This window comes from Amphiprion ocellaris, chromosome 17 (assembly GCF_022539595.1).
Source record: "Amphiprion ocellaris isolate individual 3 ecotype Okinawa chromosome 17, ASM2253959v1, whole genome shotgun sequence".
NCBI classification, from domain to species: Eukaryota; Metazoa; Chordata; class Actinopteri; family Pomacentridae; genus Amphiprion; species Amphiprion ocellaris.
Window position 1 is genome coordinate 24,112,370 of NC_072782.1, and position 72,089 is coordinate 24,184,458.

Consider the following 72,089-nt stretch of genomic DNA (forward strand, 5'->3'; position numbering starts at 1 on the left):
AGAAGATCTTTGGAGTTGTTAAAATTAATACAAATATTCTCATTTTAAAATAAGCAATCAAATCTATAGTTACAAAGGTTATCTTGCTAATAACGTGCTCTTACAGTAGTCTATGTAGTCTGCTCTGCAACACTATACAAATATACTCTGCAGAAGTAGATCTGTAGGGTAGGAGGAGACACTGAAGAATTCTTCAAATGAATCCCTATTTCTGATGGCCATATCTGAAGCATGGGCATTTTTCCAAAGCAGACATTCCATCAATGTTTGTTTTGTTTTTCCATCAAGTACCATAATATTTCTCACTACTTTTGACAAATTAGTTTTGAAAAGGGTAAAAATCTTGGTAATAGGGATATATTGTACCATCTTGTTTTGCAGGTAGAGCTCAAAAGGTGGATTTTAATCCTAAATCCACGACGAGGGTAGTCCTCCTGGGAGCATAATGTGGTGAATATATATTTCTACACTGATTAAAAGTTTGCCAGCTTGCATGACCTCTTATGTGGATAGTATCGAACCAACTATGATGTAGTAGAGAATATTACAATACCGTACATTATATTATAATACCCAATCTGATAATGATAATCACTTAGGGAAACTGAGTAATATTTTTGGATCACGAATCACACTCTAGCAATAATTACATCACAAATCAGATACATATATTTTAGACTGTAAGACTCGAATCAGGAAAGACCAAGGTGCTAAAAGGACTCTTGGCCTACAAAGCAGTCCTGCTAATTTATAAAAGTCTTACTGGAGCTCCAGTATAACACCGCTTTGACTCTGCTGCCACCTGCTGGTCAAATTTTATTTTTTCCACAACTCATCTATATGTGGTGGCTCTGGATGCACGGCTCCAGTCTCAGTCGACTGCTTGGGAATCTCTCCACATTCTTGTATCTGTTTTTCTTGACCATCCTCTCAAGCCTGCGGTCATCTCTTTTGCCATGCAGATACGAGAAGGCCAGGCTAACGTTAGCATCAGGTGGGATGTAAACTGCTGTTATGACTGCCACATTGAGCTCCCAGGGCTAATAGAAGGGTCTACACATGACATGTCTGGACAGCAGTGGGCGTATATGATTCTGCTGTTTGTGCACCAGTCATTGTGTAGATGCAAAGTCCTTCTAGTTAACTTTTCATTGAAATGCTTACAGCACTCTGTGAACAGCCAGCCCTTTCAACAATGTACTTTTGAGTCTTACCCTCCATGTGGAGGGTGTCAGTGATTGTTTTCTGGACAGCTGTCAAAGCAGCAGTCTTCTCCATGACTGTGGTTTTGTACAGGGTTTTATGAGCCACAAGCTATTATCGTCAAAATTTAAACAAATAAAAGCTTCAAATATTTCACTATATGTGTAATTAGTCTATAAAATACCCAATTTCACTTTGAGTAATGTCTAATGAAAAAAACTTTTCCACCATATTGTAATTACATGAAAAGCACTTGAAGCGTTGTTTTGATTAAAACGTAGCTTTTATTCTGAAGAGATTGGCCGTTGGAAGACAGGAAGAAGCTGCTGTATCAGCTGTCCGAGATAAGTTAGATAAAGTTGGCAAGATATTCACAGATTCGGACTTCCGGCATCAATAACTCATGAGATATACGTTGTAAAAACATAAACAATGCCTCTTTCAAATCGCTGTAAGCTAGACAATGTACTACAAGGCCAGTTTTATCAAAAGTCGCTGTCTTTCAAGCTGCAGAAATAACATTGATGTCTATGAGCAGCTGGCTGTGCGACGAGTGAACAGGGACCGTCTGCAAATAGCAAAACCGCTGCAACAGCGAAGAGGCACAAATATTCAATAACTTAACTTTTACACACTGTAGCGTCACCAAATTTACTGGAGCCATCAGTTCTCTCCTGCTGGTCATACTACAACTCTTGGTTTGATACTAAATACAAAAATCAGAATTTTAAGGAATTTTTATTATTTTATTATTATTTTATTAGTCATAAAATTCAATAACTTCACTCTTATGAATTGTTGTATCACCAAAATCATTGGAGCCTTCAATTGTCTCCTGCTGGTCATACTACAACTCTTGGTTTGACACTAAATAAAAAATTCTGAATTTTAAGGAATTTTTATTATTTTATTATTATTTTATTAGTCATAAAATTCAATAACTTCACTCTTATGCACTGTAGTGCCACCAAAATAACTGGCGCCTTCAATTGTGTCCTGCTGGTCATACTACAACTCTTGGTTTGACACTAAATAAAAAAATCTGAATTTTAAGCAATTTTTATTATTGTATTATTATTTTATTAGTCATACAATTCAATAACTTCACTCTTATGCACTGTAGTGCCACCAAAATCAGTGGAGCCATCAAATGACTCCTACTGGTCATACTACAACTCTTGGTTTGATATAAAAACATTCTTTCACAATTTTAATGAATTTATTTTTTTTTATTAGTAATTCAATTCAATAACTTCACTCTTATGTACTGTAGTGTCATCAAATTCACTGGAGCCATCAGTTGGCTCCTGATTGTCATACTACAAGTCTTGGTTTGGTAATAAATCAAAAATCTGAATTTTAAGGAATTTTTTTATAGTAAATAAAATTCAATCACTTCACTCTTAAACACTGCAGAAAAAGTAAACTCCATCCAACCATCAAAAGGTCCTACTGATCATACCTTCAGGGTTTTTCTTCCAAGTATTGTCCATACAGTCCTTAACTTGGAAAATATTATTAGCGGTTTAACATTATGGTTTAAATGAATCAGTTAATGCTGCAGCCTTGTAAGAAGGCATCTTACTGTCTTTCTTCCCAGTTGTCAGTGCTTGAGGAGACAGTCTAAACAGTTTAGTTTGGTATATTGGTGTTATCTGATCCTCTCTTTGGTGAGGATTCCAGGTTCCATTACTATTCAGTATCATGTATTTGGACAAACAGGTGCACTGTGGATCTAAAAATATAGCACCACATACATCAAGAAAAGAGCCTTCAAAGCTAATTTACTCATAATCCTTAAACTTCACACACAAGCATGAACACTAAATAGTGTGCACATCTTCACATAGCAATAAACAACCTAAATAAAATAAAATACAGGTACTTTTGGTTATTAATGTTCCACAATCTACCCAAACAATGGATGAGCACTTTTATCTGTTACAACAAAAAATATTTGAGATATATAACAACAATTTCATTACTAATAAAAAAGTCCTTAAAATCATGAAAAATAGCTAAATATCAAACCAAGACTTGCAGTATGATCAACAGGAGCCAACTGATGGCTCCAGTGAATTTGATGACACTACAGTACATAAGAGTGAAGTTATTGAATTGAATTACTAATAAAATAATAATAAAATTCATTAAAATTGTGAAAGAATGTTTTTATATCAAACCAAGAGTTGTAGTATGACCAGTAGGAGTCATTTGATGGCTCCACTGATTTTGGTGACAATACAATGTATAAGAGTGAAGTTATTGAATTTTATTACCAATAACAATTCCTTAAAATTCAGATATTTTTATTTAATATCAAACCAAGAGTTGTAGTACGACCAGCAGGAGTCAACTGATGGCTCCAGTGATTTTGGTAACACTACAGTGTATAAAAGTTAAGTAATGGAATATTTGTGTAGTGCCTCTCTTCGCTGTTGCAGCGGTTTTGCTATTTGCAGACGGTCCCTGTTCACTCGTCGCACAGCCAGCTGCTCATAGACATCAATGTTATTTCTGCAGCTTGAAAGACAGCGACTTTTGATAAAACTGGCTTTGTAGCACATTGTCTAGCTTAAAGCGATTTGAAAGAGGCATTGTTTATGTTTTTACAACGTATATCTCATGAGTTATTGATGCCGGAAGTCCGAATCTGTGAATATCTTGCCAACTTTACCTAACTTCCGAGATAACTACATCGTTCGAGGTGAATTAGCCATTGTTGAACTGAAATGAGGACAGATGCACCAACTGCATAGCGTATTTTTCTGCGTATTTCTCACCTCAATTTAAATCCGAAACTCTAAATATAGCCCGCCACGAACCATGTTAGCTCCACAGCACAAGTTACCATGGAGATCTAGCCAGGTAAAAAGAGTGTTTCACATAAGCAATGGGAAGCGAGGAACTGACAGATCCCGTGGACACACACCCTCCGGCTCAACATACTAATCTCGCTTAGTCGCACAGCCCTCTACAGAGCATTCATAGTTTTATTTGAATTCATTTCATTTGATCATTAGAAAAACATGGTAACTGGCCTTCAAACTAAAAGCCCTTGCGTCCGGCGGTGAGATTGATTATGTATTAGAACAAGTATTACAGCATACGATCATGTCGCATACTTTGCAGTCACTTTGCTGTTGGAAAAAAATATGACTTGATTAGTTACTGAGTTCTTAAGGGAAATTATGCTTTTATTTTGAAAAATGACAAACGGCTTGGAACTCGTGCTGTTCCCTAAAACGGAAAGTAGAAACAGATGCTGATGATGGGAAGGTAGAAGCTACATGGAGAGAACACAGACTGTGAAATCCCCGTGAAGCCATCGCAGACACATCAGTCTGAACGTGACGGATGATGACGGAGCTGCAGCTCAACGAGACGTCGAGCAGAGCGGTGGTGATATTTATGAACCGGTTACATCCTAGGAAAAGCACGGTGGTGACGAGCAGCCATCAGATCGTGGATATGACCGGATAATAAAACATACGAACTCCTCTCCAGACGTCTGACGGATTCAGCGCAGCTTTCAGTCGGAACTGCATTTGCTTTACAAATCTGCGTACCCTGGAATTGTGAGTTATAGTTTCAGACGGGACAACTAAGGATGTTTCTGACTGTTCCGAACAGAATACAGTTATTTTAGATCTCATACATTATGCGATCAGATGTGGCAGCTGTGTTTTTCTACGTCAGGTAGACACAGAATGCTCCACGGAGATGTTGGATGGATGTTGTCCATACACGTCAGCACCTCCCCAGACAACGGCAGCATTCATACATCTGCTCTCTATTAACCGCACAGCTCAACTCTTCTTCCAGTAAAAGCAATGGCTCTGAAGTCAAGGAGAACGTGGACGACCGTGATCTTCGGTGTCTTTCTCGGATTCACCGCCTCCTCTTGGCTCATCGTACCACAGGTTCTGGAAAGTAAAAGGAAAAAGTCTCCCATGTGTTCATACTATAGCGACTCCGCCAAAGGTCTTGACAACCTCGGGAACTCCCAGTCTTTAAAGAACCGGGACCCGTTTATTCAGGAAGAGGACCGATCATTCAGTGCAGGAAACAGTAGTGGAGATACCGACAGAGCCGTCAGCAGACCAAAACATTTCCTCTTTGTTGGCGTGATGACAGCCAAAAAATACCTGAGCTCCCGAGCCGTGGCTGCTTATGAGACATGGACGAGCTCCATCCCAGGGAAGGTGGAGTTCTTCTCCAGTGCTGGGTCTGGTACGATCCGCATGCCTGTCCCCGTCCCGGTGGTTTCCTTGCCGGGTGTTGACGACTCCTATCCGCCACAGAAGAAGTCCTTCATGATGCTCAAGTACATCCACGACCACTACCTGGATAAATACGAGTGGTTCATGCGGGCAGATGATGATGTGTATATAAGAGGTGACTATTGGAAAATGATGCTTGTGTTTGTGTATGTGAGAGACTGGCTGTGTTAGTCAGGCTGAAGTACTTCTGGGTCATTGCAGAACTGAAGGACATTTGGGCTTCAAAATTTATTTAAAATAAACCTTCTATTTTACAATTTTCTGCTCCATATTCATCAATAAGAGGCAGTAAATTATCAAAGGCTTGATTGGCCCCGTTTGCACATGAGTGGTACCATTTTTATTCCATGTTTTATTTGTTGTTTTCTAACCCTACTCTTATCACAGGTAACAGGGTTGCTAATGTTGGGTTTTTCTCAGGAGTAGAAGCTAGATATTTAGCTGTGTTACTGCTGACCAAGAGGAAAAACTTACTGATGGAAAAAAAACTTAAAAGAATTTGTCTTATCCTGATAATATGAGTTGGATGAGACATTCAATTAAGGCTGACAATGTTATGAAAATATGAAAAATAGAAGAGGACATAGCTTTGCTCTAACCATTCTTTGATGATGTTAATTCCAGCGTATCATGTGATTCACTGTTTTCTTCTTCTACCGGCTAAAAGGTTGATGCTAACGTGTGGGACACCCATTCCATGCATGATAGTTATTATTTAAAATATTATGTTGATGACAAAAATGTTCCCACAATTACACGAGACATCAATGAAAAAAATAATACCAAAAAAAGGAGATTTAAATTTCACTCCAACTGTTTTATTTGAGATTGAATTTGGTCATCAGGGGGGTGGTAGAAGAGAAAAATGGCATTTTGGGGGGAACTCCAGATTTATTTGGTATTTTAAAAATATTTTCAAACATTATTTTCTCCTAGTTTTTTTTAGATTTAGTCTCAGGGCAAGCACATTTACACAACAACTACATGTTTTAGTATTTTGTATGTGGATTATTTGAAATTGGATGGGGGGGACCTAAAATGTCCCCCAATTATGGAATGACTCTTAAAGCTATACAAGTGAGCCATAGAACTCAAATGCATTGTGTTTTTCCTTATAATAAGGCATTGCGTTGCTGGACTAAACTGGACTATTTGGAACAAACCATTGTTAAATAGTTGTTTTTTTTCCACAGGTATTATCAAAGTAAGTGGGGCTCCTTGTGTGTATAGCTTTGTTAAGATTTGGCTTTAGAGACTGGCAGATTTACTGGTCTCCCTGAAGACAAAAACATTCTGTTATTTAGGTGAGACTGATGGTTTAATAATTTCAGAATTAATATTTTCAGTCTCCTGCACAAGTAATATTCAACAAAGTCATTTACCAGTCTCAATAGTTGTCTTTGTACACATTTATCACATTTTTAATGCAGTCAAGTCCTTATGAAATTTTAACATGATCTAGTTAGATGTGATACATACATGTTTTTTCTTTCCTTTTTTTGTTGATATACATCCTTATATTGAGCAAAGCAATGCTTCAAATTAAATACATTTTCTATAAATTTCAAACTTTACCCAGCCTGATAACTGTAATATTTCTCCCATTTCACACACTGCCAGGAGAGAAGCTTGAGCTGTTCCTGCGGTCGCTGAACAGCAGCAAGCCTCATTACCTGGGCCAGACAGGCCTGGGCATGGCTGAAGAGCTAGGCAGACTGGCCCTGGAGCCTGGAGAGAACTTTTGCATGGGAGGCCCCGGGATGATCTTCAGTAGAGAGGTGCTTCGTAGGATGGTCCCTCACATCAGTACCTGCCTGAGTGAGATGTACACCACCCATGAGGATGTGGAGGTGGGCCGCTGCGTGCGACGCTTTGGAGGAACACAGTGTGTGTGGTCCTATGAGGTATGGACTGAGTCAAACTGCTTTCTATTCTTGTAGGTTCCTAGAATATCATGGAGTCTGCATTCATAGGCAACAGTGGGATTCAGTCAGTTCTGTTGGAATTTGGACAAATGAAGTAACTTTTCAAATGTAATCTAGAAATATCCACCGATCAGCCACAACATTATGCCCACTGACAGGCGAAGTGAATAACAGTGATCATCTTGTTGTAGTGTTCTGCTAGGAAGCTTTGAGTCTTGACATTCATGTGGGGGGTTTGACATGTACCACACACCTAAGCATTGCAGGTCAAGCAACCCCCAAACCCCCATGGCAACAGCAGTCAGTGATGTCAGTTGCCACCCTCAGCTGGACAATACAGCTTGACACCCAAGAAAAACTGCCCAGGAGTGGCCCAGGGAACACAACAGAGCTAATGTGTTCACCTGTGTTCCACATTCCCCAGATCCAAATCTTACTGAGAATCTATGCATCCCATAGATTCTCAGTCCAGGATAAGTCTGATCTAGATAGGTCCCACCCTGCAACCCACAGGACCCAGAAAATTCATTGCCACCATCCCAGTGCCACAGGACATCCCCAGAGGTCCTGTGTCCATGTCCCACTGGGTCAGGGGAGTTTTAGCAGCATAAAAGGGACCAACACAATGTTAGGCAGGTGGTCATAATATTATGCCTGATCAGTGTATAGACAGTGCCCATAAAAAGTGCCTTTGAAGTTTCCCCCTTTTATTGCTTTTCATCACTGCATCAATGGCCAATTTTATTTTCTGAATGGAAAAAAAGACTGTTTATGTCAAAGTGAAATCAGATTTCTACCAAATAAGATCAATTAATTAAAAATATAAAACATAACTGCAGAAGTGTTCAGGCCCTATCAGTCTGTATTTAGTAAATACACATATGTATGTGACACACATACAGCAATTCCTTGAGTTGTTATTGAGGTGGGACCAGATAACAGAACTTTACCGGTTGTAATGACAGGACACAACACGGCTCCTCATACTTTTTTATATTTCTCCTGACTAGTGAATATTAGCAGATGGAAATTGTTCGAGTTGCTTCCGTTGCTACAAGAAAAAATAATTTTGGCTATATTTGTATATATTCTTGTTATAATTGCTGAAATCTGGAAATTTGATGGCATCACCACACTAAAGTCCAACAGGGTAAAAAAACACAAGCAGTCAATCTCACTATGAAACTGAAAGTGAGAGAACCACCAATGGAAGAATAGAACTCCGTTGTACAGAAATATAATGTTTACACAACTACAGTTAGTGGAGTGGGTCGAAATTGATGCAGGAAGTAAGACTTTAAAGTGTGATGTATGTTTGGACAAATCGAGCAATAATTTGTTTTGCTCAATTTTATTTTTGTTTCCAAATGAGTCTGACTGACCTTGATTTTTTTTTTTTTTGCCTTTTTCGCTTTCTTCCCTTCATACAGCTTACACTGTTGAATTCTCTATTTCAAGAATACTGAACACACTGAGAAGACTTTTCAGTATATTGGTCAGTAAAACAGTGGCTACTGCTCAGTATACGGTGAATCTATAATGAAGAGAGCGTTGTGCTTAAGAACACAATTATTGGGGGCCCCAGATAACTCAGCTGGTTGAGCGGGTAACCCCTGAACAGGGGCTATAGTCCCCAATGCAGCCGCCTGGATTCGATTCCAGCTCACGGCCCTTTACTGCATGTCTTCCCCCCATTCTTCTCCCTGCTTTCCTGTCTGCCTCTCAACTATACCTATCTAATAAAGCCAACAAGAAGGCCAAAAAATAACTTTAAAAGAAAAAGAACACAATTATTTATTAAGATGGCAAAACTTGTCAAGAGTGTTGTGGTTACTGATGCTTGGACATCATTCATGCTTTTTTCATTGTGTTGTAATTCCTTCCACAGATGCAGCAGCTTTTCTACGAGAACTACGAACACAACAAGAAAGGTTTCATTGAAGAACTTCACAGTAGCAAGATCCACAATGCCATTACACTCCACCCCAACAAAAAACCTGCCTACCAGTATCGGCTCCACAGCTTCATGCTTAGCCGTGAGATCTCAAGGCTTCGTTATCGTACCATCCTGCTCCATCGTGAAGGCTTGATTATGAGTTACCTCAGTGACACTGAAGTACTGTGGGAAGACCAACAGTTTGGGTCTCCTCCTTCCTACATGCGCTATCAGGCCAACGAGAGAAATGATGTAATTGAGTGGGATTTCCTGACAGGCCGTCATATTTATTCTGCGGTTGAAAACAAGATGGCCCGGCAAAGCCTTGGGAGCTTGCTTCGATCAGGCCTAGAAGACATTATTTTGCAGGTCATGGAAATGATTAATGAGAATTCAAAAACACGTGGCAGGATAATTGACTTTAAAGAGATTCAGTATGGTTACTACAGGGTGGATCCAATGCATGGTGCAGAATACATCTTAGACTTACTGCTTTTATACAAGAAACATAAGGGACGTAAGGTAACAGTGCCTGTGAGGCGGCATGCTTACCTTCAGCAGTCCTTTAGCCGACCTTTCTTTACTGAAACGGAAGGGTTAGATGTAGCTGAACTTGTGGCTGCAATCAACTCTGAATCCCAATCTCTGTCTTTTCTATCCAACTCTTTGAGGTTCTTGTCACCTTTCCAATTCTATGAATCAGCCAGGGAACTGTGGGAGCAAAGCCAGAGAAAGGTCAACATCCTTGTCCCATTGTCTGGTCGCTATAACACCTTTGTCCACTTTATGGAAAACTTTGAGAAAGTATGTTTGATACCCCAACAAAATGTTAGGCTCTCCATCATTCTGGTAGAAAATGGGAGCAGCCTGAACAGAAAAAGGCATTTTCAGTTAATCAAGGACTACAACAGGAAATATCCCAAAGCTGACCTGTCTGTAATCTCTATGACAGGCAATTTTTCACGAGGACTGGCTTTGGAGCTGGGCTCTGCACAACTTGATAATGATACTCTACTCTTCTTCTGTGATATTGATCTTATCTTTAGTGGTGATGCCTTGCAGCGCTGCAGAGACAATGCTGTTCAAGGAAGTAGGGTCTATTTCCCTGTTGTCTTTAGTCAGTACAACCCTAAGATAGTGTATGGTGAAAAAGCCCAAAGAGATAACAAATTTGTGCTCACCAAGAAAAGTGGTTTCTGGCGAGATTATGGCTTTGGAATCACCTGTATTTTCAAGAGTGACTTAATGAAAGCTGGAGGTTTTGACACATCAATCCTAGGCTGGGGATTGGAAGATGTAGACTTGTTTACAAAAGTTATTCATTCTGATTTGAAAGTGTTTCGCAGTCAAGAACCTGGAATGGTCCACATTTATCATCCTGTACACTGCAATGCAAGTCTTGAACAGAAGCAACACAAAATGTGCCTTGGGTCAAGAGCAAGTACATTTGCATCAACAATGCAGTTAGCAGAGATGTGGTTGGAGAAACACGTAGAGGTAGGGTATAACAGAACTTCATCCTGACACTCCAGTTCTACTGGGCTTCTTCAAGCAAGTTTCCTCAGTTAGGCTTAAACGGAGATGGTGATGGACTGCGTAAGCATAAGTGTGGATCAGAGGTCTTCAAAGGCTTGAAAATTTTCCCAGGAAAGAATCAAGACTGTCATATCTACAGTATTAGCCAATTAAAACCACACAAGATCCAAACTGACCTGACAGCTGGTAGACCAATGTTGAACATATCCAAAGGACTTCGAACAGAACCAAGTCTACAATTGCTACTGTGAAAGCAAGTAAACGTGTTGGAGCTTAATCCACTTTATCCACAGCTGGGAAAACCATGGACTGAATGCAGCTAGATGTTAGCTGGAACGCTTACTAGCTACTAAAGCATTAGACTCTGCCAGTGATGGAAATATAAAGCCTTGATCTTTTTTGCAGCTTATTAGAGACTGGGCTAACATTTTTACACACGTACATGGCTAATCTGAGTACCAAACCTGGGAATTAAAATAAATGACCCAAAGAACAAGCTGTATCACCCAAAATATAATGACATGAAATGCAAATTAAAGGAAAATGTATATTTTGCAGTTGAAGCATATGAGTATTGATAGTTTTACTCGAAATGGTGCTTTAATGTGTTGCAAGTTTCAATATGCAGCAAAAACACCACCTGCAACTCTGTTAATCCATGAATTGAATACTCTGTCACTCTGCTTTCCAGGAATGAAGTCAATGCGACTTTGGATGGCTGCTATGCCATGAGCATCATCATTGCTGTATTGAACAATCTGTATGCATGTTTCTGTGTGAGAGTGTGTGAGTGTGTGAGAGCGAGGGAGTTGGCCTACGTTAATGCGCTAAGTTAATCTACCTTAATCTTCCAGTGAATTTTTAGAAATAGCTTTGTGCAGACCTGATGCTGGCACAGTGTAGTTACTGTGCCACGATTTCTGTTGTGGTGCTGGACTAGTAATACAAGCCTCTCTTCAACAGTGTCTCTCATTTCGGCTTTCAAGTTCAGTCTTCTCACTGACCTGTAGTCACCATAATTAGCTTACCTTGCTTGTATTAATTTTAGACCATGGTGATTCAATTCAATTCAATACTTAATTGTCATTGTCATAACACGGTTATAATAAGTAGTTATCCTCCGCAAATTTGACAATAAGATTGGAGAGAAAAGAGGCACAGCAGTCGTGTGTGAAAAGTGTGTAGAGCAGTGGACTAAGCACACATCCCTGGAGGGCTCTGGTGTTGATGAGGAGGGTGGATGAGGTGTGCCAGCCAGCTCCAACACACAGTGAACGGTTTGTGAGAAAGTCCAAAATCCAATTGCGCGTGGTGTTCAGACCAAGGTTGTGTAGTATGGAATCAGAGTTTGTTCGGCAGGATGGTGTGAAAAGCTGAGCTGCAGTTGACAATGAGCAGCCTTGCATAGGTGTTTTTGTGCTCAAGATGTCCTAATAAAGTGTGGAGCACAATAGCGATGGAGTCTTCTGTTGACCTGTTCTCTCTATAGGCAATTTGGTATGGATGAAGTGTCTGTGGTATTGCATGCTTGATGTGTTTAATGACCAGCCACTCCAGGCATTTGGCTGGTATGGGGGTGTGTGCCACAGGTCTATAGTCATTCAAGCATGGGAGGGTTGTCTGTTTGGGGACAGGAACAACTGTGGGTGCTTTGAAGCAGGCTGGGACCCACGCTGTTGACAGCGACATAATGTAGATGGTGGTGTTAGCTCAGCCACTCAGCCACACAGTCTCTCGGGACCCGTCCCAGTACCGTATCTAGTCCTGCTGCTTTTCTGGGGTTGATGTCATGCAGACAGTCTTGCATGCATGCTAGCGGCTGGGCGGTATCACAAGAGGGGAGGGGGAGCAGTTCTGGGTTGTGTTGTCCCTGTGAAACGGGCGTAGAAGTAATTCAGCAGGGTTTGTAGCCTTATCAAATTTGGCGTCAGTCTGACTTCTGTGTGCTTCTTTTGCGGCTTTGATGCCTCTCCTCAAGGCAGTCCTGGCTGTAATATAGGCAATGGTGTCTCCAGACCTGAAGGATTAGTTTTAATTTTTGGTCTTTAAAGTGAATGCAGCATTGGTAAAAGATGGTCTAGCAGATCCAGGTTTGGAAAAGTCTGTGCCCTGTATGCATTAGTTACATTGGTATACACCTGATCTAGTGTTTTATCTCCCCTGTTGCACAGTTCACGTTCCGGTGGAATTTGGGAAGAACAGTCATTCAGTCAGCGTGATTAAATGGAATAGAATAATAGAAATACTGTATTAATCCGGGAGGGGAAATTTTTCTGCTACAGTCAAAAGAGTACAGTTCGCACCACCATAAATACAGATCAATAAGTAAAAATGTGCAGTAAATAAAAAATAAACAATAAGAATAATATAAAAAACAAAATGTCCTATGTAAAGGATGTACAAATGTTAAAGTGTTTCATAGTTCAATTAGTGTGCAAGAAGAAAAGTGTGCAATTTCAAATAACAGAACTTGTGGCAGTGGAGCTGGACCAGCCTTTTGGAAATGCTGCTCCACTGCCTGTCCAGCAGGGGGTGAAGCGGATGGTCAGGGTTATCCAGGAGGGCTAACTATCAGGGCTCCTTTATTGCACAATCCAACCCTTCAGCAAAACCTGAATTTTTTTGTGGTAGGTTGCTGCCTGGCTGTTGTTTCCTGTAGTGCAGGGGATTTTAGAAAAGACAGCTGATGGGGAGGAAAAATCTGAAGCCATGACATCCACAGCCAGTGGCAGGCTGATACCTGCAGTCTTCATCCAGTGACTCAGACTAGAAGCATACAGACCCTTTTCAAGGCACAATAAGACAATCTTAAACACGGTGAAGCTATAGTCATGGTAGAAGCTTCATTTTGATTGATTTCCTGGTGATTTCGCACATGATACTATCAGTAAGTTGCACCAATGCTGGTCCTGTCATGTCTTGACTTGGGATTGACCAATATGTGCTTTTTGGGGGGCTGATACCAATGCTGATTATTGGTGATCAACAAAGGCTGATGATTGATATTGGGGACCGATATACATTATATGTAATGTCTTAACAGCATGCGATAGCGGGGAAACTGTCATTTATAACTAGACTTCTTTATTAATAAGAGTGATTATGACTGAATAACTAAAATAGAAATAGGAGTGATTAAATTAGGATACTCTCCTCTGTTTGTTGGGTCAACTGAGATTGATCAGTTTAACTTCTGCAGTTACATTTGTTGTTCTGTTTTTTTTTATCTTTCACTGTTCTATCACTTTTATTGCTCACTGAGGTCCATATATTAAAGCATTATTATTGTTGTTCTATAGACTCTGTTGCAGGGTGATTTGTGGCTGCCTTCTAACCTAGCTGCTAGCTTTTAGCATAGCCTTAGCCACTGTGAGAGCAGCTAATTTCCTGGCTTGTGGCAACGGCTTGTGTATCATGTATCCGTAAGAGACAATAGGTTATGTGGCTCTGTGTGGGCTGTAGTTAACTTTTATACAAACTTTTTCTTACTGCCATAGTTATTGTGATGTTTACACCTCTTCCTCAGGACCACATCTTACCACCTGGTGCATTGCAACCTTTTGCTGTAACTGATATGATGCCCACTGCCTATTGTGCAAAACAGTAATCTGGTAAATAGTAGTTGAAACAAACTTGTAAAACAGGCTTTTATTTAGCTTGGTTATTAGAAAATGGTAAAAATCTGCCCAGTTTCTTGTTAGAGTTAGAAAATTCAGTCATTTTCACATCATAACAAGCTACATTCATACCTTACTGGTTATTACTGGATATTACTGGTTTTGCTACACTTTTTTTTTACATTTCTTTCTCACTATTTTAACAAAAAATTCTTTTATAACATTTATCATTAATAGAAACTAGGAAATTATTCGTCATGAATCTCAGCAGCTGTTTTCAAATCTCAATCACTGTGCACCCCTTTTCCTAGAGGTAAACATGTTAATATAATAGAATTATAGGACCAGAACATTTACATTTACAGCACCATTTTAATGTTGCAGTTTCTAATGTAAAAAAGGACTGAAAAAGCTACAGTGAGAGACAAAAATTCACAGCACTGGAATCCATAAACATTTTTTGTTTTGTAATTTTCATTGAAGTACATTGCATCTACCAAAATGTGTGTCAAAATATCAAGGAAAGTTTTTCCTAATTACAGTATGTCTATCTCGTAATCATAGCATCCAACTATCATAATAATTCTGGTTATCTCCTAATTATGAGATTATTACTAGGCTGTTTTTCTCTGGTAGTTAAAGTGCACTTTGCTGCTTGTTACCTAAGAATAATGACTTTAAAGTCTGCTAGCAACAACAACGGCTATAGTAATAACTTGTCTTTTACAATAAATGTTTAGACAGAGATTTGATTGGTGTACCTGCTTTTATAAGCTCACTGCTTATATTCCATGCTTTTTTCTTTCTTCTTCTTTTTTTTTTTTTTTACAATAAATTGTATATTGTTATTCTGTGTTTTAAATGTGTGCATAATTGAGAAAAAGAACATTGTTCACTATTTCAGAGTAAAAACTTCTAAGTCAAAGAAGCTTTAGGATGCTTAAATCAACCTAATCAAAGTTATGGTGCACATCCTCTGGTATTCAAAACCACCCATGAAAAATGCAAATATACTTAATTCAACACATTTCTCATTGGACAGAACATAATTCAATATAAAATAAACACTTTAGTGAGCATTAGAATAGATTGTGGGTTTTTTTTTCCCCATGTTTGTTAAATTTGCATTGTACGATTCCCAGGAAATGACTGCATGCCATCAAGAGTACTAAATTTATTGCATTGCTGGGATTTTTAGTACAGTATTGTGCATTAATTCCACATAGTGTATGGACAATATTTTTATTGTCGTTTGTGAGATATCCAGTTATCATGACACAGAAAGGCTTTAGATATCTGAGATATCAAAATATTTAAAAAAAAAAAAAAAAAAAGGCTAAAAAAAATCAAATCATCTGATTATTTTTTTCAGTAACCAGATAGGATAGAAAGTCTCAGTGACATTACATCATTACCGCTATTGCGCATAAAGATGTTGCTCTAAAGAACAATGCCTTTCAGTACATCTGCCTCGACTGGTAAGGGTGACAGTTGGGAATGATAATACTAAAATAAAGGTACCAGCAGTGTAATTAGACTTACTAAATTTAGATTTGACCATATTTAATATGTTTAGATATTTTTGAACCAAAAAATATAAACAAATGGTTAACTATCAAAAAATAAAATGTAAAAAAATCCAAATGTTCTGATGCGCTGTTTGGATTTATTTTTTAAGGCACTGCTAGCAGAACACTGAATCTGATATCACATATGAGTACTACAACATTGATATTAATAACAATTTATTGTGTAAATAATGTATGAGTTGTGTTGACCTAAATAGAGACAGAGAGCTGAGCCCCAGGTTCTGAAGGGTTAAATACATGATGGATACAGACAGGTCAAGTTGGAAAGTTACAGCTGCACACACACACATCAGTACAAAGAGTGTTTTCACACACACACACACACACACACACACACACACACACACACACACACACACACACACACACACACACACACACCAAAAAAGATAGAGAGATTGGCTTTGCTTCACAGTATTTTTCTATTTCCTTATAAGGTAAAAAATTAATTGCACTGAAACTGCTAAACTCAAGGTTGTTTAAGGGTGAAAACCATAATAATCCTCTCTATGAAATACCACTAATGGCTGCATCACATCACAGCTAACAAAGGAATAAGACTAACTGGTAGAGAGCAGGAAGAAGTTTGCAGGAGGGTTCTGTTTACAGGGTGATGTTCTTGGAGATGGGATGAAATGTGTGCCAAGAGATTTATCCCCACCTTTAGCCAATCACATTTCAATATATGTTCTATAATCAGTCACATTTCACCATACGGTATAAAATGTTTTGTTCATATCTGACTTTATCCTTTTCTGAGAGGCTGTTCCAAACAGAAAGGTCCTTGATCAAGCTCTTTGAGACACTGATATTAGAAAATAAACAGCTTAATTGGAGAGAAGTAATTCATCCTCTATCTCAAAAAATGAACACACAACAGCGCACATAGACAGCTGCGGATAAGTTCTGACATGTAGTTGTTGTTATTATACTACTTTTCTAGTTCATGGGAAGACTTTGTTGCATACATGCATAAAAGGTCATATCTACATATTGCACTCATGCACACTACTGCTGAGTATGTGCATGATTGCTTTAATATTGTACTTGCACAAATAATGGATGTCATGGGGACCTTAGTGTACTCTCCCGTACTTGTGGACGCAGAAGTATAGGCTAATTTATAGTTTCTGTGTGACTGATGCAGATGTAGCTATGCAGATGGCTTCGCACATCAAACACAGACAAACACAGAGGGTGCCCATGGATGTTTCTGAAAGGCTGGCTGTGACTTGGCAGTATGCAGACATATCACGGGATTTCTCAAGAATTTGGAACTTACAGTGTGCTTGGCCACCGTCAACGAAAAGCATGTAAAAGTCAAAGCACATCCAAAGTCTGGCAGCACAACTTCAATTACACCTCTAATGATGAATTTGATGAAAATATCTTTAAAACAAACATTTGCTTTAAGTACTATTTGTTCACTGGACACATGCACAGTCGGCATGCTTGAAAGGCAGACCAAAATTTGTGACCTCACTAGGGACACTAGTTCCTGTAATAGTCCACAGATCTGGGGAAATGTGGCTAGTAGGACAAAATTAAGAATACAACCGGTGTAATGGGAAATTGTGCTATCTTTGGTACACTACATTTGGGTCATTCTAAATATTTTCTGGCATACTATATGGTAGAATGGATATCAGAACACACCGTGGAGTTTCAGAGCATGGCCCTGCTTCACACACTCACACTTGCACCTAGAAGCTATGCAATTTGTTGACTCCTAGGGTCTACAGCAGGGGTGGGCAATTAATTTTCATACGGGGCCACATGAGAAACTGATGGTTGTTAAGGGCCGGACCAGTACACTTAAAAGCTCTGCTCAATATATATCTCAATAAAAACAGTAAATGAAACAATACAATGATATAATGAAAATGTGGAACACCGAACACAACTATTTAATGAAAGATTTTGTTTTTTCATTCAAACTATGATTGCTGCCTATTGAGTTGTAGATATTTACTATCATAAAGACATACTTAAAATGTGAAACTGATTTTCCAAGTGCTGTAATTACTTTTCAGCAGTCACTGTTTTTACAAACAAAGTAAGTAAGTCATCACTCAGAATTTATTCTAAAACAATATGACCATCAGCTGGCAGAGATTTGAAACTTGCCTTATCATGTCAGTTTTTGTTCATCATGAACGCTATGAGGTGTTGTCAGTTTTTCTAAATCTACATTAAGATGACTGTGAAGCATAAAGAAAGACAACAGCTCCCCACTACACTTAGAGCAATGTTCAATATATCTCAATAAAAACAGTAAATTACACAATACAATGATGTACAATGTCCAACTCTTGAATCTATGCTCTCAGATCCCAAACTCGTTTAAGCACCTTGTCCAGGCTGATTCATCTGACAGCTGTCTGGTAACCAAGGTCACCATGTTCACTATCATCTCCTCCAAAAAGACAACAAACTGTCTGTAATTCAATGCTCTTGCCCTGATGAAGTTAACTACTTTAGCTACAACATCAGTCATGTGGTTGATTTTTAGCACTAACTTACACAGCACCTCCTGATGTATAATACAATGCAAAAATATCAGTTTCTGCTCTGGGTTTATTTCTGTCACTTTATCTTGCATCCGTTTCAAAAGTCCAACATTTTTCCCTGTCAAATTTGGACAGCCATCAGTTGTAACAGCAATCAAATTCTCCCATTTTAGTCCCAGCTTGTTCATGCATGTATTTACCTCAATGAACAAATCACTCACCGTCGTGGTTCCTTCATTGGCTGCACAGCTGCCAGCTCCTCCGTCATCTCAAAGGTTTTTGTTAGTCCAAGTACAAAGATGAGTAACTGGGCTGTGTCACGGACATCACAGCTCTCGTCCAGAGCCAAGGAGAAAACGTCAAAATCGTCCACTTTGTTGTGCAGCTGAAGCTCCAGATTTTCGGCGCTGCTCTCCACCCGCCTCGTTACGGTTCGCCTCCAAAGGGGCACATTAACGAACGCTCCTTTCTTCTCCGGGCATATAAACGCTGCAGAGTCCACCAGACATTCCTTTATAAACTCTCCATCAGAGAATGGCTTACTGTTTTTGGCGACTTTGTAGGATATTACTAAACTCGTCTTGACTGCTGCATCCCTTGATGTGAACTTTGGTAAAACAAAGTCATTGCTGCTTTAGCAGTTTAGCTAGCAAACCTTCAGACATCCTCCCCGCTCTGCATCAGTCAAATGTTTGTACTTCTCCGCCATGTTTGGTCTCGTAGTGTCGATTCAGATTATAATCCTTGAGCACCGCGATCTGTTCTCCACAAACTAGCCCACAGCTTTACCTCTGACTTCAGTGAAGAAATACTTGGAAGTATATGCCTTGTTAAAAACTCTGCATTCGGAATCAATCTTTCTTTTTTGTCGTTAACTGACATCTTCCCGGGGTTGAAGCTAACAAACAAACCAATCAGCGCATAAACCTTATGCTAAGTACGGAAAGCACGCGCGAAAAAACCTTAATTTAGCAGGTCTTTCAAAATAAAAGCAGTGCAGGCGTATTGCTTGCATGTATTGTGATGATATATATTTGCATCGACTTTTAGTATTTTCCAATGACCTCATACGGGCCAGTCAGGGTCGTCCGGCGGGCCGGATGTGGCCCGCGGGCCGTAGGATGCCCAGGTCTGGTCTATACTATGGAGCAGGTTCAGCATACCCAGGGTACCTTTTCGTAATCTGGCTTCACTTAATGACTACTGTTACGAAGTTAGCTATCAACACAGTAAGTCAACAAAGGTTTCTGAACTTGGATGTGAGTACATTCACATGGAAGAGGTAGAGTTGATAAGAGATGACGAATCACAAGAGTGGCATATTTTACAGATAAAGACAAAACTGTAATATTAGAGAAATACAATTTTTTAGAAACACATAGTACAGACTAAATGTTGCAAAGCTGAAGCAGGTCAGAAAGCTGCAAAAAAAAAAAAAAAACTGCAAACCGTGTGAATGTGTAATTAATACACTTATCTATATTACTGTCCCTTGTTTCAGTTGCTTAGAAGTAGGTTTCTTATTCAAGATTCAGTTTAATTTTCTTCATGAATCACTGTATCGCACTGTATAACAAAGAAATATTTCTTAATGAATAAAAAAACAACTTAATAAAAATCCAACAATTTTCTTTGATGCTCATCATGTTTTGGGTTCTCCACATACATCTTTCTGCTGTAAAGTTAAAGTACCAATAGAGGGCACTCAAAAACCACAAATACTACAGCACCTTAATATTTACTAATCCATTTTAGTCACAAATGTAACAAATGCATCAATTGATGGAGTGACACAAAATTAGATCCATCCATCCATTATCTATATACACCGCTAAAATCCTCTGTAGGGTCATGGGACAAATAAGATGACAAGTTAAACAAGTAAAAACAGCATTTGACTACTTTTGATAAAGTCTGATATTCATTTAGACAAACATGAAGTTTTGAAAGCAGAAATCCCACCAATTTTATACAGTTTTCTGACAATTTGTGTATGCTTCTAAGATGATGATATTGAGAATGGTGATGTTAAAGAATAAGTCTGTTAATATTAATTAATACTTTTTCAGTTGTAATTTTGGTATTTTTACTTAGAACCTGAATTGCTGAGTATGAAGATATAAAGCATTTTTCTAAACGCCAAACATGAAGGTAGATATTGCAAATTGAAGAACTGAGAGGCGCACTAATAAATCCTTTTTAGGGTTTTATTGTAATTGTGCTTTGCCAGGGCGGCTTGTTCTGGTACATCCGTATTTTTGTTTTTATTTGCCCTTGTACTTTATATACTAATGTCTTTTTTGCGAACAGTGTAAGGGACTAGTAGTATTTATATGCTGGGTGCTGAGGGCAGACCCTGGTTTTTCGATGGATGCTCAGGTGTACTACTTCTCGTGTGGAACTTCAATGCAGCATTGCTGATGACGTAGCAGACGAAAAATAAACATGGCGTCCGGACAGCAGTGGGTGTTGGTGGAAATGGTGCAAGCATTTTACGAGGTAAGTTTTTCTTCTCCTTAGCTCTGTTACGCAGAACAATTTTCGGACGTCTACTCATGGTCTCATCGTACGCTTGGCTTGGCAGTGATTTTTAACGTTGTCCGAGGGTATAATTATAAACTTGTTAGTCACAAAATGTCCGTGGCCTGCGGAAGGTGTTCGGCGGAATCTCGTAGCCAATTGGCTGCTCCCCGCGTCACCGCACGTCAGCGTGGCGAGACGAAGCAACAAGGAAGTTGTCTTATCCGGTTTATCAAAGTAGAGAAAGCTGTCGAAACTCATTAATTACGCGAATTACCGCCTTCAATCAAATAATAATGTTGAATGAATGTGTGAGGGGATTTGTTGTCGTGCCTGGGAGATTCCCATACAAGGGCCCGATTGCGAACTGTTGTCTTTTGTCAGTTTCATTTGTCTCTACATAGTATAATTGCTTTTTGTTGCTGAAAAGAGTTGTGATCTAACTTCAGAATTCTTTGGTCTGTTTTAAACCCCTAAGAAATAAACCTCTGTAATTGGCGTATGTTTTGACAAAACTGAACTCTACAGGCGCATTCCTGTATTCATTTCTGTGGCAGCAATCACGTCTGCTGCAGTATAACCCAGTGAAACACATTAGAAATGGCTGTTCATCAGTCAGAATATCATTCAGTATTTACTGTGCAATTTATAATTTATGTGCTGTACAGTGTTTGGTTTTGTGACAGCCTTATAATCTAAACAGTTATAAATTAAGTACATAACATGGAAATTGTTGTTTTATTTATTTATTTATTTATTTACATATGGCGATAAGCAAACCTTTCCTGATGTAGATAAAATTGGCATTCTGTCATTTTCATAGTTTAAATAAGTAAAACATTTAGTGATATGGAAAAAGTAAGTAAACTCATCAGACTATCAAATTTGTCAAGTTGATAGCCACGGGTTCCAGATCAGGTGCCAAAGATCAAAATCTCCTTAGGGAATCACAGGTGGAAGCTACCTTATTCAAACCTCTGACATCTCGGGTCTCTAGGGTCTGCTGTTCTCTTTGCTACTGAAATGTGTGGCGTCATTATGCCAAGATCAAAAGAACAACATTGGGGATGCCTATGAATCTGTCATAGAACCTCTTCAAATTATTTGCAATAAGTCACTCAGCTGTGAGGAAATTATTTTACAAATAGCAAAGACTTTAAGCAACTGCCAGGATATCCAGGACTGGCCCTCCCAGCAAATTCACCCCAAAAGTAGACCATTTTATGCAAAAAGAAGTCTCCAAAAAGCCCAAAATTTCATCAGAGGAACTACAGCTGTTGGTGTTAAAGAGCTGTACCTACAGTAAGTAAGGGATTTTACAAATGTGACCTGCATGAGAGGTGTATCAAGGAAAAGACTTCATTGTCCAAAAAGATCATTAGAATAAAACTCTAGTTTGTCAGTGGACATACAGGCAGACAGCTGGATTTTTGCAATAATGCGTTCAGGACAGATGAATCAGAGTAACAGCTGTTTGCCCACAGTGACAGTAGACTGCTTCTCAGTACAAGAGCCTCATTTGAACTTTGAAGGATGTTAAGTGAAAATGTTCTGGTTTGGGGATGCCTCACTGCCTCTGAGACTGGGCATATCTGATATTTAGTGAATGTAGTCTGAGTTATCCCCCCACAACAAGCTGGAGTTTCTTCCTTCCAGCTGAACTGTTTCCAAAGAGTTTTTATGTTACCTGCAGCATCAAACAGCAGTAGGATGCATATGTATGCCTCCAAAGAATGAGCGTTGCATGCATTTGCACAAGTGGAACAACAGCACTAATAACTTGACTAAATTCTTAAATTTCTAAATCATACCCGAAAGAGCATGGAGCGCAGACCATTCAAGGCCAGTCACACTGTGTGTAGGCATGCTTGTCTTCACAGCAGACAGGTCAGCTGTCACAAACACAATGAGAGTTAGTTTACAGTTGTTAAAGACTATTTTTTCCTTGCTTATTGCATACCTCGAGCAACACACAGCAGTAGGATCCCCAAGTATGTCCAAAGAGAGAGACCTGTGTGCATTTACGCATGGACCAATGAGTAATTTAAATTAAAAGTTTTTTAGTTTTGGGTTCAGATATAAATTATCCTCAATATGGTGATTGATCGATTAGGATCTAACAGTAGCTCACACTGTCTATTTTTCTTCACCTCAGAGGGGTGAGCTGTCACACAAAGTGACCATTAACAATCTGCAGGTAATCATTTTGTTACATTGCTGCCATCCTCCGGTTGAGTCCCGAACTTTCAGTTTCACTGGTTACGAAAAGTGGGCTGTTAGTAAATTGGATTCTTTGATCAGCTGCTAGTAGTTTAGATGCAGTCTGTTATTGGGTTATACATCACTTTATGTATTGCCTAGTCTCGTGTAAATGACAAACATTGCATGTCTACTGTGGCTCTCTCTGGTACTGTGAGGGTATTTTTGCATGCACTGAGGAACATTAACAAAAAAGTGACATATCAGTGAATGACTAGAATGTATTCACAAACTGATGAAGCCAACAATGTTCGATGTTCCATTTCTGAAACAGACTTTTGACTTTATACCCATCACTTGACGTTAAACTAATCTTAGTGCACCTGTCTTCCTCAGGCTCCTGCTTATCACCTGATTCTGGAGGGGATCCTCATACTGTGGATTATCAGACTGCTGTTTTCTAAGACCTACAAACTACATGAAACCTATAAACTGACAGAGAAGGTAAAAACTCAGTACAATGAAAAACAAACATTAGTAGTATTTAAGTATCACTAAGTGCTGTCATGGGGTTCCACATTTCAGGAAAAGGAGGACCTGATTGAGGAGTGGCAGCCAGAGCCTTTAGTTCCTGCTATTTCCAGAGAGCATCCCTCCCTCAACTATGTTGTTGTCACAGGGTAAAACACACAGGACACCTGTCTGCTTTACACACCGCTTTTAAATATTGATTCAAGCTAAATTTCCACAAGGGCAAAATCTGCCTACAGAGGTGTTCTTCATTGTCGTGCTTGACCTGATAATGTAAGAACTGAACAGATTCTGTTGGGACAGATTTCAGTGTGGCTATTTAAGAGCAAGTGTGGATAGGTAACCACTGACCATTGCACACCCAAACAAAGCTGGGTAGATTTTGTTAACTTGGAAAATCAGTGTTCTTCCTGTGCATGCTTGGGTTTTCTCTGAGTTCTCCGGCTTCCTCCCACAGTCCAAAAACATGCTGGAGATTCTAAATTGTCCATAGGTATGTATGTGAGTGTGATTGTTTGTCTCTATGTGAATTCCTGCGATAAACTGGTGGACTTTCCAGGGTGTCCGTTGCCTTCACCCTAAGTCAGTTGGGATAGACTCCAGTCCCCCACGACCCTAATGAGGATTTAACAGTGTATGGATGGATGGATGGAAAATTAGCTCCTGCCTAAACGGAACAGAAGATCCAGGAGTTTTAGGCGCTTGCCTCACTTTGTTTGCAGTGCAGTGGGAGTAGTTCATATTTTCCTACATAGGTTCGAAAGCATTTTTAGTACTTTGAACAGACAAAATTCCTGCTATAGCTGTATATTTGCTTAAAGTACAGATTGCTTTAACTGTTATCATTCAGACCTCCTAACCATTTATCAAACAAATGAGCTTTGGTGGAAGTAGATATTTACTCCATAGATCTCCCCTTTTCATTTGAAATACCTGTTATTTACAGCAGGTAAAAAGTGACTAATGCTCTTACTTTTTTGAGAAGAATACTTTCTACTTTTACTGAAGTATTTTTAACATCAGTAATGTTGGTACAGTACTTGTCATTGACTAATACTTCAGTAATTTAAGTGCTTGAGTTCTGTTGACCACATATTTTCAGTACTCTTTCCACCACTGTACACAATATGCTGTCAGAGTGGAAAAAGATGGTTTTCACAACTTTAAAGCTGGTTAAAGGGGAATTGTAAGCAAACTCAGTGGTAATACCTTGCAACCATAAACTATGTGTTTGGCTGCAGATATGGATGGAGGTTAAGCATTTTCAGTCATTTATGTTATTCATATAGAGGTCACAGTGCAGCTATTACGCAGCTGAGCAAAACCAAACCCCGCTGCCACGCAGACCATTTAGTATTTATTGTCAGAATTTTTCCATGTTGCAGGTTGAAGCTAAGCATTTAAACACAGTTTCTCATTACAGACCTCCTAGCCACAAAATTGTCATTGATGGAAAAGAGTGCATTAATTTTGCATCATTTAACTTCCTGGGTCTCCTTGACAATAAGCGTGTTAAGGTCAGTGGTCAGTATTTATTATTTAAGTGTCACTCTTTATTGAATTTTTGTTTGATTGAATCTTTGACTAGCTTTTCTTCTTGTTATTACAGCAAAAGGCTTTAGCATCATTGATGAAATATGGTGTGGGCACGTGTGGTCCAAGAGGTTTCTATGGGACTTTTGGTGAGTGAAAAGTTCAGCTTTTCTTCCTCTGTTAGTATTTCACCATCTGATCTTTAATGTATTATTATCCAGTCATACAAATGGAGACAATTTAGTTGTATTGCTCCTGTCAGTAGAAGAGAGAACCAGGGTGGAATGAAGGTAAAATGTAGAATCAGCTATATAAACTGTTCAAAAACAGTTCTGAGTACGAATATGACTGAGTATGTCATGACTTGACAATTTTTTTCCTGTGAAATAAGCATGTAATTTGTTTTGACCAACCCCATTAAAAGAATTGGAATCAAAAATCATTGTAAACCAAACTCAATAAGCAGAACTGGATTTGGAAAAAAAATGCAAACAATACCCCATCCTGCAGGACACCACCACCAGGAAACTGCTGTTCTCCATATAATGTTACTATACCCTTGGGATTGCCAGCATGATGCCTTTTAGTAAATCTAAGTGTTCACTCACGCTACCGGTCAAAAGTTTGGACACACCTTCTCATGTAATGGTTTTTCTTTATTTTCGAGACTATTTACATTGTAGATTCTCACTGAAGGCATCAAAACTATGAATGAACACACATGGAATTATGTAGTAAAAAAGGAAGTCTGAAATAAGTCAAAACATATTTTATGTTTAAGATTGTTCAAAATAGCCACCCTTTGCTTTGATTACTGCTTTGCACACTCTTGATATTCTCTCCATCAGCTTCATGAGGTAGTCACCTGAAATGGTTTTCCAACAATCTTGAAGGAGTTCCCAGAGATGCTGAGCATTTTGTTTTTTGCCTTCACTCTGTGGTCCATCTCATCCCAAACATCTGGACTGGGTTTAGGTCAGGTGACTATGAAGACCAGGTCATCTGATGCAGCACTCCATCACTCTCTCCTTCTTGGTTAAATAGCCCTTACACACCCTGGAGGTGTGTTTGGGGTCATTGACCTGTTGAAAAATAAAGATGGTCCAACTAAATGTAAACCATACTGGTTCAGTGTGCCTTCAATTTTGAATAAAGCCCCCACAGTGTCACCAGCAAAGCTCCCCCACACCATCACACCTTCTCCTCCATGCTTCATGGTGGGAACCATGCATGTAGAAGACCATCCATTCACTTTTTCTGTGCTGCACAAAGACACGGCAGGTGGAACCAAAGATCTCAAATTTGGACTCATCAGACCAAAGCACAGATTTCCACTGGTCTGACGAAGGGATGAATCGAATACCGATCATGTGATGTCGTCCGATGGGGGGAAGAGGGGGAAGAGATCCGAATATTCGGATCTCAAAATAAATATTGGGATACCACCATAACGACTGAATATTCGGATATTCAGGTCCCGCCCTATAAAATATAAAACATGTTTTGACTTATTTAACACTTCTTTGTTTGCTGCATTATTCCATATGTGTTCATTTATAGTTTTGATGCCTACAGTGAGAATCCCCTCTTGTTGGAGCACACACATTAGGAATCCTAATCTTTTTTGATGCCGTTCAAGTCTTTCCTTACGTTTTAGTTTTCCTATACTGTCATCTGTTTACCACACCCTCTACTGCATCAAAAAATATTTTAAAAAGTATTATTGTTATTGACAATAAAAAAATCCTCTTGAAATGTTGAATCATTAATGAGAAGAAGAAACAGAGTTGCTATCACAGATGCTGGTGAAGAACAGTTAGACATGACAGAATGATAATGGTTCTGATGTGGTTTCACTAGTGTATTGCCACTTACTAAGTCATGTTATAAATTAATTAACAACATCTATATCAGGATAAGTTAAGTGAATGAGAGATTGTTCTGGACATTATTTGATTCAGTCTAAAATGACAGTGGGACCTAAATTATTAGGTGAATAATAATTGTTTTTATTAGGACTTTGGGACAATATTGTTTCTTATTTTTTCCAAAAATTTTTCTTTTGTACATTTGGAGTTGGTTATTAAACCATAGTTGCTTATTTGTATGGATCCTCAATGTATCCATTTATTTTTGCCTTGCAAGAAGCCACACCCTTCTCTGTGGGCCTGAATATGTTATGTCATAGTAAATTTAAATAAGAGTGAGCTGTGCTGTAACTGACTTGCTGCTGTATTGTTTCCCTTTCGCAGATGTTCACCTGGAGCTGGAGAGTCGTCTGGCCAAATTCATGAAAACAGAAGAGGCCATTATTTATTCATACGGCTTTGCAACCATTGCTAGCGCAATCCCTGCCTACTCCAAGAGGGGGGACATCATCTTTGTGTGAGTGTTGCCTCTGGTAACAGGAATAGAACAATATTAAGCTAAGATTCAGTCTTGCAAAGCATCCACCTTAGGCCCACGGAAAAACACATCTGCCATATGCAGCCTGCAAACATGTTGACACTAATCAGCCACAACATTAAAAACACTGATGGTCGAATTGAGAACGACTCAAGGAGCACAACAAAGATCCCAAAGCGTTGACCTGACCTCCAAATTTACTAGATCTCAGTTTGATAGAGCAGTCACAGGTTTGATGAAATGAAGGCCACACAACACACAGATAGAGAACATTTATTTTCAACTCTAGTCAGCAGACACTGAAAACTACAAACAAATAAATAAATGCAAGATATACAGCAAATGCTTCAAATACATTAACGGTTGTTTTAAGTTCCCCAATGAAGTATCTGTAATTATATGGATTCAAACAATAAATCTCTCAAGCTAGTTTCAGTCAGTTGGTGGGTCCAAATATGCTAGCTAGCACTTCAGCAAAAATTACAAACAAATATGAAACAAATAAAATTTAAGTTACAAATGCCATTTGTGCCTATCGGAAAATGCAGAATATTTATTTTGGGTCATATGGTTTTTCTCTGTAGCAATGTAGGTATTTTCCCTTTGCAGCTGTATTGCATCTGACCCATAATACCACAGGTTTGCCCTTTAACTAAACAGCAGTCATGTGACCTACTACCTTTTTTCTCAAATAAACCTTATAATAAACATAATTACATTTTGTAACCAAGCATCAGTTTTAGAGCTGTATGTTTTCAAAGTTACTATATTAACATCCGGTTCAGTGTGCTTTTAATCAGTTTTAATGACTATGAATTCAAACATGAAGGAAACTATGATGCAGTATACAGTATCAGTCAAAAGTTTGAACACACCTTCTCATTCAATTGTTTTTATTTATTTTAATTGTTTTCTACATTGTAGATTAATACTGGAGACATCAAAACTATGAAAGAACACACATGGAATTATGTTTTAAACAAAAGTGCTCAACAGACTAGAACATGTTTTATATTTTAGATTCTTTGAAGTAGTCCTCTTTTGTTTTGATGGCAGCTTTGCACACTCCTGGCATTCTTTCAGTCAGTTTCATAAGGTAGTCTCCTGGAATGGTTTTGAATTAACATGCGTGGCTTGTGAAGAGTCAATTTGTGGAATTTCTTGCCTTCTTAATGTATTTAAGACCATCAGCTGTGTTGTGCAGAGGTAGGTTTAGTACAAAGTTGACAGCCCCATTTGACTACTGTTGTAATCCATATTATGGCAAGAACCACTCCCCTGAAGAAAGAGAAATGACAGTCCATCATTACTTTATGACATGAAGGTCAGTCAGTCCGGAAAATTTCAACAACTTTGAATGTATCTTCAGTGCAGTTGCAAAAACCATCAAACTGGCTCTCATGAGGACCATGACAGGAAGGGAAGACCAAGAGTCACCTCTGCTGCTGAGGACAAGTTCAGCCCACATAAATTCTTCTAATTGACTGGGCCAAGAAAAACACAAGGAATGGACATTAGAACAGTGAAAACCTCCACTTTGGTCTGATGAGTTCAAATTTGAGATCTTTGGTTCCACGGGCCGTGTCTTTGTGAGACCAGAAAAGGTGAACAGATGGTGTCTACATGCATGATTCCCGCTGTGAATCATGGATTAGGAGGTGTGATGGTGTGGGGGTACTTTGCTGGTGACACTGTTGGAGAGTTCTTCAAAATTAAAGGCACAGTTAACCGATGAAGTCCTTCGAGACTGTTGGAAACCCATTCCAGGTGACTACCTCATGAAGCTCATGGAGAGAATGAGGAATGGAGTTTTCAAAGCAAAAGGAGGCTACTTTTAAGAATTTAAAATATAAAGCACTGCGATTTTGTTGAACACTTTTTGTTGAACACTTTTCTTTCATGCTTTTAATGTCTTCAGTATTAGCCAACAATGTAGAAAATAATTAAGATTAATAAAATCCATCGAATGAGAAGGTGTGTCCAAACTTCTGACGGGTAGTGTTTAAGAGCAAACTTTTATAAAAAATCTGAACAAGACCTGTCTTTTGGGCAGTTACAAAGGGGATCCACACAATACTAGGCAGGCAATTTAAATGCTGTGCTTGATCAGTTTATATGCAAGTGTTACTTGATGGATTCTGGTTCCATAATTTTATGTTTCTACTATAGTTTTGTGTTATGTCTTCAGGGATGAAGCAGCCTGTTTCTCCATCCAGAAAGGTCTTCAAGCGTCCCGCAGTTTCATCAAATACTTTAAACACAATGACATGGAGGATCTGGAGAGGCTGCTCAAGGAACAAGAGGTGGAAGACCAGAAGGTTCGTACAGGACTGTTTAGTTTAAGAATTACTTGCTGTGAGTGCCGCAGTTTGGTCTGTACTGTCATGCCAGTAAAGGTCATCCAAAATGTTGAAACTGCAAAATGTTTTTATAATAATCCTGTTTAATAACTAATGCCATGTCTGTCTTTCTTGTCGGTCTTATTTTTCGTTTGTTTATTTTTTTTCAAGGACAGTTCATATAAATCAACATCACTGTAAATATGCCAGTGCTAAATTTTTATATAATATTTATACACTAACTTACTTTGTTCCTGATACAGAATCCTCGTAAAGCCCGAGTGACCCGGAAATTCATTGTAGTGGAGGGACTGTACATCAACACTGCTGACATCTGTCCTCTCCCTGAACTGGTAAATAGAAATCCAATGGACCTCAAAGTCTGTTTATTATATTCTACAATAAATGTAAAGCCATTGATTTACAAACAGGTGAGGTTTAGTATCTAGTCAGAGGTGGTGTGAAGTAGGGTGATATTTAGTGATTATTAAGAGGCATGTGTACATCCATGAAATGTTTTCATGTGTCTGGTAGGGTTGGTTACTGACCACTTCAGCACTTCAAAAGGATACTGACCAATTTATGTTGGTACTATTAAGTAATGACTCACCTTTACTCAGTTAAATAACAGAAGTTATTTATAAGATGAGCAGTATATACCGATCAGGCATAACATTATGACCACCTGCCTAATATTGTGTTGATCCGCTTTTTGCTGCTGAAACTCCTCTGACCCAGTGGGGCATGGACACAGGACCTCTGGGGATGTTCTGTGGCACCAGGATGGTGCCAGTGAATTCTGTGGGTCTTGTGGGTTGCAGGGTGGGACCTACATAGAGCAGGTTTATCCTGGCACATCCCATAGATGCTCAGTAAGATTTGGATCTGGGGAGTGTGAAACCCGGGAGAACACCTGAATTCTGTCGTGTTTCCCGGGCCACTTCTGACCAGTTTTTGCGGTGTGTCGGGGTGCATTGAGGGTTCAGAAAGGTCCAAAGGTTCTTTATTGTCATTGTTAGAAAAACAAGAAGAAGCACAGCATCTCCAGCACCTCAATCAGGTGACAGCTGGCATCAATGTTGCCATGGGGGGTGGGTGGTTGGAGGGATGCTTGGCCTGCAATGTTTAGGTGGGTGGTACATGTCAAACATCCACATGAGTGTCAGGACTCAAGGTTTCCCAGCAGAGCACTACAATATACCAAGATGATTGATGTTTACTTCACATGTTAGTGGTCATAATGTTGTGGCTGATGGGTGGATACTGAGTGTACAGAGGTCTGGCAGTGAGCTGTTGTATAGCATTAATGACTAAAGATTTACAGTGCATACTGTAGAGTCCAGAGCATTGATTCTGCTACATCTAAAAAAGCATGATTTTTATAGGACTGTCATATTTTCAAGATGTCTCTGCTCTGTTGCCCATGTTTGGAATTTTTATAACTTCCAGGTGAAGCTCAAGTACAAATACAAGGTGCGGATCTTTCTGGAGGAGAGCATGTCTTTTGGTGTGTTGGGAGAACACGGCCAAGGAGTCACTGAACACTTTGGGGTCAATGTAAGTTTGCTCAGCTTTAAACAGAGAACTTGTGTATACTTGCAGTATGAGGCTAAACAGCTGATTAAAAATGTGATGTCCTTTTTCTTTTGGGGGTAATAGGCTATAGTGAGATACCAGTTGGTGAATGGCTAAACCAATGGACGGATAAATTAGTAACACAGTATATTTTAGCCCATTGCACTTGTCTTTTCCATTAAAAAGAAAAAGTTTCACTTTTTTAAATGATGCTAAGCTGTCAGCACCATGCATGCCTTCCCTTGTCACATGTAATAAAATTCATTGCTTCCAGTAATGGTTTATAGTAATGATTTCACTAATAGATTTAATTTTATAAATCTCAGTAAACATTGTGTGGATTTGGGCTCTAGAGTGGACTTGATCAGCTGTTCCCATTGGAGCACATTTTGAGCATATTTTTGTTTGTGATGAATTTGAGTTTTATATGTGGAATAAAACCATCATACCATTCGTGCTCCATGCAGATAGATGACATTGACCTGATCAGTGCTAACATGGAGAATGCTGTGGCTTCCATTGGAGGCTTCTGCTGTGGGCGCTCTTTTGTCATTGACCATCAGGTGAGCTCAGCAAATGTTTTATTGACACATGAATACATGACTATAAATGTTCTTGTAAAGCAGTTTTCATAGTGTAGAAATGTTGATATACATCCCTAATGTGCATAAATGATATTTACTACCCACCCTAACATTTTTTTTCCCACTTGACTTTCAAAATAGTGTTTGGACTAGTTTTCTGCATAGATGTATATAATTTTTGCACATTCTTTTGTGAGTTGCACATTCTTTTTCTGGGTGGAATCTGCTTAATCAACTTAATTACCAGCTATTGACTTGAGCGGGGTGAAATCAAGGATGTATTGGTTATTACCTTGATAGATCAGTATTTTTTTTCTATTTATCAGTGTCAGCTGGAGTAGTAATTATAAAGACATCAACTGTGCTGTTGTAAAAAGTAGTCTCTTGTGTGTTTTGTAGCGTTTGTCAGGCCAGGGCTACTGTTTCTCTGCCTCCCTACCTCCCATGTTGGCTGCTGCTGCCATTGAGGCTCTCAACATCATGGAAGAGGATCCAGGTAAAGGATCTGTTTTTAGCTACCTAGTCCATTATGCACCTTTACAGTTCAGAGGACATTTAATGGCCTCAGTTTTGAAGGGATCTATATTTGAGACGAGCTGTTCTTCCAGAGAGGGATTTCCTTCTCTGACACCTGTTGAACATTAATTTAGAGGCAGTTTTATTTTTACAATTCTTTCCACTAATCCATCCACCAATCTTTTGTTCTGCAGATATTTTCACTGTTCTGAGAGAAAAGTGTAAACAGGTTTACATGGCTTTACAGGGGTAAGTTCATATATACTTTTTTGTGACTAAAATGATACTGTGGGGTTATTTATGACCTATTTATCTTTGATATTTATTAGAAATTTTAAATTTGATCTTTGCTAAGTGAGGTAATTACTAAAGATGTCTTCCGTAGATACGAAACAGACCGATTACCTATTTTATATTGTAATGGATTTCAGTCTTGCATCCTCAGTGTGTTGCTGTTAATTTATTTCATAGTGTTTGTTTTTCTGATTATGCTTGTGTAACAGAACTCCAGGTCTGAAGTTAGTAGGAGTGCCTTTTGCTCCGGCTCTTCACTTACAGCTGGAGAAAAGTTCAGGCTGCAGAAACTCTGACCTGCAGCTGCTGCACAACATTGTGCATTACGTAAGTCATGTCTGTTCCAGATCGCCAAGAGGCAAGGATATCTCCTCTGCCCCTCACAAAGACGGTTCATCTTTGTCATATACTAGTGCATCTCAAAAAATTACAACATTGTGGGGGGAAAAAAAATATATTTTCTGTCTGTTATTCAAGAAAGACTCATTACATGTAAACTGAGATGTTTAAAGGCATTTTTGTTTTAATTTTAATGAATATAGTTATGAAAATCTGGAATATAAAACTTGTATTTATAACCCTACTGTTCCAAGTGAAGACAAAAATTACAAAAGCAATCTGTTTATTTACTATTTACTATATTATGCTTGGAAATCTACCATGCCACGCAAAAGTATGTCACCCTACAGAAATCTTCAATTTTTGCATATTTGTCACACTTAAATGTTTCAGATCATCAAACTAACTTTAATGTAAAGCATACAAAGATAACCCAAAAACACAATAACATTTTTAAATGATGATTTCATTTATTCAGAGAAAAATGCTGTCCAGTCCATGTTGCCCCTGGGTTAAAAAGTAATTGTAACCAAATTGCCAAATTAAGTGAACAGTTAGGTTCAATTGATTCAGAATTCTCATCATTCTGATGGTTACTGATAATGGTGTGTTACCAGATTTGTCTGGTAACAGCGTCTCATTGACTTTCCATGATTTCTGTGCCAGTGTTTGGAAAAACATGTGGTTCTGACCCTTGCTCGATACCTGGATAAAGAAGAGCGCTTCCTCCCCCCGCCCAGGTAAGAGTACACACACACACACACACACACACACACACACACACACACACACACACACACACATACACACATTTCTCTGCTGGGTTGTGTAATAGAGTTTAGTGTCCTTAAGCACTTTCTTACTTTATATGTATCTCAGATTTGCATTAATCCATCATTAAAATAATCCCAAATAAATGGGACCCTTTTGTTATAGAATGCACTTTGAAAATGTAGTATTTTGTCTTTATGGTCAACAAATTATGTATACATCTGCTGAAAAAGTAATGAGGCAAAAGAGCAGAGAAAATACAGATGTATAAATGAACATCAGTGTGGGAGCTGCTGATCACTAGTACAAAGAACAATTATGTAAGGGAGCAAAGAGCTACATTTTTCAACTTTTGTAAATGTTTCATAATTGTGTAAAGTCATATGTGAAGAAAAAAGAGTCCAAATATTGAAACTGACTGATTTTCTAAAGATGTCATGAGCCTTGACACTGTCCTGCTGTGTCTCACACTCCCACTTGTGTGTCTTTAGCATCAGAGTGGTGGTCACCATCGAACAGACGGAGGAGGACATCCAGAAGGCTGTGTCTTCCATCAAAGAGGCAGCCTCAGCTCTCCTCAAATGACAGTGTAGTATTTGGTACCGTCGCTTGAGAAGGAGTCCTCTTCATCGACTGGGTGGAATATCACTGTGAAAAGAGTATGCCTCCTAAACGCTCTAACCCACAGACTCAGCTCTTCACTCTGAATGTGACATGAGGATCATTTTTGATAATTCTCTACGTTTGTTCTCATTTATCATGTGCCACAAGAGAGGCTTTAGCAGGACTGTCAGAACTCAATTTTCTGCTGTAAACAAAAATAACCTCCAAGCACTGAAAAAGAAATGTTCGAGTGAGAATTAGACTTTCTACAGACCAAGAGTTTTGATTTTTTTTTGTACTGACCAAAGATGAGCCTTTTCTTGAAATATGTTTGCAGTTGTTGAATTTTTAAATGCCAATGATTGTTTTACCACAAATACACTCCTTTCACACAAATTTACTACTGGATTATTTGTTTGTTTGTTCATTTTTTTGTTATATGTTACTTCTCTTTTGTTAGGTCACTGCATTTCTGACCATTTTACCCATATTAACCATAAATATATCTCATTTGGAAGACTTTATTGTTTGTGTCATCATTATTTTCCGTTTTGAGTTAAGACACTTCTTATTTTGACAAGACCAACCAAACAAGAACCCAGCAGGACTTTTTCAACTCTGGTATTTCCACAATTTAACCTGAGTACATTGTGGAAATTGTATCGTGATGGTCAAATGGCTCTGTAATGAAATGTGAAAGAAAATGCATTTATCTAGATATCATTGTAATATAAATGTGGCACAGCAGCTATGACTACAGGATCTGATGGTAAATTTTGTAAAATGTGCCCTTTTACATTTCTGACAGGTCAACTGTTCCAGGTTTATACAGTGAATTGATTTTATTAAAGCTTCCCTACATGAATCATGAGCTCCATCAGAGTAGTCAGCATAGTTTTATTAAGACCAAATAGTTATTACATGCAAAATTATTGGTCACATGCTTGGACAGCTGTCCTCATTTCAAACCTCAACTGGCCCAACTGCATAACTGGTTGTTTATAACCACATGAGTTGACCAAAGTGATGTAAATGGTATCAGACAGGCAGTAAAACAACTATGTACAAAATGTTAAGAGGATAAAGCTAGTAAAATCTCATTTTAAAATAAATTACTAAAACAGACAAAACAGGAGAGCAGCCGGTAAAGACATTTTATAAAAACTAAATATTATACATTGGAACTATTAAGAGCGACCAAAACCATTGAAAAATTAACATTAAGGTTTTCATTGAAATTACAAATGGAGGAAGGCTGTTCCACAGGCAATTCAAGTTAATTCCAAATTTAGCTTATATACAAATCAATTCTGTATTTAACTAGTAGCCATTGTAGATATGTAGATATGGGTGTAATTCTTTCCATTGCTTTGGTACCAGTTAAAAATCTTGCAACTGCATTCTGCACAGCTTTATATGAGGCAAAGAGAAGTGGGCAATATCCAGGTATAGTAAGGTACAATAATCTAGCCTTTGAGGGGATTTAGAAGCATTTCAGAACAATGCAGTGGTGTCAGTCTTCATGTCATTAAGACAGATGATGGATTTCAGTTTGGCAATGTTCCACAGCTGAAAGCAGTATCCTTTCACTATGGAATTAATGTGTTTGTCAAATTTCAGGAATTACTGACGACACCAAGATTCCTGGAATGGGCTTGATGTTTGGCTGTTAATGATCCTAGATTGCTGGTGATGGCTGTTGTTCTGTGGAGGTGACCAAACACAAATCACTTCAGTTTTTGTGTCCCTGAGTTGTAGGCAGTTATTGGCCATCCATCGCCTTACCTCCTGAAGACAGACCAAGATGGGTGTCGTGGTTTCATCAGGATTTATAGGGAGGTAAATGTGTGTGTCATTGGCATAGCAGTGGAACAATAATTTGTGTGTACAGAAGATGGAGTGCAATGGAAGCCAAAAAACTTATCCCTAGAACTGAACCCAGAGGTACCCCACTCAGGTAGAAGAGGATGAGTAACTCCCAGTTTTTTGTTTTTTTTTTTTTAACCAAAGAGGACCTACTGCTAAGTAGACAGATGAGCATCACCTCCTGGATGCCAACCCGGTCCTTCAGGCGGTTTGAGAGAATGCTGTGACTGACTAGCAAAAGCCATGCTGAGGCCTAACAGAACTGAAATGGTACAATTCCAGAGTCTACATGTATCAGCATGTCATTTGACCTCTTCACTGGAGCAAATTCTATGCTATGGCGAGTTGTGAAACCTGATTGAAATTCTTAATATGTATTGTTATTGTGGGCAGCATGGTGGCTTGGTTGTTAGCACCATCGCGTCACAGCTAGAAGATCCCGATTTGCATCTTGGCCTAGGACTGGGATCTTTCTGTGTGAAGTTTTCCCTGTGCATGCGTGGGTTTTCCCAGATACTCCAGCTTTCACCCATATTCCAAAAACACACTGAGGTTAATTGTTGATTTTCAATTTTCCATAGGTGGGAATGTGAGTGTGCTTGGTTGTCTGTCCTGCAATCTGCGGTAGACTGGCAACCTGTCCAGGGTATATCCTGCCTTATACCTGGCTGGCTGGGATAGACTCCAGCCCCCTGTGACCCTACAGAGGATTAAGCAGTGTACAGATAATGGATATTATTGTTGTGCAAATATGGCTATGTGTATACAACTTGCTCCAAAACCTTGGGAGCTTTGATATGGAGCGGAAGTGGTTTTGGATTGGCTATTGCATGTTTGAAGTAGATGGTGGTAATTGGAGAGATTGTGGGTCTTACAGTGTCCAATGTTTCTTTTAAATGATTAGTTGGAACAATATCTAATAGGTGAAGTTTGTGTGGGTAATTATGTCACAGATATGGGCCAACTACACTGGTTGAAATTTCAACTAGGTTGACAAAACAAATGGGGACCTGGTAGCGGTCATAGGCAGGCTTCTTCACTCAGACCTAATCTGGCATTAGCTGTGGTCTCAATAACATTCAGAGCTTGACTCTTTCCAGCTTTGTGCTTTGTTTATACAGTATACAATCAACATCTCAATAACAGGAGAGATTAATTCAAGATGTTGTGAACAAACTGAAAAGAATCACCAAGAAGCAGCTGGAGAAATGTTTATTAATGGCCAGTGTACTACTGTATCTCTCTGTGACCTCTGCTGGCTGTTCTGTGAAGAGCTGTGTAACCAGTGTAATCCTACAGGTCCAGTCTGGTTCCTTTACAGACCTGTGATGAATAAATGCTCTGCAGCGACACATTAGTCTCATTAAGTCTCACTGATGGTGTTGCTTTCAGTGTCTTCTAATAGCTCCTCCAGTAGTACTTGCTTCCCATCGGTAGCAGTTATGTTAATAAGGTTTTGTCATTACTCTGTGCCGTTTCACCTCTATTTTTTTAAGAAGCATTGTGTGTGTTCCAGCCTGAGTCTTCTGAGTTACAAATTCATGCACATCCTCCTGGTCCCTTTCCTACAAATGCCCAATTGGCTATCCACCTGTGTCTCAAACATGTCTACTACCTCTCTTGTAGTAGTATACTATGATTAATATATAGTTACATATTTGGGATTCAGTTTAGAACTTATTTTTAGAACTTCAAACCTCCAGTTTGTAACAAAAGCTTTTTGTTCTATATGTGTCATCTCTAAGACCCAACTAATAGCCGTCTGGGTTTTTTACTTAGACTTGCCACAGAAGACCTAAATACTGTCTGACTATTCTCATTACTACTAAACTTATCCTACTCTGGAGTTCAGCTTTGAGTAAAATACAGATGTATCATCAGCAAGATGTACTTAAGTATTAAGGTTAAAATTATTCATTATGCAGCAGAGACACTCTTGTCAGTTGTCTGTTCTCACATATTATTTATTTTACCGATACAGTGACGTGTAATTTCAATTTCAGTTCAATTTCAGATAACTTTATTTTTCCATTAGGAACTTCATTTGTGCCAGAGCATCTGTGCATATACTGTACATACAACAACATAACATACATAATAAACACAGGCAATATACTTGTTATGATCCTGCTCTAGCCCCTGCCCTTCTTTCTCCTTCTTCCTCTTTTCTTCCTTTTCCCCTCTTCCTGTCTTTGTCATCTGTCTCTTTTGTATTTTTCTCACTCATCCTGTCTTCTCTCTCCCTGTTGTCTCTCTCTCCTTGTCTTGTCCCTCTGGCTCCCTCTGTGTGTCTGTTGGTCTCTGCATCTGTCTGTCTCCCTTGTCTCACTCTCCTGCCTGCACCTTGCTGATTGCAGTGATGCACATCAGCTGCAGTAATTACTTCACTCTTTTCACCTGTTCTCTACTTCACCTCCTGCTATTTAAGCCCTGTGCTTTCATTCACTCCCCGCTGGATCATAGACCCACATACCTTCAAAAACTCACATCCTGTCATGGACTCAGTACACTCTTTTGGATTTGCTTCCACACTTTTTGGACTCCATTTTCCCCCCTCCTGGATTTTCTCACACATGGACTCAGTTTTGAGTTGTTTAGTTTAGTTCGGTCCTCTCAGTTCAGTTCTCCATTTATGTATTGGTTTAGTTTTTGGGTTAAATAAATCTCTTGCCTTTATTCACCTGTCTACCAGTTTCTGTGTGCCTGAGCTTGGGTTCTCTGATCCCTTCCTGTAACAATACTGTACGCACAACACATTGAACATACCAGAGATAATAAAAGACTGGTAAAATTTAAGATTTAAAAAGTATATGTTGTCCTTACAAAAGTGCGAGATGCCAAATACATAAATAATTAAAAGATCCTAAAGAGTTAGTAGTAAAATAAATAAAATGGCTCAGCCATTCTTAAGTCTGATGGATGTGGGCATGAAACTTGACATGAACATCCTATAGCTGTTGCATGCTGGAGATCATTTTAACTACATAGCAAATACAGTGGTCTCCAAGTCTGGGAGCACAGTGAAAATATGTGATACTTTCCTATAAACCTGGGAAGAGGTTAGGGATTTAGAAACATTGCAAAATGAGCTGACATGCCACTGTTGCACTATTTGCACCATTTTTAGATCAGCAGTCGAACTGAAAAAGATTTGTGGCAGTTTTGTTTGCAGGTTTACCACAAGTAAATCTGCAGTCTGAGAGTGAAGGGCTCTCTTAGGATGATTTGGTACAATAAGATCTTTAAGATAAGATGGAGCTTGGTCATTAAGCGTTTTATATGTTAGAAGCAGGATTTTAAGTCCTATCCTAGATTTTACAGGGAGCCAATGAAGAGATGCCAACATTGCAGAAAACTGATGTCTGTTACTAGTTCCTGTCAGAACTCTGGCTGCAGCCTCTTTAGCTTTAGGCTGAAAAGATACATAGAATTATATGGAAGACATAAAAGGAATTAAGCTTCTGCATCAAATTAATGCTTTGCTGACCACGTTTGACCATCACTTCTGTGTTTACATCAAACTTTAGCAGTGAATCAAATATGGTGCCAACCAAAATACTTGCAGGAATCCACAATTTCAAATTATTTATTGTGCATAGTGCTTGCTTTTAATGTGTCATCAATCTGCCTAAAAACAATGATGTGCAAACTTGATTTTTAAAGGTAAGGTCTATGAAGTTATCATCACCACAACATTTCCCAAATGCAGGCAAGGTATCACCATGGTCTGAGTCAAAGAAGGAGGACGGGAGGGAATTGTCATTGTAAAACTTTATAACTACTTTTCTGAGACGACTTACAACCGTCTGTGTACAGTATAAAATGTAACAGGACACAGTAATAGGGTGAACCTGTACTTAAAGCCTGGTGCTTGACGTATGTCCAATCACCCGAACCTGCTGGATTCTGTCTACAAAAAATCTAACAGCAGCAACAGAAGGTAATCAGTCAGTTTAAAATAAGATGCAAGGTGCTCAGTTGAAATGTGTGGCTGCATCTGATTAACAGTAGAAGAAAAATCTGCAAATAAGACCCTTGCATGAGGCCTTGCATTCTCAAGGTGCTTATACACCGTCTTTCTATGTCTCGAGAGTTTTGCATCCTGAACACCCTTGCCAACTTGGCATGCAAATTGTTGGGGGGTGTACTTTGCCATTTATAAGGAACACCAACACATCGCGTACAACCTTTTCGAAGAAATTTCATAACACAGGGTATAAATGGTCTGCGGTCACTTAATTTCATGATATTTCTAGATTTCTAAATAGGCATAATGGTGGATATTTACCAGATTTTAGGTATCTGGCCACGTTCAGCACACATCTGGAAGAGTTTGGTAAGAACCTCACTCAGCCGATTGGCACAGTAGTGTAGTACTTGTGCACAGATTGCATCAGGATCTGCAGACTTTTTTAGATTAACCTTCTTTAGTAAGTTTATGACGCATTCCTGCGATATCACAGTGTCATTGTGAGGTTTAACTAAACCTTTAAGCAAGCAAACATTATCAGAAAAAGTAATTTCCTTTGAAAAGAGAAAAAAAAAATCTTAAAATATGTGGCAAATCTAACCTGAAAGTGTGTTTATGTGTGAGCTGGTTCGTTAGTTCTTGGTCCTGGGAGAAGTTTTGTACATTCTTAGTGGGCAGCCCGTTTCTCGGGTTTGTCTGTAGATGGGGCCCTCTACAAAAACGTTGCTCTTCGTGTGCCCGCCTCAGTCCTGCAGAGAGGCCAGTCTGTGACCCGCAGCTAGAACCGTCTCTGGCGGACTGTTCATGGGATGAACGCGTCTTTGTTTTCCTCCGTGAACCCGCATCTGTCCTCCACCTTCATGTCGGACTACCCCGACCTGCAAAGTGCGCTTTTTGTCAACAAGTAGGAAAGGACATTATCAGAAGCATATCGACTCCTACAGTTATATTAGGTAGCTTTCAGTCTTATTTTAGTATTCTCCTGAGTGAAATCGGACGCCATGGCCACCTTCCTGAAAAGTCTGCTTTGGATGCTTTTCTTGTCTCCAGATCTGAGATGTAACGGTGAGTTTCTTTTATACGTCTTAAAGACTAAATCCGAGTAAAGCTGAGAAATGATGCACTGGAAGTCGACAGGCAAAAAAACTGATGTGTCTTCTGTAAGTGCAGATTTTTGCATCAGGCTCCCTGGCGTTCATGTGAAACTTGGAAAAGACTTGCAACGGCTTTTTACTGTGTTTTCTCCCGACGCAGAGATCATCTTCTGCAATAGATGGGGCCTTTGTAGTGGGCTTTTCCTTGTAGCAGTTTAGGTAATAAAGTAATAGGCTCTCAGATGTGCTCGGAGGCGGAGATTTCACATCACGTCTACAGAAAAACTCAGTGAGAGCTGGCATCCTTTAAACTGCATAAACAGCCAACGTTGACAGTGAGTTCCACCGTTTAGGAGTCATTCTTCCAAAATCCCTTTTTTTCACTCTCCCTTCATTTTTACAGACTTTTCAACATCGATTGAAAAACGGTCACATTTTCGGTTGCATGCACACTTCACCTTTATGTTGAGAAGGTATTCGATGGTTTTTGGGTGAATGCCTGTGCGTGTTGGGGGGTTGGGGGTTCCTCCTATAAGCCTCTGTGACCACTTGAACACTCTTTGTACTTCTTCAGTTTGTTGACATGTGGTACTTGGAGCTCCCAGTTCTCATAAAAAAAGGAGCTTGTGTCAGACTCAAAGGGCCACTGTGTCATTGTCATGTTAATTGAATGCATATCTCCAGGTGATCTAAGTCTTTGTCAGTCATGGTAATTCATTTACTACCCCTGCGGGGAGTGAGAGCAGAGCAGATTTCCTGTTTTCAGCTTTGGCTCTGAGGACTTACCATTTGGTATGAAGTGAAAGGGGTGTGGGGGTGGGGCACAAGGGGGCTCAATGATTAGCACCTTTCCCCCTCCTTTTTTTGTTTTTTGGATCTGCAAGCAGCCTTTCTTTCAGTTTTGACTTCAGTGATCACTGAGGACTAAAGAAGCAGTGCAAAGATCCTTTCCTGAAATGAAAGAAAAGACAAGATGAGCTCAGAGGTTCTTCTGTAAGTAGTCAGAAGGCAGCTTGTGTCCTTATATGGTCGCTTATTTGTAATTCATGCATAAGTTAATGAGTTAAAAATTTTGTACATCATCTTTGACTTATAGGACATTCCAGTGTATGTTCATGTTTTTACGTGGTGAATAAGAGCCCCAGAACCTAAGGGCTTGGCAATATCCATCCATCCATCCATCCATCCATCCATCCATCCATCCATTATCTATACACCGCTTGATCCCCATTAGGGACCTGGAGACTATCCCAGCTGACTTGGGGCGAAGGCAGGGGACACCCTGGACAGGTCGGCTTGGCAATATGTTTGAGCCAATATCACAATATTAAGAGATAGTTTATGATCTTGGAAACATTGTTAATGGAGAATTTCTGGTGTGCACGTATTAAATGTAAGATTTTTTTCACTTGTTAAATATAGGAAAATCCTGAATGTGCAAATCACTATATGATGCTTTGTCAGATGTGCCATATGGTTTCACATGTGACATTATATGCGAGCTTCCACATTTTCAATTTCAAATATCTCATTTCTTTCTTTATTTGGAGGGATGGTGCATATTAATGAATATGCAAACTCATATGTTTACACAAGGTTGCAGTACAGAAGCCGGACTTAGAGTTAGATGTATAAAAAAACAATATAGTAAAACAAAGACAATGATACATAAATTCTGGCTAGGTTAAACCTACCCTAAAGTGCTTTTATTTTAGTAAAGTGCTTACTAGGCAGAGCTTGTTATAAAGTGCTTATAGTTAAAGTGCCTGTTTTTAAAGGGAATTAAATCTCATGGAAAATCTCATGTGCATATGCATTTGATTTTAAAAATGCCCTTGTAAAATTACCTGAAGTACTCTTTGTCACTTTTCAAAATCCAATTAAATCACATTTGTTGAATTCACATATACTTTTTCAGAACATGCATTATAATACTTGCAAACTCACATTTTCAGTAATGTGAGGTTCAGTGAATTGTGTTCCCTTGTTACCTATTACATTTACTATTTCTGTTGGTTTTTAATCAAATCTTGGTGCTTGGTTAATAAATACAAATTTAAAATAATGGTAACACCTGGTTTCACAGCACTGTAGGTCATTTTTGTCAGTATATGGTTTTGGTGTTTTAAAACTTACTTTTTGCTATCATTAGTCTACATTCTCTGAACTAAAGAAATAATTCAGTTCAATAGAATTTTATTTATAGAGCACCAATTACAATTCAGATTGTGTCAAGACGCTTTACAGAACCCATATGCTTGAACCCCCAGAGCATATAGATCTGTAACACCTTGAAAACATGCTTAACTTGCACCATACCTGGCCCTGACACAGCAAGATCATCAACAACAACATATGCATGTGATCTGCAACTGCAGGAGAAAGAAATAGCTACAACACTGTTTCAATATTAAGAATGTATGGAATGTATGAAAAGACAAAGTGCTAAATATTTTGACACCACTGCAAATCAGATTAACCTAAATGATTCTGTTCTGAATTTAAATGTCATCTTTTAATTTCAGCTTATGTTCACTTTGGATGAAACAAATGTCAGAGTTGAATTTTTTTTTTTTTTTTTTATAAATATTGTTTACTGTTTGTCTTTAGTAGATATAGACAGTGAAGCAAGACAGGATATTTAGAGAAAGAGAGCACAGAGATGATGTGAGAAATTTAGCGGCCGGGATTAAAACCACTGACTCGTTGACGGTATTTGCACCTATTTGGTATGCACCCTAAACACTTTGCTATCAGATTGCCAGGAGGTGAAAAGTCTCTGATTTCGCAAGATAATACCGACCAATTCAGCATGGCACTTAAGTGGTCAGCATTTGAAGTATACTTGAAAATGTGAGAGTGACTGTATGGAGTGAACGCAGGGAAGGCTTGTTATTCATGACTGACGATGTTGGGCTCAGACTAAAAAAGCAGAGCTGCTGCTGTCGGAAATGGGGCCAGAAGGCCTTCATTTGTTGTGGAGATGTTTAGAAAGGGCTTTATCTGTTCTGTTGTCACTTTTAAGAAAACCCTGCCCAGCTGCGTGCCATCCATTATCTATGCACCGCTTAATCCTCAGGGTCACGGGTTGGCTGAAGTCTTTCCCAGCTGACTTGTAGTGAAGGCAGGGGACACCAGTCTATCACAGGACTACATACAGAGACAAACAATCACACTCACATTCACACCTACGGACAATTTAGAATCACCATATAACCTCAGCATGTTGTTGTACTGTGGGAGGAAGCCAGAGAAAACTCACACATGCACAGGGAGAACCCGGAAACTTCTCAGGCTAGGAAGCGAACCGGGGATCTTCTAACTGTGAGGTGACGCGCTAACCACCAAGCTACCGTGCAGCCTGCATATCATCACTAATGTAGAATTTTTTTATTTTTTATTTTTTATTTTTTTTTTAATAATTTTGATTTCTGTTAGGGACTGTTTGCTAAAAATGAATGAACAAGATTATGAATGTCAACAGGCAGTCATCTTTGGTACTTGGTGGGATGGATTTCTTAAAATGCTCTTGGTCTTATTTAAGAAGTGGGAACTTCTAGGGAGGGGAGAGGGCAGTCGATGATCTTCTGGGCAGTTGTTACAACCCTCTGGAGCGCTTTCCTCTCTGCTTCTGTGCAACCACACACAGATGCAGTATGTGAGTATATTCTCGATGGAGCAGCAGTAGAAGGACACAAAAACTTTTTTGTGAGAAGTCTCTGCTGTGCCTTATTCACCAGTGCTGTTGTGTTACTGCTCCAGGTCAAGTCTTCCTCCATGTACATGTCCAGAACCAGAAGTGAGAAACCCTCTCCAGAGGGTATCCACTGATGTGAAAGGGTTGATGTCCGTTTTGTTCTTTCTGAAGCCTGTAATCAACTCCTTGGTTTTGGCGGTGTTAAGGACCAGGTTGTAGTCTGTGCACCACACAGACCGCTGTTCCACCTTTTTCAAATGAGCTGACTTATTCCCCAAAGAGATGAGACCCATTATGGGTGTGCCATCTGCAAATGCAATGATGCTTACGCTGGGGTGGGTGGGGGTGCAGTTGTGGGTACAGAGGGTGTAGAGCAGGGAGCTGAGCACACAGCCCTGTGGGGAGCCACTGCTAAGGCTGAATGCTGAGAAGATATGGGGACTTACTCTCACCCTCTGTGAGCAAGCTGTCAGGAAGTCTTTAAACCAGAGGCAGATGGAGAAGGGTTGTTCCAGGTCTATGAGTTTGGTCACCAGTCTGTGAGGGAGAATGGTGTTAAAAGCGAAGCTTAAGTCTACAGAGAGCAGCCTGGCATACCTCCCTCTCTGGTCTAGGTGGGTCAGGGCAGTGATGAGAGTTGTGGCCACGACATCTTCTGTGGACCTATTAGCTCTGAAGGCAAACTTGTGTGTGTCAAACCTGGATGGGAGGCTGGAGAAGTTGTGAGTACGAATCAGTTTCTCAAAACACTTCATTATGACAGGAGTAAGTGCCACTGGATGGTAGACATCCAGGCTGCTGATGGTGGTGTTTTTTGACAGTGGAAATATGGTGCAGGACTTCAGGCAGGGAGGATGGTGGGCTGTGATAGGAACTGGTTAAAGATCTTGGTGAAGACCACAGCCATCTGGTCAGAGCATAACTTCAGAACCTGTCGAGAGGGGACATCAGGATCTGCACCTTCTTCGGGTTTAACGTCTTCAGTGTACACTTCACTTCATGTTCCTCCACCATGAAAATGTGGCTGGTGTCGACTGGTGGATGTGATGCAGCTGCCTGTGGTGGCAGCACCTCAAAGTGGGTAAAGAAGTGCTTCAGCTCCTTTTCCAGTGATGCATCACCATCCAAGGCTGAAAGGTTGCTGGATTTGTATCTGGTGATGGGCTTAACCCCCTGCCACACCTACCCCAGTATTGTTGCAGTGGAAGTAGTCTTCAATCTTCCTCCTGCAGGCAGCCTTGGGCTCTCTGATGCCTCTTTTCAGGTTGGCTATGGCAGCACTGTATTTTTCCCCATCACAGACCTGAAAGCAGCATTCTACACTTATCCACAGTGACAATGTCCATGCAGTGCCTAATGTAACACAAGATAACTGCTGTGTACTGTTATAAGTACTAGTGTTCAAAAATACCCCAATTTGCTTTTTCTAAGCAGTCCTGGAATTGATGAGAGGCACCTTCAGCCCATGTTTTAATAATCTTTGTTGTGGTAAGAGTACTTTTCCTGTATGCTGGAATTAAGCGCAGGGACGAATGGTCCCTATAAGATAGGGATAGAAGCTATAAAGATGTGATGTGGACTGCCTCAGGATACATGCTCTGTTGAGGGCTAATGGTGTCATGCAAGTACCCAAGAGCTGAGCTAGCATTAGCATCAGATGGCATATACACAGCAGTTAGCATTACAACAGCAAACTCCAATATGTAATAGTGTTGCATCCGCATTCAGAGGTCTTAGCAATGATTTAAGCGAGTGTTTTCAGTGTTTTCTTCAAACTATTTCGGAAAGCAGACATAAAACAGAGGGTCACATTCATAGTTACTATTAATGGTGTTGCAATCACGTGTCCCTCCAATGAAACAGTGTCTCTCTGGCATGGAAACTGTCTGTGTTTGATATATTGTGTGGACTAATGGCTTTGTTATTTAGCTACAGACCAGACACTGATGTAACTGACGAACATAAGGGCATCTAATCAACTTTTGTATGGCACACTGTGCAAAGTTTTCCCAAAGTTTTTTCCCCCCACCATTTATGGCACCCTGATTTACGTCTTTTCCATGTTTACCCTTCCCCCATCTAACTGCGAAATTAGGCAATGTTTAGCAGCACTGAACAAACCAGAAGAGTTAGTCAGAGGTCAGGCCATTAATCTGGAGTTTGTGGAAATATAAAGGAGTGTTGAAGGACCTGAGTTTTCCCCCAGTTTTAGAGCAAGGAACTTGTATTTCCATTTTAGATGTAAATACTTACTTTGGAGCAACAATGAGACAGTTGCTTTAAGAGCAACAGAGGATTAAGACATAATACTATGTAAAGGTGAATAACACAATATTGCTATTATGAATAAAGTTACATTTATTAAAAATAGAACACAGTCATTCAATTCCATAAAGCCAGGACAGCCTTCCACGCAGCCAGTTGCATTGCCCTTTGTATAGAACACAGAAAAACACATGAAGAAACTGCAGCTGATGCTTTACCACCGTATTAGTGATTATTTCTGAGGTGTGCTGGACACATTGTGTGAACAAAGCATAGGATTTCTGGAGAAATATTGTGTTTGGGCTCCATCAAAGAAAGCTTGTGCAAACAAAACTCCTACAAAGTCTGGAAACAACTACTTAAATTAAAACTTTTTTCATGTTAAATTCAAAATGATGGAGAATCTCCTGTACAGTCTGCCTGGCGACAAAATTTGGGCTGCATGTGGACCCTCACAGACTTGGGTGAATTTATGTCATGCCTACTCTTGTGGATGAATACGTGAAAAGCATGAATTGACCTTCAGGTAGACAATGGTGCGTTAAGTCTTTTCTATTTGTGCTACTGCAACATGATGTTTTGCCATGTCATTGAAGGCAATTTCAATGGTTTTGTCTTTTTCATGTCTGCTTTCAAAGAATAATAGCTAGTTGCCTGCATCTACCTTCCTTTTTTAATGTGTGCTGAACGTGGTCTCAAAAATTGGGCTGCAAGTACCCTGCAAGCTAACATCTGTACAGGTGTCTACGTTGGCTTGAGGCTGAAATGTTCAAAAACCAAATGTCTAATTCATGTGTTTATTTTAATGTAAGTATAATAATAATAATGTAACTATAAACCTTGTAGCACATGTGCCACCCCTCACTCCCTACATAAGTCTGAGGTTGTGGTTTGTGTTTTTTTTTTTCACAAATCTTATCTGTAGTACTTTTAATATTACCTTTCCAGCTGCCTCATCAAAGGCTTTCATAGCTGATCTTTTGCCTGGTCGTCCTGACTTCAGCAGTGGTTGTTTTGGGTTGCAGCTAATTCCTGCTGGTGACAAGCAGTCAAAGAAGTGTGACGCTGCTTGAAAAGTGCTGCTTGAGTGTTAATGTACACAGAAATGTACTGGAAAATACAGACCATACCGATCACAAGTTTATTTTTACATTTTCAGATGCAGTGTTTGACACATGCAGATTTAACTGAGGGATAACAAACTGAAAAACTAAAACTCCTAGTCATTTCACTACTTGGGTGAATCTTAGGGAGTTGCTAAGTTATAGTTTTGGCTGTCACTTATAATGGGTCTAACTGCTGTGCTGTATTGTTAATTGCACAGAGTCCCAACCTATGCCCTCTGGCCAGGGAGATTTTGCCAAACATCTGTATTAGACAGGAAGCAGCTGTAAAGTTAAAACCACAATGGGTAGGCTGTTGAATTTCCTTCTTTTGGCATCTGTGTGCATAGGCAGCAATGCATGCTTCTAACCCATTCTCCAGTGTAAACACTGCGACAACCATTTTTTATGTGAGGAGAACTACAGGGACACACTCAAGTCTTGTGTGAACCTTAACAAAGATGGATTGACCTGTGGCAGCCGTCTATGAATGGGTCAAACACAAGCTGAACATGTGCTTACTATCTAGTGTCAAACACAGAGGGTTTTCTCTGAAAAGTGGCAAAAGTGACACTTTTGGAATGAAGGATTTAAAGTACACAAATTCATAGCTGAAAGTTGTCATAACTTTCTAAAATAGATTGTCTAGAAATAATTTCTACAATTTGAACAGGATCTGAACTCCCTCAAGATCACTTTTTGTTTAAATAAGTGCAACAAACTTTTCAGTTCACCATCTAGTGATTATGTAGAAACAGTGTGACCTTTGTTGTTTCTTGGTGACAGTTGTGTAAGCTAATTCATTTTAAGTAGAGCTAGAACAATTCTCAACCCTGATGATTATCAAGGACTGGTATTTGGCATTTTTCCGATTGTCGTCATCATCATTTTTATTAAGCGAACAGCTACTCTGGCTGTAGGTTTTCTCTCTGTAGTCAGTCTGTGGTCTCAGCTATATTTGATTTTAAAGTAACACCAATCAGCACTAAAAGCTACTGTATACAGGCCACGTTTACAGATTGAAGCAGAGTTTGGAAGGTCAGATAGCGGATGTTACTGGATGCTATCTGGAATGTCATAATTTTCTTTAGAAAAGTTAACTTCAGCAATCTGTTCTAACTGACAGACACATCTCTCTAGCGGAGAGACAACCTGCACAAACTAAAACAGAAAAACACAAGTTGCCACTACAATCAAATTCCCACATCTCAAGGATACCTGAAGCAAACAGGATGCACCTGACCACAGTTTGGAGTAGGACAGGATCAGCATGTTTTTTTTCCAGGGCTAATGTCGTTATCAGTTATTGGTAATAAAGACAGCCCTTTACTGATATTTGGACCCGATGTACATTAAATGATCATAACAGCATGTCTGCCATGAGATGATAGTGTAGCCCTAGCCACTGTCAAAAGTACGTCATTTCCTTATTTGTGGAGATGACTAGAGGTCGACCGATATGGGATTTTCAAAGGCCAATGCCGATACAGATTTTTTAAAAAAATTTTCAGCCGATGGCCGATATCTAAAGCCGATTGTAGAAGCCGATTTTTAAGGCCGATATCCTTTTTTTTTTTTTAAAAGCACATCGATTACAAAAGGCAATTTAAACACTAAAAGTATATGCATGTATATATTACAAATTAAATACACTTCATTTTCTCTCTTACCAAGAAACAAATCTCTTACCTGTTTTTTTTTTACCAAATAAGCAGGTGTGGAGCGAGGCTTGTTGTTGCCTGGCTCACTCGCTCCGCTCATGCTCCACTCTCTGAGTGCCAGGGGTCCTTCTAAGGGAAAAGTGGTCGCGGCAGCTGCCCGTACGGGTGCCTGATCACAAATCGGCTTTTTATTTGTAAATATCGGCCGATGGCCGATATTGAAAAAAGTCCATATATCGGCCCAAAATATCGGCTGGCCGATACATCGGTCGACCTCTAGAGATGACTGCGCTTCTTGTTCAGTTTTTGCAGGTTGTGTGTTTGCTAGAGAGAGTTGTCTGTAAGTTCGAACAGTCTTAAAAGTTAATCGGAGTTTAGAAACATGTTATAGTACTCCAGATAGCGTTATCCCCAGGCTAAGAGGTATAGCACACCTCTTAGCAATAGCCTAGCACCCTTAGCAAAATAAGTTCCAGCTGCACAGACACCAACAAGTGAATTAGTGGGACATTTTTTGTGCAGCAGGGAAACTAGGCATGCTTGTGGAAGACTGCAGTGTTCATTACAACCATAGCAGTGTCCGCTAAGTACTCACCTTCCAAACACAGCTCACTTAATCGCTCGAGTTGCTCCGCTCCACAAATGCGCTCTCTGTCCCTTTGTGTGCTTTTGGTGACTGACCGTTACTGGTGATATGCAACCAGTCAGATAGTGCTGTGGATGGAACATTGCTTGAGACCACAGAGTGACTGCAGAAAGAGAGAGCAGGCTGAATCAGAGCCAAAGTTTTGCATAGGATTTATTTAGTGATAATCGGTCAGTCACACCTGTGATGCCATTAAATGGTTAAAATGCCAGATATCAACCTTAATCATTGACCAGACAGATAATTGATTGATCCCTAATTTGGAGTGACACAACAAGGGTCTGAGTACTGATTTTAAATACATTTGCCAAAATGTATGACATAATGACATTTGTCATTATGCTTATGCAGATTGATAAAATCCAGTAAATTAAAAATACGATAGTGTGCAAAAAGTAAAGGGGACTGAATACTTTTTAAATGCAACACTGAAGGCATTCTTCAACTTGCAGTACCAAGTCCCAAGCAGGAAAGCTTTGCGAGTGAAATTTCTCTCAAATACTAACTTTGTCCAGATGTGATTACTTTTGTCACACAAGCTCCATCACTCTTATCATCTAAACATTAACATGCATGAAAAACAAGTTTACAGTCTTTCTGAAATAATGACTGTATCATGGCACTCTCTGGATTGTCAGATGGTATCACTTATGTGCTGTGGAATTTCCTCTTTCTGGCTCTGATGCTATCTTCCCACCCTGAGTACTCATCACTGAGGCAGCTTAAATAAGGTCAGCTCCATCTCCATGACTGAGGCAAAACAACAATAGTCGTCTCATAAATAAGCAGGCACTTCCCTTCAAATGTTTGGACATTTGGAGGATATTTGCAGATAAAACAGTCCAAGCCTTGATTGATGGGGATGGACTTAGTCATCTGCATTTTACTCGCTCTCTGATAAGTGGGTGCATACCAGTTTAGTTCAGTGGAAAGACATGTTTAGCTGTGAAAAAGGATTTTTTTCGGTTGCTTCTAAAACAAAGCTCTAGTGTCAATTGTTTATCTTTCTCCAACCTACCTCTGAGTCATTCTTTCCTTCATCAAATAGTCCTAGGGAAGGCCAGCAATGTGGAACTGTAATGTACAAGTAACAGAAAATTACACAGATTTAGCTGTGAACTTTTCTTCAGAACTCTTCATCTTTTGCATCTGTCACTGATTTGATTGCATTGATAAGCATTGCTGTTAACACATTTCCAGAGACCCATAGCGGACTGTAAAGGCAGACCACTACTTTTTTGAACCCTCCAGCATGCTTTACTCATCTGTCCCCATGATGTCCTTCAGCCTCAATAGATGAATTAATCAACTAAAACTCCATGAAGCCCTTCTGTGATGGACATATAACTGTTTTCCTTCTTTTGTCGTGGCTCAAATTGCTGTGATCTGGAATGATCTGGAAACGTTAAACCTGACCCAATAACTGTAAATGTGTGTGGGCACAAATGGCCAGATTGTGGTGCTGCAATTAGGGCCCAAAAACTTAGTTTCGTATAGTCCACTTCTTACAGTCTGACTGACTTGAAAGTTGACAAACAAGTCAGTCTCAATATACACAACCATATGCCTCTTGGATGACACATGTTTATTGTAATAATTTGCATAATGTGAAGATACATGCAATTGTGCTTTTTGGATTTTAACTCTATCACACCAAATTTGGTATGTAGCATTGGGGAACAGAGCTACAGGTCCACCATAAATGGACAGTTTAAAACCACCATACATCCACCATCAAGGGGATAGCAGGATTGTTAAGATCAGAATTAAGAATGCTATTCTCCACAGCATTTTCCACTCTGAATTTCTTAGGCATGGTAATATTACTTGATCAATGACTCCATAATTCGTGGTGAAGCACAGGGATTGGCTTGCAGTTAGCTATTATTACTTTTTTTTAAGTCAAAGAGGTTAGCCCTCTCACAGAAGAGCTGTCTCTCCAACATTGTTAAAAATGAAACAAATTCACAGCACTATGACACACACAGTACTCCATCTGCACTTTCTCTCTGTTGAAATCTCTTCCTGCCTATACATCAGGCATAACATTATGACCACCTTCCTAATGTTGTGTTGGTCCCCCTTTTGCTGCCAAAACAGCCCTGACCCGTCAAGGCATGGACTCAACTAGACCCCTGAAGGCTTGCTGTGGTATCTGGCACCAAGATGTTAGCAGCAGATTCTTTAAGTCCTGTAAGTTGTGAGGTGGGGCCTCCATGGATCGGACTTGTTTGTCCAGCACATCCCACAGATGTTGGATTGGATTGAGATCTGGGGAATTTTGAGGCTTGCCCATTATTGTCATGACTATTTACATTGTAGATTCTAACTGAAGGCATCAAAACTATGAATGAACACATATGGAATTATGTAGTAAACTAAAAGGTGTGAAGTAAGTCAAAATGTTTCATATTTTAGATTTTTCAAAATAGCCACCTTTTGCTTTGCAAAACCTTGGTATTCTCTCGATGAGCTTCATTTCACACTACAGAATTCCATATGTGTTCATTCATAGTTGTGATGCCTTCAGGGAGAATCTACAATGTAAATAGTCATGAAAATAAAGAAAAACCATTGAATAAGAAGGTGTGTCCAAACTTTTGACTGGTAGTGTATATCCAACCTACTAACAAGTGCCATGATGAAGAGATAATAGGTGTTATTCAGTTCACCTGTCAGTGGTCATAATGTTATGCTTGATCGGTGTATGTTAGATAACTGGCTCATTACAATTAGTTCATGTGATAGTACAATTTAAGGCACTATTACGCAATGTGATGCAAATGTGACAAGCTACATGTTTGAAAGTGTGTAGAGATTTTTAATCGCAAGGTATCCCATTGGTTATACGATTTGCTATTAGCAATTTCCACAACTGCAAGACTGAGCCAAGTTTGGATGATGCAGTGTCACATGATGGGGTCATAGGGTTTTAAGCAAAGTTTGGATGATATGCCCATTAAAATTGGTTCTAACTTTATCAGTTAAAGGCTACTCATATTTATGCTACCACAGCAACATTTTTTTCCTTCAAGGGGACAATTTAGCCAAGGAGAGCCAAAGAGTTGTTGTCAAGTCAACTTTAACCTGACTTTGTGCATGTTCTTACTGCACATTTGGCTGTAACCCTGTTTCTATTAATTGAGTTAGGGAGAAATGTGTGAGGGATCCAAAATCAAACATACTAAATACAAAAAGTCCACTGGAATACACTTACACAGGTAGAAAAATATGCACCATAAAACATGAGAACACATCCTGGGACACTTAACAGGATAATTATGACCAGACTCAACACTGCCTGTGGCTCCAAGTATCTTTTCATCCAAACAGACGATTGCCAGACACATGCTGGAAATCAAAGACATTTAAAACATCCACAATCCCTTTGTCTTCTGGGGGACCAGAAAAAAAACAACACACTTCTGTTTCCAGCAAACAACTCTTGATTAGTTTGTGTTGTGACAGAATGTCCTAAATATACAAATACGCCAAAAACATACTGGTTTTAGATTTTGGGGACTTAATACAATATCAGGAATGTCTCCTTTAACACTGAAACAAATGACTGTATGTCACTCACAGTTCAGAAGTCATTGAGCTTTTTGTTTCCGTTAGCATACTTTGTCAACAGCTTTCAGTCTGTTTCACCTCTGAACTGTGTTTGACAGTGGTCCTAATGGGCAGTTGATGCTTTCGATTGTCTGTGCATGCAGACCAATGCAGAATTTAAAAGCAGGCGGTGATAGGGACATCCAAGCACCTCTGTTGAGAAAACAATGCGTCTGCACTGGTGTGTCCTGACAGTCTAATTGGGCTTCATATCGAACACAGGAAAACTTTGCAGGATATAGCAGCTACTTACAGACTGGGCTGTAGCATTGTGTCAGCCATGCACAGTGGGCGAACAGAGCACAGGATTTTTGGAGAATTTAGAACTTCTCACTTTGTCTGGGCTCAGTTGATGATGGAAAGCATGTACAAATCAAAGCTCTTCCAAAGTCAAGCACTGACTACTTTACTTACAACTCTTTTAATAATCAACTATAGAAAGGTGTGGATGATGGAAAATCTATCTCACACAGTCTCTCCTCTAAAGAAGAATTTGTTTAAGGTGTTCAAGAGTAACGAAGCCAACAAAGGAGAGTTAAGCTACTCTTTGATGCCCATGTTCACTCTCATGACTCTCACTAGCCTTGTCATGGTGAGTACAGAGACCCGGGTGCATACAGAGAACGCCCACTAGTAAAGATATAACAGTCTATTAAGACAATTTTTCAAAGGGGAAAATAAACACGGAGTGGGAGGAATGGAAACAGATAACACAGGGAGCTGAGCTAAGGTACAATTGTGATGACTACAGGAATGCCAGGATTACATTGCAGAAAGTATAGGGACACTAGAGAACTACAGAAGCCCAGAAAGGACACTAGACTGGCAATGCAAAGCTACTGAAAGCAATATAGACTTAATCTTAAGAATCTAAATGTACACAGGAACAGGGAACTAACCAGGAACAGGTAACACAAGGCTAGGAAAGTTGTCAGGGACGGGGCGTTAACAAGATAATACATGCACACAGCGAGATACACAGGAAACCAAACTACAGAGGCTGTGCACGACGGTATAACTGTCAACAGAACAACGGGGCTGGACATAAACTGCATAGCTCAAAGCAACAAGATGTACGCACAGTACTGAGAAACAATCACAATGAGTTTAAGCAGTACAGACTTCCACCATTAAGCTAATTATAAAACTAGAGTACTAGAATAATCAAATAGAGCAAGCTACAAAACTATAGGCTCAGCTGGTCAAGAACAAGAGAGTTGTCAAGGGTGTGTGGACTGAGGAAGTGAGTGGCGTGACTTGAGGAATCCTGGATTGTGGTCTGAAGGTTTGCGGATCTATGAAGAAAGAATGATGATAAATAAGGATCTCTATGGCTGAGGGACGATGTTCAGCACAAGGCAGACAGGAGACATGGAGAACTAGACAGAAGAACAATGAATTAGAAGCAATGAAGGTAACAAATCTAAACAGAGCTAATGCTGGCCTGAGTTAGCTGACTGTGTGTAGTAAAACATTCCAGTGTCGAGTGGTGACTCAAGCACTTCCTTTATGGCAGGTATTGGAGGTAGATCAGCCACTCCCTGCTGCACGTGTCCTCAATCAGCTGATAATTTAATGGATGTCCAGCACACACACCCACACATACACACCTCTGTCTGTTAAATGTGTCTGTAGGCATTTAGCCAAAACAACTTCACAAGCTGCAGATTTGATGGTGGATGTGCATCAGGAAGGTTGTTTTGATGTTGTTGCTGTTGTTGTTGACTTTTAGTTGCAAAAAAAAAAATAAAAAAATTTACATTTTGGCTTAAAGTGACTTTAACTCCTGTATATTTAAAAGGAAATTAATTAAGTATTTACTGTCTATGAGGACAGTTAAGGAGCAACAGAACAATGGATACACATAAGATTTTTTTAAAACTTCAGAGCCACTTAACAAATGACCCTGAGTAGGATCGTGGTATGTTGCTTCAGGGCAGTTTGGGCTGTTTTCACCCTAGGTGCTTTCATCTGATACACTGACCTTTAACTTTTATGGGGGGGGTTTATAATTTTATTGCATCTTGTGTGTCTTCTTTCACAGTGGAGAGAGGGGGTGTGTTAGGCATGGAAACTGATTTGTTGTAGTACCAATAACACATTCCAACATGGTGCATTCAGACTTTCCTGCTCATTCTTTCCTGCAAACGCACAACTGGCTTGGGAAAGTACTAATTTAGGATTTCCACACTCATTTTCTTCCTTGTCTGATTTGGCTTTTGATTTTATTCCCTTTCCCTGGTAGCTCAGTCTAGCAAACGGGCCATTGCTTATGGTAGTGTGTAACATATTATTCACGATTTCTGTCCTTTTCACTATCTCTGCCATTCTTGTTTCAACCAGTAACAGAGTAAGAAAGTTATGCTCAACCCACAATGAACACTTACCTAGTTTCAGCACAGTTCTTTTTCAGATACAGATTTCATCAGGAAAGACAAAGGCAACAACTTTGTCATAAGGCTGTATCAATGCATTGATGGAAAAAAAAGGCAAGTCTTAGGCAGAGGGACATCGCTTGTCATTGTTTTGTTGCATATCTGTTCTCTTCTGTACTCTCTCTACTAGGGATTGACCAATTATGGCTCTCTTTGTCTGTAGTTACTCTGTGGTCTCAAGCCATGTCTCGCCCACAGCACTACGTATTTTGTTACATGTCACAACTGTTGAACCAATTAGCACTGAAAGCTACTGTTTACAGACAGGGACAGATGAGCCATTTGCAGAGAGGAGCAGCCCTGGTGAATTAGCGAAGCCATTTTTCAAAGATGAGGGCATACATGATGCTAAAGTTGTAATAAACACAGCAGTCTTCCCCAAGCATGCCCAATTTTCCCATTAAGCTGAAAATGCTTGAATATTTATGATGTTACTGACCTGCTAGTGTCGGTGCCACTGGAACTTATTTTGTTGATGGTGCTAGACTAAGGCTATGACTAAGAGATTTGCTGTGCTTCTTAGCCTGTGGCTAATGCTATCCAGAGTAATTCTACATCTTTCTAAAGTAAAATTAACTTTGCAGTCTAGCAATCTGTTGTAACTGACAGCCACATCTCACTAGCAGTAAAGGTATCTAGACTATTTGTGCGTTATCGTTTTCTTTCTGCACAGACAACCAAGCACTCTCACATTCACACCTAAGGACAATTTAGAATCACCAATTAAGCTCAGCATGTTTTTGGTCTGTGGAAGAAAGCCGGAGCACTCAGTGAGAGCATGCAAAGTGAACACAGAAAGAGCTGAGGCCCAGGCCAGGACGCAAACCAGAGGTCTTCTAGCTGTGAGGCAACAGTGCCTACACCGCTAACGACGCAGTGCTGCCCTGATCATTCGCATTTCTTTTGTACTTTTTGGTCATAGTAATCATTATTAATGAAGCAACCCAATTATGAGAGACAGATTCCCTGCTATCACATGCTGTATCTAACATTGAATATATATTGGTTCCCAGTATTGGTCATTGTTCTTTCTTAATTTTGAATCATCAGAGCCCTGACAAAGCCACATCAGATGTATCCTACTCTGTACATATTATGACTGCTATATGTGAGGAACCTTTCATTCTCAAGTATATTATGTTCTCTTTGAAGAAAGAATAACTAAAATATGGCATTGTGTTGGGCTGCTCGGTGGCTCAGTGGTTAACACCGTTGCCTTGCAGCTAGAAGATGCCGGTTCACCTGGGATCTTTCTACATGGAGTTTACATGTTCTCCCTGGTTTCCTCCCAGAGCCCGAAAACATGCTGAGTTTAATTGGTGATTCTAAATTGTCCGTAGGTGTGAATGTGAGTGTGATTGTTTGTCTTTATGTGTAGCCCTGTGATAAACTGGTGATCTGTCCAGGGTGTCCCCTGCCTTCACCCTAAGTCAGCTGGAATAGACTCAAGCCCCCCCCATGACCCTAATGAGAATTAAGCGGTGTATAGATAATGAATGAATGGATGACGTCATGTGGGATGTGGCAGAGATGTCAGATTTGCCAGTATGGTTTGGGCTCGGTTTGGTCAGTTGTTAACGTCGCCTGATTTCGCTGTCAGTTTTATCACTCTGAAAGGGGCTAAATACTTAAATATGCTTCAAAATTAAAATTCCACAAAAGGTGAAAGATTGAACCCCGCTGCAGAACCAAACAGAAACATATCTGTATGGAAGATATCATTTTGAGCGCAACCTAGAGATGCTTATATGCAGAGATCCTACTAATGTAAAAGCTCAAACCACCACTATAGGCTTTCTTTCTAAGACTGCACTTAACTCTGTAACTGAGGAGATCCTGAATACCTCCCATGACAGAAAACTGAGAGGCTGATCAGGGGGAGAGAGACAGAGGAGGCACACAGTGTGCTCTGAATCGGATATCTACAAAAGGGAGGTTGACCAGAACTTGAATCATTTAAAGTAGGAAGATAACAACGTATTTGCTTCAACTACACTAATACTGTGGCAGCGTAGATGGATTCTGATTGCTGAACTTCATTAAACTGTCAGATTAACAGAATCCATTTGGTTGTGCTGATGGTTTTAGAGCTGGACTTAAAAGCACTGTAAAATAAATGAGGATAATCTCAGCCAAATAGAAACTATGGTAGTGACTTGATACATATAATAACCTTAGAAAACTTTGCAATGCTAAACATTTGAGCAAATTAAATTTAGCTGTCCTAGATAACCGCTGTGGTTAATTGTGCCAAAATTTGACTATGCATGTTTTGGACTTCCACTCACACTAAGAGTTTTTTTCCAGTGTAGGAAATGAACAACCACTAACCATGACCTTCCCAAAACCTGAACTTAAGGAATCCTGTGTGGATTAGGTGTTGTTTTACTGCAAATGGGCCAGATATACTTTGTTATATCCACTTTTTTGTCTGCGCTGTTCAGCTGTGTGTTTTATCCCCCTTCCTCTGAATGGCGTCCTCTCATCACACATGTTAGTTTGTCCAACAAGTGTTCCTCGCTGGAGGAGGTGGGAATATGTTCCATCGCTGACAGATTTTATTAAACAATGACAGAAAAACCTGTCATTTCAGTTAGAACACTGAGAACAATCTATCATAATGTTATGTAATTTAAACAAAACACTCATTAACAATATATAGATCCTCCTGTCTAGATGGTGGAAAGTGTGCTTATTATTTAGCTAAGATGGGCCTTTGATATAGCATACATAACCTCATTGTTGAACTGGCTTTAGCCATAGGCTCTGCTGCAACTGTTACAAAATGTCACTGCAGCTGATATGTCAATGTTTCTTTTAAAAAACCCCAGTGATTGTTGATAAATTGTGTTAAAAGAGAGACTAATGAAGTGGAAGATAAGAGAAAGTAATACTGATAATGTTAATGAGTTAAGCAAGTGGTAGCAAGGAGGAAGCAGGATTTCATGTGACAAAGGAGAAAACATCGCACAACGTTATGTGGTGTCTGTAGAAAAGCGAACACGAGCAACAGATTTTCAAAGGGGGAGCAATGATGGAGAAATCAAGACTTACATAACAGGAGCTATAGCCACACCAAACTTAAGGATGTGTTGCATATAGCAAATACAAAACAACCAATATTCTAGCCTAGCGTCTAGTCTGCCGGGTGTCCAAACCTTAACCTGCAACTACTGTGCAGTCAAAAGGAGGATGGAATACAATGAACATAAACAGAATCCTTCACCAGATTTGGATGTAAATACCCTCAAATTAAAGCTGAAAGTACGCATTTAAAGCACGTCTTGTTTGTTCAATGTCAGATCCATTGTGGTGATGTACAGTTTAAGGAGGAATGTATGAGTTCGATATAGATGGGACAATTAAGTTTAATTCAGTTAATTCCTTGTAAATGGTTTGTTCATATTTTAATAGCAGACCTAAAATTGTATTGTTCACATTTGCACAGTGGCCGGTGTTTCATATCCCTCCATGGTTGTGGAAATAAGAAAAGTAGCCATTCGTCTACTTAGTGTCTGCAAACTTGTCTTTTATTGTATATTTTTCTCTCCATGTCCTTTTAATTTCATAGTCTACACATTTGTTCTGTACATTTATTACCAGTGTGATTGCATTTGTTTTGAAAATGAAATGCTATTAGACAGACATGTCTCATTATTAATATTATTATTTTAAAAAAATGTATTTAAATGCCAGGAAATAATAAATTGTAAGGAAATTTCAATGGCTGGGTAAGGCAGGATAAATGATACCATGCAAGCTGATCAACAAGTTTCTGTAGCTTACAGTACATGCATCATTATCCATGCTACTTACCCACATACTCCATACATGTTGTTTTACAATCATCATGATCAGCTCTAGAACACTCCATCAACCACTGATATTCTTGGAGAATAGAAAAGTGGTTGAGTTCTTAGTCATGTTTTCCTCCTTTGACACAATGTATTTTTTTCCCTATTCATTTAGTTTTAACTTAGCCAGCAACATTATTTCTGCCTCTAATGTAGCTCTGCCTTCTAGAAATGTTTGTAAAATCCATTCTGTGAACTGTGAAATTGCCACTTGCTCAAGTCTCAAAGGATGTTTGAAAGTAAGGGCAGAAAATGTGGAGAGTAACAAAGACAAAGGTTGCAGGACCAAGCGCAGAAAGAAATAAACACACGGACATGCACAAGCACACATAGCAGCAGTTTAGACAGGAGAGGGAAGGAAAGTGTTGAGGTGTGCCAGAAGGCCCACAGTCAAAACCCCAATAGATGGAACCGTGGCCTGGCCTCTCAGCTCTCAAAGGGCCCTTTCATGGCAGAGGCAGCAGGCTATTGGAATGCAGCAGCCAGCAGTCATATTCGGGTCTGGATGGAAAAGCATCCCATTGCTCGATTCCCACATTTTTCAGGACAGTGGATTCATGGAGTTAATCACAGCCACGGTCTGGTATGATCAGGCTTTAGGAAGCTAAACTCAGCTATTGTTTGTCTTGGATTTCTTCCAGTGCCCTCACAAAACATTACTTTTTTAAATGAAAAAATACTCGCTTACCATATTGTGGGGTGCACAATACAGTCAGGTCCATAAGTATTTAAACATTGACACAGTTTCCACTCTGTACACCACCACAATGGATTTGAAATGAAGCAATCAAGACTTTATTGCCGTTTAAAAGGTGAAGGGCACATTTAAAATGTGTTGTAATTCCTACACCGTTCACCTGATTTGGATGCAAATACCCTCAAATTGAAGCTGAAAGTCTGCACTTAAAGCACATCTTAATTGTTTCATTTCAAGTCCATTGTGTCGGTATAAAGAGCCGAAATGCTGAAAATTGTGTCAGTGTATAAATATTTATGGACCTGACTGTATATAGTTAGGCTCACTGGCATTTGACAGCAGCTACTTAACAAGACTAAAGTCTAAATAGTGGCCCCCAGAGGGTGTTCATAACACTTGACAGTGCAAGACTGTGACGGTAAGCAAGCAACATACAGATAATTTGGTGTTTTCAGGGTAAGTACCGAGTGTTTCACTCAGTTGAAATTATTTAACAAATACGACAGTTTTACAAGTTATATTGGTTCAACTTAGTTCATATTGTAATGTAGACACATTTAAAATAAATGTGTAAATATTCAGATTCACAAAAATGAATGAATTTAACAGCTTAATTATGGATCATTCCACCTCAGTTCACTGAATGCCACATGCCTGACCATCTTCAATTTGACAAGAGTTTTTTTAAAAAAGTGGTGTACATTGATTGAGTTGATCATGTGTAAAACCTAGGATTTACAGGTAGTGTTAGTTTTTGAGTCAAAAGTTCTTAAAGAGGGTTGGTATCATGTCGATGTTTGCGTTGTTTTCTTTACACCTATCTGTGGAGCAATGTCTGAAGTGCCTAACTTGAGAAATAATGTAGCTATGGTCCTGAAATTTTGCATACTCATTGATGTGTGCATATGCCCTGCTTTGTTAGAATAATACGAACCAGTTATATGATGGTGTAAATTTGGCTTAAAAAATGCCAAAGTTTACTCCAATATTCCACCAATCATAAAACCTGTACTTTTCACCCCAAGACTGGCACCAACAGGAGCTTTAAAATGTTGAATATGGTAACAGTCAGAGGTATACTGTATCAGAAACAAATAATAAAATTAAGTTTTTTTGCATTTATGGCCAATATTAAGGACAGTCATTGAACAAGTATGATGGGCTAAACCACTCTAATAGTGGTCCCAACTAGAAGCGTTCCATAATATTGTTACTGGGCTTAATCGAGACGGAAACGAGTCCCGGGGTGAAATGTTTAAATACCAGAGGATCGATAAGGTCTGACGTTAGCAGTTCTGTTAAGAGTACTTGAGAAAGGAAGAAGATCGTTGTGTTGCACATTCTATCGCATCACTGTAAGATGTGTCTGATGTGTATCTATGTCTATCATGTACTTCCACTTTCCAAACCCAGAATGACGTTCTGTCTGTCAGAGCTACAGGCTTGTTTATGAAGGACGGAGCAGCTCTGTCACTATGTACAATTCAACTTTGCTGCAGTTGATGCAGAAGATGTTTGTTGTCACAAAAGTGTCAAGTCGTTTGCATGTTAGAGCAGAAACGCACAATCTGTCCAAGTTTTTTGTAAAAATTAATAACGTACAGACAGAGAAACGCACAGTTTGACTGATGAGCTCGTAGTTCATCCTAGCCAGTTTTGTTATGTTTACGCACACATGGACTTAGCTGTACTGTATGAACACAGGCTAATGATTAAAAGTAAGTTTGTTTAACTGTGGCTATGTTTATGAACTCTGTCTAAAATTGAGAGCATCAGCTGAACTGTCGATAGATTTTTGTTTCACTTTCAGAGCACAGACCAGCAGGATTTAATGATTTGTGGGCAGCAGACAAACTCCGTCTCACTTTAATTTCACTGTTTCTCTGACTGAATTTGAATATTGATGTTAATGGCAGAAGAAGTACTTCAACTGATATTGATGCTGTCAAAGTCCTGCATTCTTTTTATACTCAAAAGGGAAGAACGGTCAGAGTGGAGTTCTAATTCTGATGTATCGCTGGGCAGTTAAATGAAACACATTGCATAATATTTAGTTTTATCAGTAAAACCTGTGACACTGCTCTGATTAAGTCACATCAACACAACTTAAGGGTCTATGGCTATATAAATTGGAATTCTTATACAGTGCGTATGAGGGGAAAAAAGCAATCTTTATTCTGCTCCTAATTTGTTTTATTTTTTTCTCTTTAAAAAACAAAACAAACAAACATAAACAATCTAAAACCATTAATGTACCGGACAGATAAGCAGTATTGATAAAAGTAATAGTACCATTAAAATCTTAAAGATGCCCATCCCTACTTGGTTCAAAGAAATATCATGGTTTTCCAACTCAGAATCCTTCAAATGTTTTTTTGAAAAGTGGTTCTATAAGCAATTTTTGCACTGCTGCATCTTGCACTTTTACATTTATTTCACAAATCACCTCATATTGCCGTTGTCTACAGTGTGCCAAGACTGTATGTATTCATTTTAATTTTTCATCCTTGTACACATTGTATTATTATTATTATTATTATTATTGTTGTTGTTGTTTTTGTTGTTGTTGTTTTACATATGTTTATTGCTGATGTAAAAATGTTGCTGCTGTAACAATGTGAATTTCCCCTTTATTCTTTATTGCTCCACGGGGAACAATAAAGGATTATCTTATATATATTTATAGATAGATTGTATTCATGCAATGTCTATTGAAGCGTCCCTTATTCAACCCATGATCATCATAATTGTACAGTTAGCATTGTAAAACAGCGTTTACAACATCATGCACTGTAAAAACATGGACATAATGTTCATATGTTAATGAAATATCAGTCAGTTACCATGACCGTGATCATGTATGGACCACATTGCATAGTTACATTTTGGCAAGTTTGTCACCAGCAGAACACATTCTTAGAACATCCTCTGCTGACGCCATGTTGCCAAATGACAGATATTCATAAAATACACAAATTGTATGACATCAACATCTTTTGAAATATCCAGGAAAATCCATCCATATGGTTAACAACATGGGCATCAGTATTGCATGAAGAGGTGGAGACCTCAGAAACTAATTTTCCACAAATAATGGAGCTACTTTCAAACAGCGATTTAATGCTGACATCAATACTCCAAAGAGACAAAAAGCGATTTGAAATACCTTGATGAAATTAGAAAAAGGAAAGCCACCACCATAGTCATAGTCCTGAATGGCCAAGAGTAACATGTCCAGTTCAACCACAAAGTTACCCTGTTGACACCCTGGAGGGCAACAAATAGCTGAACTCATGCAGTGACACTGCATTGTATTCAAATGTGGAGTTGTTGTTTGGCAGAGTGAGCTTAGTGAACTTGCATTTTTTGGAAGCGAGGACTCTTGGACCACCTCCCCATCCAGCAGCAGGGGTGTGTGGGAAAAGATGGATTCAGCAGAGAGAGCAGTGTTTTCTGGACGGATCCAGGTTTCAGTCAGGGCTAGTACCTGTTTATCTAAAGAAGTAACCAGTGTTTGGATTAATTCTATTTTGTTTACAGTCGACTGGCAATTCCATAGGCCATGGTTGAAGGAGGAACCAGTAATGGAGTGGAGGTTTACAGGTTTTCATTTTCTTTAGCAGAAGCATTTTTTTCAAAAAGACCTGGATAACAGGGAGGATATTGTAGAGCATGGTGGGTCAGGCTACCTGTATAGATAGTAGGAAAAGACTACTCAGTTGGCGTCCTTGCTCGGTAAACTCACACAGGTAGACTTGCAGGTCTTTACCCACTTCGGTCTGTGCGTAATGAGTGATAGCAAAAAAGACTGTTGCTGATGCTACAGTGCAGCATGTGTGTTTAAATATCAGGAAGTGTTATGGCTGAACCCACCCATCTCAGATTGTAGACAGGTAACAACAGAGGGGATGACCCACCTGGTGAAATCAGGAAGTTCTCTGCACCAACAAAGTCTGACAACTACCTGACAACAAGTCCTAGTTAAACTCAAAACCAAAGTTTAAAAAACACTTACCAACTAACTGCTGTCTCCTGTGTTGTAGATCTCAATCTGCCTTTAATTAGCTGAATATTTATGTTAAGGGGATACTCCCTAGATTACACACTAAACGGTTAGTTTACTTGTCGTGAGGAGTATTTTTCACTCCTGTTGTGTAATAACTTTTCCTCTGGAAGAGTTTTGTCTGGAGAAATAAAATCTGTAAGGATGTTATCATTGGGCAGGTGTCTGACTTTTAGTGTCTCAGAGTATTTTATTAAAATCCAGTTTCAAATCTTTTTTTTTTTTTTTTTTTTTTAATCATTTTAACTGAACTGTTGCTTCTCATTTGAACTGACAAAAGTCATAACCCTGGCTAAACACAAGGAGTGTGCTTACCTCAATGTTCTACACATTACTAATAAAAGATCAACCTGGAGCTAGATCCAAAAAAGATGCTATCGACTGCTGCTTTGTGGGAAAGGCAGGGTTTTGGATCTTGACTGATATTATGCACTGCTTTTTGTAGTCTGTCCCTGGTGATAATGATATGAAAATGTAATATTGAATCATGTACCTGTATCACAAGTCTGTTTGATGGTACACTTTTTTTAGCTGCTCTCATTCACACTGACAGTTTTATTTCACATTCTCTCACTAAGAGTTCACTCCATGCTGTTTACGCTCACTTTTTAGGTTGGGTATGAATCCACCCTGTAACAGATGGGAGAACTGAGCTGAGTATCATCAAGGGAAATGCCCCCCAAAGATTCATAGTGTGTTTTGTTGCTTGCACTTTGTCCTAGCAGTGTGATCATAACTTTAGGATATCTGTAAGTATGGTGTAGTTACATGTACTCTCTTAAAAGAAATACATGACAATGAAAAGACTAGAGCCGATCTCAGGGGAGTGGCAGAGACAGGGTAAGTACATACTTTGTCCAGCATCTACCTTTGATGCAGACATATTTAGTGAAATAATTCCTCCTTTGCATACTGAAGGAGACTTGTCTCTTTGTCTTCTTACAGTATATCTTTAGCTGAATTAAGCTAAACTCTAGACAGGGGTGTGTGGCTATACAAAGGAATGCTATGTGGTTTTGTTCACTGAAGTCCTCGGCACTACCAATTTCCTCCAACGTCCACATCTGTAAAGCACATGCTCTGTATCACAGGGAAGGCAGCAGCCAATGGCAAGTCAAATCAAGCTAATAACTGCACTACACACTGTGTCCACTCATGTGCGCCTGATACTGATTAACTCTCAGGGAGAGCTGTGCCCAATCAAACAGAGCAGCTAGAGTATCTCTTACACGTGTTCCTCAAAAAAATGTATTGAGTAAATCTGAGCAAAAACACATTTTGCCTCACAGCCAGACTGAGCAGAGCGGCAAAAAACACCGAAACACTCTCAGCTTTCCAGTGATTGTCCCAGTCCTTTTTTCCTCTGCTATGTACCGTTAGAAAACCAAACATATTATTGTTCTATGTTCTTTTAGCATTTTCCCTGTCAGTCCCTAAATTTCTCAACATGCTCCAATTAAAGAAACAAAGTGGGTCTTTAGTTTTCTGAGTTGGCTAGCTTGGATATGACTGACAGATAAAACAGCTTCAGCTGGGTGTGGTTTAAATATCTGGATGCAATGCTCAGCTCCATGGGGCACTGGCTCAATTTCACCCCTACAGGCAGATCACTTATTCATTTTGTCCGCACTGTCCAAACGGTGTCATACATGCCTCCAGTTAGATAAGATAAACTTTATTGATCCCACAGTGGGGAAAGTTCGCCATTACATCAGCTCAAAAGACAGGAGTGTAAGAGCAGTATAAGAATATATTAAAAACAGTGCAAAAATTCCAGAGAACATTATATACACAAGAGGATGAAGTTGTAACAGATATTGCACGTAAGTCAGTGGAATTATATGTAAGACGAAAAAATGCAGCAGTAAATGAGGTAGGCAGTGAAGTTGTAATGAGTCATTGTACTGTCTGACTGGTGTAGGGATGAATGATCTGCGGAAACACTCCTTCTTATACTTAGATTGTGCCGTCTGTCCCCAAAGGCACTGCTGAAGGAGTTCACAGTCTGATGCAGAGGGTGGGAGGTGTTGTCTATGATGGCAGACAGTTTGGCCAGAGCCCTCCTCTCCTCCACCACCTCCATGGAGTCCAGGGATCAACCACAGACTGAGCTGGCTCTTTTTATCAGTCTGTTGAGTCTTTTCTAATCCCACTCAGAGCATCACTTCCCCAGCACACCACAGTGTAGTAGAAGGTCCTCAGCAGTGACCTGCTGGTTTGAGGGTTTCCTGTGGAAATTGATCACCATCTCCTTTGTCTTGCTGGCGCTCATTTGATGAAGGTGGTCCTGCTCACACCAGTAGACAAAGTCCATGATGGCTTTCCTGTATTCACAGTCGTTCCCTCTTGACATGCATCCTATACTGGCAGTGTCATTGGAGAACTTCTGGAGATCAACTGTCCATGGAGTACCTGGAATCTGATGTGTAGAGGGTGAAGAGGAAAGGTGAGAGTACTGTACCCTGGGGAACACCTGTGCTACAGACCAACACATCAGACACACAGTCCTGTAGCCTCACATACTGTGGTCTGTCTGTGAGGTAGTCCATGGTCCATGCAGCCAGCTGGTCACTGACCATCGCTCTCTCCAGCTTCACCCTAAGCAATGAGGGTTGAATTGTGCTGAAGGCACTGGAGAAGTAGGAGAACGTGATCCTCACTGTGATTCCAGTGTCCTCCAGGTGAGACAGGGGTCTGTGCAGCAGGTAGATGATGGCATCATCCATCCCAATGCCAGGCTGGATTGCGATCTGTAGGGGATCCATGTTTGGGCTCACCAGGGGGTGGAGATGATTCAGGACGATCCTCTGGAGTGACTTCATCAGATGAGAGGTTAATGCCACGGGTCTGAAATGGTTGTGCTCCTTTGGGCATGAGGTCTTTGGGACTGGGACCACACAAGAAGTCTTCCATGTGGCAGGAACTCTTTCTCAGACTTAGTCCCACAAAGGGAAATTTGCAATAGGTCAAAGATGTAGCAGACCACCTGACAGAGCAGGTCTGCACAGTCCCTGAGGAGTCTGGAGCTGATGCCGTCAGAACCCGTGGCTTCCATGGCTCTGGTCTTCTTAAGCTGCATTCTCACTTGATCCACTGTTGATGTGAAGAGAGGAAGAGAAGGTGGGGGGAGCCCCAGAGATGGTGGTCATGAAGGAGGTGAGGGGGAGCTGGAGGAAGGCTGGACAGTGTTCAGGCTGGTAGGTGGAGTTGGTGAGACCAGTATCAAATCTGTTGAAAAACTGGTTTAAGTTTTTAGCCTAGTCTCTATCCCCAGGTTTAGTTCCTATTTGTGCTTTTGCCCTGCCCTGATATAGTCTGGAAATACGTTTCCAAGTAGTCCCAGAATTTGATATACTACTATATGATTCTCCCAGGGTGTGAGAGAGAGAGAAGCAACACATTTTTTTTATTGACCCTTAATAATTTTTCTTGTACCTTGTCAGGACAAAACATTCCTCTCGCAAATCTTTTCACATATTAGGAACAAAGGAAATTTACTTCATTTACTTAATTCATTTACTCTTCTTGCCAACAATTTACCCTGCTACACACAAAGGTAGTCTCTCCAGTCTGCTAGGACTATTAGGAGTTTGCCTTGTTCTCTGTATATTTTTGCTTTAGTTATAACTCTTCTATCCTCCCCACTGATATTCCTGCAGCTAACCAAGGCCTGTCAATGGATACAGATGGTCTGGCTGAAGCTCAGAGTGGAGCTGCACCCACAGCTGAAGGTAGGATAAAAACTTCTTGTTTTTTTCTGACATGTTATTTGTGCATTTAGTCAGGTTAAAATCATCTGTGTAAAGCTCACAAGTTTATATGTTGTATCTTGTTTCTTTATTCCATACAAAAGCGGATGTAGAAATATTGTCACAGTGGCACTACATGCAGGAACTGTTTCTTCAGGAACTACAGCCAAGTGCAGTAATAGCCAGTCACTGAAAGCCCTTAATTATTGACCGGAACTAATGCGCGCATTTTTTGAGCGGAGAAGTTCTGGTGAATTAATAGAACTGTATTTGGAAGGTGAGGCAGCAGACAATGATGAAGTTTGCATAAACACCGCTGTCTTGCACAAGCATTTCTAATGTTAGAAAGAACCCAACAATTCACTTGTAGGTGTAAACAAGTGGTGCAACTGGAACGTATATTGCTGATGGTGCTAGGCTATGAGCTACGAGACTCATTACAGCTATTTCCATAGTCCCTTTTTTAGACATTGCAACATGGAACATTGCTGAGTTATTAGGTAGGTAGATAGATAGATAGATAGATAGATAGATAGATATATAGATTAGACCTTTATTGATCCTGCAGTGGGGAAATTTGCAGTGTAACAGCAGCAAATAGAAAAACAGTTTGAATAAAAAGGAGTAGAGACACAATGCACACTGCATAGATATAGATATTTTTTCTTTCTAGAAGAAAAAAAAATACTCGTTTACAGCAAAATTTCTAGGAAATTGCACAGCATCATTATTTACATTTTTATTGCACAGTTTGTAACTGAACTACTGGGAGCTTGATTGTAAAGTCTGACTGCAGCAGGAAGGAAGGACCTGCAGTATCTCTCCTTTAGACACCACGGGGGAAGCAGTCTGTCACTGAATTAGCTGCCCAGTGATGCTGCTGTTTATCTTTTCATCATCCTCCTGTCTCCCAGTCTCCTGTCTGATTATTTAGTCCATTAAAGTGATGGCAGTCTGTCATTCAGCCCCTTTCACATATGGACCACTTGTCCATTAATGTTCTTCACTGCTGCATTCACACAGACCACCCATACTGAGAGAGACCACCGCAATAAGCATGCAGGATTTATCATTCACACAAGACTCGTCAATACACCAAGTGATGTATGGCACATAATAATGCAATAACCGATTCAAACTAAACTAGTAGCAGCTAATCAAAGTGTCCAATTAGCTATCAGCCCAGCTTATTTCTGGTTTCTTCAACAGCAAAAGTGAACGCTCAGGACCTGACGACCACAAAGACGTGACATAGTATTAAACTGCAGCTGATAAACTGAGTGTATGTGACAGTTCATCTAGCTGAGGTGAAGAAAAGCACACAGCTGCTGTTGGATCCTGATAGGCTGTTTCTCCATTTTTGGACAATTTACAAGTAATTCAGCTAATTGATGAAGTTATTGCTGTTGCTCCATGTGTAAATGAGTGCAGCTGTCTTTCTTTGGAGATACTTGTGGATCCTACTGCTGTCTGATGGGGTTTGTAATAAACTATAGAAACAGGTCCTAAATAGCTTAAAACTACACTGTTGTTCTGTATGTGACAGTTGAACTAACCCAATGATAGGTTAGGGTTATTTTACATTTAGGATATTTTACGTACCCTTCAGTAATAGGAATGCTCTGAATTCAGACGAAGAAAACCCCTAATTTAAGTCTTTTTTGGATGCAAATTTGTACCTTAACAGATAAGTAGCACAACATAGAAGTAAAAAAACAGCTGTGATTATTCAAATTCGAAAATGCAATAAAAATATTTTGCCTGTAAAATCAATTAATAATTGTGATGTATTGGCTAATTCTGATCTCAGTATTGATCAAAATAATTGTAACTATCATTATGGGTATAATTGTGCAACACAGAGCAGGAAATGTTTCATTTACAGAAAGGATGGTGTTAGCTACTGTCTAGTAGTGGTTGTCACTAAAACAAGGCAACACGGCTAATTTGTTTGACCATTTAAATCAGCACAAAACTCTGTATGGTGAGTGTGTAGCTAGATCTGAACGTCATCCAATGCAAAAATGAATGTGTCCATGGGTGTCCACAGCTGTCTCTGTGCACATCTGCAAAACAGCATAATTGAGGGTTAAAGCTTTGTCTGCGTCCGCTGTCAAAGTCAGTGTTTGTCATGTGAAAACCATCAACTGGTCTTAAAGGAAATCATGGCAAAATCAGCTCAATGATAATGTCAGATGAGTTTGTTAATAGCTGTGCCTTGTGATTCGTAAGCCCTGTCCTCTTGGCTTCGATTCCTGACCTATGAGCTTCAATCATGTTATAATCTAGGGGAAGCTTTAACACTGCTGCAGTAGGGTCTGTCTAGTACCAGATGAGAGAAACTAAGTGGTTCAGTGTGAGGACTTGTGCGGAGGTTTGCACTGACCATCAGCTAGTCGTGGGCCAAAGTGAGGTTTGAGAATAGTAATCGTTTTCACAGACATTTTTCCTTGTTGTAATTGTTAATTTAGGTGTAGTTGCGCAACACAATGTTTATTTATGCTGTTTATTCAAGTAGTGAATGAAGTATGAATGCTCACAGAGGTCACTATTTATGTGTCAGTCATC

At 39.5% G+C, this 72,089-nt stretch overlaps 3 protein-coding genes across 4 annotated transcripts in view; all 3 read left to right on the plus strand.

Annotated features, from left to right (window-relative positions):
* Nucleotides 1-4,403: 4,403 nt before the first annotated feature.
* Nucleotides 4,404-15,355, plus strand: LOC111576381 (chondroitin sulfate synthase 3-like). Its single transcript, XM_023282032.3, has 3 exons — nucleotides 4,404-5,601; nucleotides 7,107-7,390; nucleotides 9,300-15,355. The coding sequence occupies exons 1-3, from the start codon at nucleotides 5,037-5,039 to the stop codon at nucleotides 10,869-10,871; spliced, it is 2,421 nt and encodes an 806-aa protein (XP_023137800.2). The 5' UTR covers nucleotides 4,404-5,036; the 3' UTR covers nucleotides 10,872-15,355.
* Nucleotides 15,356-20,975: 5,620 nt separating this feature from the next.
* Nucleotides 20,976-35,329, plus strand: sptlc1 (serine palmitoyltransferase, long chain base subunit 1). The gene is made up of 15 exons (XM_023282066.3): nucleotides 20,976-21,098; nucleotides 23,715-23,822; nucleotides 23,904-23,998; nucleotides 25,273-25,366; nucleotides 25,459-25,531; nucleotides 27,635-27,767; nucleotides 29,977-30,106; nucleotides 30,391-30,480; nucleotides 31,577-31,684; nucleotides 32,170-32,265; nucleotides 32,686-32,782; nucleotides 32,997-33,051; nucleotides 33,306-33,423; nucleotides 34,102-34,175; nucleotides 34,698-35,329. The coding sequence occupies exons 1-15, from the start codon at nucleotides 21,045-21,047 to the stop codon at nucleotides 34,789-34,791; spliced, it is 1,419 nt and encodes a 472-aa protein (XP_023137834.2). The 5' UTR covers nucleotides 20,976-21,044; the 3' UTR covers nucleotides 34,792-35,329.
* A 6,080-nt stretch (nucleotides 35,330-41,409) lies between these two features.
* Nucleotides 41,410-72,089, plus strand: part of ror2 (receptor tyrosine kinase-like orphan receptor 2) — a 47,344-nt gene continuing 16,664 nt past the window's right edge. For both annotated transcript variants that reach the window (XM_055019413.1, XM_055019414.1), the window contains exons 1-2: nucleotides 41,410-41,710; nucleotides 69,432-69,503. In XM_055019413.1, coding sequence (XP_054875388.1) covers nucleotides 41,647-41,710; nucleotides 69,432-69,503 — 136 coding nt within the window. In that variant the 5' untranslated portion in view covers nucleotides 41,410-41,646. The remainder of the gene's footprint in view (nucleotides 41,711-69,431; nucleotides 69,504-72,089) is intronic.

Excerpts from the sequence above, each read along its gene's own strand:
- LOC111576381 (XM_023282032.3), top strand. The coding sequence starts at position 5,037 with ATGGCTCTGAAGTCAAGGAGAACGTGGACGACCGTGATCTTCGGTGTC. Across the intron at positions 5,602-7,106 it reads TGATGATGTGTATATAAGAG|GAGAGAAGCTTGAGCTGTTC; the intron begins GTGACTATTGGA and ends ACACACTGCCAG. Across the intron at positions 7,391-9,299 it reads AGTGTGTGTGGTCCTATGAG|ATGCAGCAGCTTTTCTACGA; the intron begins GTATGGACTGAG and ends TTCCTTCCACAG.
- sptlc1 (XM_023282066.3), top strand. The coding sequence starts at position 21,045 with ATGGCGTCCGGACAGCAGTGGGTGTTGGTGGAAATGGTGCAAGCATTT. Across the intron at positions 27,768-29,976 it reads AGGGGGGACATCATCTTTGT|GGATGAAGCAGCCTGTTTCT; the intron begins GTGAGTGTTGCC and ends TTATGTCTTCAG. Across the intron at positions 34,176-34,697 it reads CGCTTCCTCCCCCCGCCCAG|CATCAGAGTGGTGGTCACCA; the intron begins GTAAGAGTACAC and ends GTGTGTCTTTAG.